This window comes from Loxodonta africana, chromosome 4, assembly GCF_030014295.1.
Source record: "Loxodonta africana isolate mLoxAfr1 chromosome 4, mLoxAfr1.hap2, whole genome shotgun sequence".
Taxonomy (NCBI): Eukaryota; Metazoa; Chordata; class Mammalia; order Proboscidea; family Elephantidae; genus Loxodonta; species Loxodonta africana.
This window is the reverse complement of record NC_087345.1, coordinates 151,588,072-151,660,160: the sequence shown is the minus strand read 5'-3', so window position 1 is coordinate 151,660,160 and position 72,089 is coordinate 151,588,072. Positions and strand designations below refer to the sequence as shown.

Here is a 72,089-nt window from a genome sequence, read left to right as displayed (position 1 = left end):
TCCTTTCCACTGATTCACATGAGGTGAAATCTGACTTTACTATACAATCTGCTGAATAAGTTACTTTTATTCTCAGGACTGAAAAACAAATTTAATTTTCTAGTCAAAGGAACCTAGCCGCGACTCAAGCAGCCAAGATTTCTATCTGGGAACGAACAACCATCGCCCTCTGCTGGAGTATTTTATAACTGCTTTCCTAAGCATTCAAAAAGAGAAATGGAGTCAAAGCTGTGAGAGCCTGTAATCCATGGGACTGCCTTGTTTTTCCAGGTCTCGCAAGTTTTCCACCTTTGACTGGGTGCCTTCTTACCACTTTTCCATGACATTTTATTAACAGAAAATATTTCAGTGTTTTTTTCTCTGACAGGTTCCGGCTTTTGCAGGTTTTAGCGTAGTAGTCCCGGGCTTACAACCGGGTTCGGTTCTGATGACTCTGTTGTAAGTCGGTTCTGACATAAGTCGAACACCTCATTTTTTAAAACATTTTCATTATTATTGCTTTTTATTATCAATGTCTTTTTTTATTGTACTTTTAGATGAAGAATTACAGAACAAACTAGCTTTTCCTTAAACAATTAGTACACGTATTGTTTTGTGACTTTGGTTGCCAACCCCACGACATGTCGATACTCTTCCTTCTCGACCTTGGCTTCCCTATTACCAGCTTTCCTGCCTCCTCCTGGCTTCTAGGCCTTGCCCCTGGGCTGGTGTGCCCCTTTAGTCTCATTTTGTTTTATGGGCCTATCTAATCCTTGGCTGCAGGGTGAACCTCAGGAGTGATTTCCTTACTGAGTTAAAAGGGTGTCTGGGGCCATATTTCTCCGGGTTTCTCCAGTCTCTGTTGGGCCAGTAAGTCTGGTCTTTTTGTGTGAGTTAGGATTTTGTTCTACATTTTTCTCCAGCTCTGCCTGGGACCCTCTATTTGTGATCTCTGTCAGAGCAGTCAGTGGTGGTAGCCAGGCACTATCTAGTTGTGCTGGACTCAGTCTGGTGGAGGCTGTGGTAGTTGTGATCATTAGTCCTTTGGACCAATCTTTCCCTTGTGTCTTTGGTTTTCTTCATTCTTCCCTGCTCCTGATGGAGTGAGACTACTGGAGTATTTCAGATGGCTGTTCACAAGCTTTTAAGACCCCAGACTCTATCCACCAAAGTAGAATGTAGAGCATTTTCTTTATGAACTATGTTATGCCAATTGAACTAGACGTTCCCCAAGACCATGGACCCCACAGCCCTCAGCCCAGTGATTCGGTCCCTCAGAAAGTCTAGATGTGTCTATGGAGCCTCTATGATCTTGCCTTGGACAAGTTGTCCTGGCTTCCCCAGTATTGTGTACTGTCTTACCCTTCACCAAAGTTAAAAAAAAAAAAAAAAAAAAACCCAGTTATCACTTATCTATTTAGTGGTTTTCCATCCCTACCCCTCCCCTCCCATGTAACCATCAAAGATTGTTTCTTTTTGTCTGTAAACCTTTTCATGAGATTTTATAGTAGTGGTTTCATACAATATTTATCCTTTCGTGATTGACTTATTTCACTCAGTATAAAGCCCTCCTGATTCATCCATGCTGTGAGATGCTTCGCAGATTCATCATTATTCTTTATCATTGTGTAATACTCCATAGTGTGTATGTACCATAGTTTGTTTATCCATTCATCTACTGTTGGGCATCTAGGTTTTTTTTTCCATCTTTTTGCTTTTGTGAACAATGCTGCAATGAACATGGGTGTGCATATGTCTATTCGTGTGACAGCTCTTATTTCTCTAGGATATATTGCTAGGAGTGGGCTTGCTGGATCATATGGTATTTCTATTTCTAGCTTTTTTAAGGAAGCACCATATTGTTTTCCAAAATGGTTGTATCATATTGCATTCACACCAGCAGCGCATAAGCGTTCCAATCTCTCCACAGCCTCTTCAACATTTGTTATTTTCTCATTTGTTTTTTTTTTTTTTAGTTCATGCCAGTAATGCTTGGGTGAGATGGTGTTTCATTGTGGTTTTGATTTGCATTTTTCTAATGACTAGAGATCTCGAGCATTTCCTCATGTGTCTATTAGCCACTTAAATGTCTTCTTTGGTGAAGTGTTTGTTCATTTCCTTTGCCCATTTTTTAATTGGATTATTTGTCTTTTTGTTGTAGAGGTGTTGGATTTTCCTGTAGATTTTAGAGATTAGACCTTGGTTGGATTTGTCATAGCCAACAATTTTTTTCCCAGTCTGTATGTTCTCTTTCTACTCTTTTGGTGAAGTCTTTTGATGAACATAAGTACTTAATTTTTAGAAGATCTCAGTTATCTAGCTTATCTTCTGGAGTTTGTGCGTTGTTAGTTATGGTTTGTATCCTGTTAATGCCATTCATTAGGGCCTCTAGCGTTAACCCTATTTTTCTTCTTTGATCTTTATAGCTTTTGGTTTTATATTTAGATCTTTGATCCATTTCGAATTAGTTTTTGTGTATGGTGTGAGGTGTGGGTCCTGTTTCATTTTTTTGCAGATGGACATCCAGTTTTGCCAGCACCGTTTGTTAAAAAGACTGTTTCTTTAATGGACTTTTGGCCCTTGTTGAAAAACAGGCGACTATAGGTGAATGGGTTTACATCTGGGTTCTCAATGCTGTTCCATTGGTCAGTGCACCTGTCATTGTACCTGTACCGGGCCGTATATTGGGTACCATAGCTGTATATTGGGTTCTGAGGTCAGGTAGTGTGAGTCCTCCTACTTTATTCTTCTCCAATAGTGCTTTACTTATCTGGAGCTTCTTCCCTTTCTATCTAAAGCTAATGATTACTTTTTCCATCTCTTCAAAGAATGCTGTTGGTATTTGAATTGGGATGGCACTGTATTTGTAGACTGTTTTGAGTAGAACTGACATTTTCACAATGTTGAGTCTATTCATCCATGAACATGGTATGTTTTTCCATTTATGTAGATCTCTTTTGGTTTCTTACAGCAGTGTTTTGTAGTTTTCTTTGTATAGGTCTTTTACATCCCTGGTTAGATTTATTCCTAAATATTTTCTTTTTTTAGGGGCTATTATAAGTGGTATTGTTTTCCTGATCTCCTTTTCATCGTTCTCTTGGTGTATAGGAATCCAACTGATTTTTGTATGGTTATCTGCTGAATCTTTCTATTAGTTCCAGTAGTTTCCTTGTGGAGTCTTTTGGGTTTTCTATGTATAATATCATATCATCTGCAAATAGGGACAGTTTTACTTCTTCCTTATGAATTTGGATGCTGTTTATTTGTTTTTCTTGCCTTAGTGCTCTAGCTAGGACTTCCAGCACAATGCTAAACAGGAATGGTGATAAAGGCATCCTTGTCTTGTTCCCATTCTCAAGGGGAGTGTTTTCAGCCTCTCTCCATTAAGAATGATGTTGGTTGTTGGTTTTGTATAGATGACCTGTAGTATGTTGAGGAATTTCCCTTGGATATCTATTTTATTGAGGATTTTTATCAGGAATGAGTGTTGGACTTTGTCAAATGCCTCTTTTTTGTCAGTCGAAATGATCATGTGATTCTTTTATTTTATTTATGTGGTGGATTACTTTGATTGATTTTCTAATGTTGAAACATCCTTGCATATCCGGTATGAATCCCACATGGTCATGGCGTATTATTTTTTTGATATGATGCTGGATTTTATTAGCTAGGATTTTGTTGAGAATTTTTGCATCTATGTTCGTGAAAAATATTGGTCTGTAATTTTCTTTTTTGTGTAAGGCCTTTGGTTTTGGTATCAGGCTTATACTGGCTTCATAGAGTGAATTCAGAAGCATCCCTTCCTTTTCTATGTTCTGAAATAGTTTGAGTAGTAATGGTGTAAGCTGTTCTCTGAATGTTTGGTAGAATTCTCCAGTAAAGCCATCTGGGCCAGGGCTTTTGTTGTTGTTAGATTGTTTTTTTTTTTTAACCTTTTAAATCTCTTTCTATATATCTGTTCAGATTTTCAACATCATTTTGTGTTAGTTTGGGTAGGTAGTGTGTTTCTAGAAATGTATCCATTTCCTCTAGGTTTTCAAACTTATTATAGTTTTTCATAGTACTCTGTTATGATCCTTTTTTTTCAGTTGGGTCTGTTATAATATGCCCCATTTCATTTCTTATTTGGGTTATTTGTGTCCTCTTCTGTTTTTCCTTTGTCAGTTTGGCCAGTGGTTTGTTGATTTTGTTGATCTTTTCAAAGAACCAAATTTTGGTTTTGTCGATTCTTTCTATTGTTTTTCTATTCCCTATTTTATTTATTTCTGCTCTGATCTTTATTATTTCCTTTCTTCTGGTGGCTGTGGGCTTCTTTTGTTGTTCTCTATTTGTTCCAATTGTGTAGCTAATGTTTTGATTTTGTCCCTTCCTTCTTTTTTGATGTGTGCATCTATTGTTATAAATTGACCTCTGAGGACTGCCTTTGCTGTGTCCCAAAGGTTTTTATATGATGTGTTTTCATTCTAGAAATTTTTTTATTCTGTCTCTGATTTTTTTCTATTACCCAGTGGTTTTTAAGCAGGGTGTTATTCTGTTTCCATGTAACCGATTTATTTTACTTGCTCTTCCTGTTGTAAATCTCTACTTTGATGGCATTGTGATCAGAGAAGATACTTTGTATTATCTCAATGTTTTGAATTTTGTTGAGGGTTGCTTTGTGGCCTAAAATGTAGTCTATTCTGGAGAATGCTCCATGTGTGTTGGAAAAGAATGTGTATTTTGCAGCTGTTGGGAGGAGTGTTCTATTTATGTCTTTGAGGTTGAGTTGTTTGATTGTAGCCTTTAGACCTTTCTTCTGTGTTTTCTCAAGTTTCTTTCTAGATGTTCCGTCCTTTACGAGAGCAGTGTGTTGAAGCCTCCTACTATAATTGTGGAATAGTCAGTTTCTCTTTCCAGTGCTGCTAGAGTTTGTTTTATGTACTTTGGAGCCCTGTCATCAGGTGTGTAGATATTTATTATGGTTATGTCTTCAAGATGGATCATCCTTTTAATGTAGCACCCTTCTTTGTCTTTTATGGTGGATTTTGTTTTAAAGTCTATTTTATCTGAGATTAGTCTTGCCACTCCTGCTCTTTTTTGGTAGCCATTTTCTTGATATATTTATTTTCTATCCTTTGATTTTTAATAAATTCATGTCTTTGTTTCTAGGGTGTGTCCCTTGTAGGCAGCATATTGGTGGATCTTTTTTTTTTTTTTTTTAATCCGTTCTGTCACTCTTAATCTCTTTATGGGTGCATTTAGACCATTTACATTCAGTGTAATTGTTGATAAGTTTGAGTTTATTGCTGTCATTTTGTAGTACTTTTTATTGTGGTGCTGTTGTTTTCTTTGTTCCTCTTACTCTCCTGTGCTGAATTTCTTTTGTTTGTGGATTTTGTTTTCATTTCTTTTGTTTTTGTAGATTTTGTGTTTACTGAGACTTTATGTTTTTCTTCTTTATTTTCATGAGCAGGTTTGTTAATTTTCTCTGTGGTTACCTTGAAATTTACCTTTATTTTCTAAGTTTGAACCAGTCTTTTATTACTTGGTATTGCCTTACCTTCCTCTCCATTAGAAAGTTCTATACCTACACCATTTATTCCCTCTTTTATTATTCTGACGTTGTTGTCATTTACAGATTAATCTCTCTGGTTCCTCACTGTAAATCTTTTAGTTTTGATTAATTCTTGAGATTTCGTTACCTAGGTTGGTATCTGGCTGAGGTGACCTTGCGTCCTATATTCAGGCTGTCATCTGATGTTGTTTTTCTCAAATTGAAGGACCCCCCTTAATAATTCCTGTAATATTGGTTTGGTTTTTACATACTCCTTTAATTTCTGTTTCTCTGGAAATGACCTAATTTCACAATCTATTTGAACAAGAGTTTTTGCAGGGTATATTATTCTTGGTTGACAATTTTTTTCTTTCAGGGTTTTATATATGTCATTCCATTGCCTTCTTGCCTGCATGGTTTCTGCCACGTAATCAGAGCTTAGTGTTATTGTTTCCCCTCTATGTCTTTTCGTTTTTCTTGAGCTGGTCTCAGGAAACTTTCTTTGCCTTTGATTTTAGTGAGCTTGATTATGATATGCCTTGGTTATTTTCTTCTGGGGTCTGTCCTATATGGGGTTCGTTGAGCTTTTTGGATGGGCAGCTTTCTATCTTTCATGACATTAGGGAAGTGTTCTGTCAGCAATTCTTCAATAATCCTCTCTGTGTTTTCTGTTTTCTTTCCCTGTTCCAGAACTCTAATCACTCACAGATTTTTGCTTTTGATTGTATCCCACATCATTCTCAGGGTTTCTTCATTCTCTTTTCAGATTTTTCCTCAAAGTGGTATCCAAGTATTTGTCTTCAATTTTGCTGATCTTGTCTTCCATTGTTTCAAACCTGCTCCTCAGACCCCCTATGACACTGTTCATTTCTGAAACCTTGTTGTTTATCTTTTGGATTTCTAATTGCTGTTTTTGTATGATTTCTAGTTGTAAATTTATTTTGACATTTTGTTCCTGTGTTATTTTCCTGAATTCTTCCATTGTTTTAACTGTCTTTTCCAATATTTTTTCTGCTTTTTCCATGATTTTGTCTATTTTTTCCTCATTTTTGTCTGATTTTTGCTTTAACTCTTGGATAGCTCTGAATATTAGAGATTTGAATTCCCTTTCAGGTAGCTCCAGTGCCTTTTCTTCTGCTGGAGTCATCTGGTGTTTTATTTTGGATGGCTACTGGAGCCATCCTCTCCTGATTTTTCATGTTTTGATATTGTCTGCTGTCTCCAGGACATTCAGTAGTTATTTTCTTCATTTATTGATTATATATTCATTTGTTTTGTCCTGCTTTTTTTTGTTTTATTTGGTTCTGTCTGAGCAGGTGTGATGGGTGTTCTTTGTTGTTTGCCGCTCTGTGGGCACAATATTTCTCACCACACTTTCCAACAGGCAAGGCCAATTGCTCAGCTATGGTGCAGCAAGACAGGACCAATGGAAGGGGAGGGGCTGGGCTGGGTTGTTAGTGGCACATACTGGGGCCAAAAGGGCAGGACCAGGGGTCAGGGCAGGCCAGGTTCTGGTAGACCATGCCTGTGCTACTCAGGGTTGCAATGTTCAGTGCACAGTTTCAGATAGGCAGGAGGGAGGGAGGAGCTTTGGATGTGTGGAGCTCAGTGGGTTTGGGAAAGAACAGAAAGAGGAGAGAGAATCCGAAGCAATAATAATAATAATAAAGCTGAGGTGGCCTGCTGTTGGAGTGGTGCAGACCCAGAGAATTTGTGTGCTGGTGGCTTCCTAGCTAGGCAGTGAGGCACAGCTAGTCAAGAAGGGACAGATACAGCACAGGCAGCTCAATGAGTGGGAGAAAGGAAAACAGAGAGAGATAGGAAACTAGATTTAAAAAAGGGGGGAGAGAGAAAGGCATACATGAGGCTAGATGGTTGGGAGAAAGGAAAGGAAGGAATGTAGAGAGAGACAAGAAACACAAAAAAAGATATCAGGTGGTTGAGAGGAAGGAAAGGAAGGGAGGTAGAGAGAGACAAGAAACCAAGAAAAAAAGAAAAAAGTAAAGGGAAAAAAAATGCCCCAAGGAAGCCCTCCAGAAGTGGGTCCCCAGGCAAGAAGTACTGCACAGCCTATCGAGAAGGAGCAGAGATGGCACATGTTGCCAAATGTTTAGGAGAAGGGTAAGGAAGGGAGATAGAAAGAGACAAGAAACTGAGGAAAAAAAGAAGAAAGTAAGTAAAGGGGGAAAAATGTCCCAAGGGAGACCACTGGAAGCGTGTTCCCACCTGAGTGGCACTGCACAGCCTGTCTGGCAGGAGTGGAGATGGCACACAGCTCCAGGTATTCATGAGACAGGAGAAGAAGGAAAGTAGAGAAAGACAAGAAAGTGTTAAATGAAGAAAAACAAAAAGGAAAGAAGAAAAAGAGAAAAAAAATTAAGTAAAAAGAAATGCCCCCAAGGACCCCACAAGTGTGGTGGCACAGACTGGGGAAGCAATTCCACAACCAAGCAGTGATTCACAGCCTGTCAATAAGAAGCAGAGATGGCACACAGAGCCAGGTGTTCGAGAGAAAGTAAGGGAAGAAGGTGAGACAGAGAGAAGAAACCAAAAGAAGCCAAAAACAACAACAACAACAAGAAATGGCACTGAAGGAGACAGCTGGTGTGGGTAGGGTGAATTCAAGTGGCACGGAACCACTGCCCCCCACCCCCAGCTGAGTGACCACGGAGGCAGAACAGGGGAATGCATTGTGGGGGGTGGGAAATCGTGTATCACTGGTTACTTGGTGCTCTGTCTCGTGCTGGGAGCTCTGTGAAGCTGCCTTTCCACCCTTCCTGTCCACCAATCTAGGTGGCTGAGGAGTCCAAGATGGCGAATCCGTGCCATGTTAGCTAATAGGGACCTCCACTTCATCTCTCCTTGCTCTCTGTTCTCTGTCAGTTTCTTATTCCATTGGGTGCTTGGTTGATTTCTTTACATCTTCATTTGACACTTAGGGTTCCAGGAGTGACATTTGTCTCTGTTTTATTTAGTTTTTTGGGTCTTTGCTATGGAGGGATGGCATGGTACTTCTGTGTATAGTGCTAAGTTCATGCTTAGAGCTATTGTCAATATCTTTATGAAGCCGATCTTTATTCGTCTTTGGGGGTTGGAAACATTACATATAAACTTATACTTAAATATATACATACATACTTAAAAAATACACAAATTATAGAAATTTACTCCGATGATGAAGAAGAGTTGAATGATGTAATTTTGTCAGTTGCAGTAATAACTTCACTTGTGGAATGTGCTGGATAATCTGGATTATCCCTGGGAATGGGGCTGGCATTTCTAGTCAGATAATTAGTGAGAATTGTTTGTATGGTACTTTTCTTTGTTTTCTTCATATATTTCACAGTAACATCTCACTGCTTCTTGAATCTGCCTAACAACTTTAGCGAGGCGATTATCTTTTGTGTCCGTGTTTTCAAGCAACTGAAGCCCCTGATTTAGTTCAGAAAACTAAATCTATAGGGCAGTGTTTCAAACAGTAAATCATAAAATTGCGAGTGAACATCTGAGAATGATAACATCAGCAATTTACAAGCTGCAACATTGTATGTAGTACACATTACTAACCATAAAAAAAAAATCATAAGTTGTACAAAAAAAGAGATCAGTTCCTTATAACTCAAATGCATTGTAAATTGAGGACTACTTGTAATTGCAGGTTCTTCTAACTTAACGAGTGTCTGGGGACACTGACTTTTTTCTTTGAACATGTGATAGCCTAAAATGGAGTATATTGGTTTATATCACAAATTTCTTTCTTATATAATGCTCTAAAAGTTTAGATATTATTAAAAGTTCTTCTTTCTTCTCTATAAGCACAGAATTAATTCATGAAATGGTATCAAACCTTAATGATAGAAATAACAGAAGAAGATACTAGTACGCTATTTAAAAATTTTTTTTTTAATTGTGGTAAAACATATGTAACAAAACATTTGCCATTTTAACCATTTTTAAGTGTACAATTCAGTGACATTAATTACATTCACCATGTTGTGGAACCATTACCACTATCCATTTGCAACCCCGCAATGTGTCAACACTCTCCCCTTTTCCACCCCAGGTTGCCTGTTTGCATTTATCCAGTTCTCCTGCCCTTCCTGCCTTCTTGTCTTTGCTTTTGGGCTGATGTGTCCATTAGTTTCATATACATGATTGAACTATGAAGCACGTCCCTCAAGTGTGTTCTTGTTAGCATTGTAAACCTGTCAAATCTTTGGCTGATGGGTGAACCTCAGGAGTGACTTCAGTACTGAGTTCAAAGGGTGTCCGGGGTTCATGATCTCAGAGTTTCTCCAGCCTCTGTCAGATCAGCAAGCCTAGGCTTTTTTTTTTTTTTTAATTTTGTTCCACTTTTTTTTTTAGTGCTAATATAAATGATGCCCTGGCTCAAAGTATTTCATAAAGTTTTTTTTTTTTTTTTCAGTTTCTAATTCTTTCTTGAGAGTGCAAAGCATTGTCATTTTTAAAGGGTGTTGACTTACGTTACCAAATTTCTCTTCCAAACAATTGTGCATTCCCACCAGGAGCACATCACTGCACCCTTTTCACTGCCTTTTGTCAGCATTGATTACCTTTGATTCAACCTCATTGGGTCCGTGTTTGTCCAACTCCTTTCCCGTAGCCTCTCCGGACACTTTTCCATAAGATCAGTCACATCAGGTGATCTATGAATTCCGGTTTATTTCTTGGAGACATCCCTTCTGAGGCCTCTGCCTTTCTTCTATCTGGACTGGTTAGTCTCCAGGCCTCTTGCACAGTTGTTACCCAGGGACATGCTTTTGCTATCACCCTTAGAATTTCCTTTGCTTGTCTCCTGAGTTGGTATATTAGCCTGGGTTTCTCCCAGAAAGCAGAGCCTGAGACAAAGGCTTACATGCAGGTAGTCTATTGCGGAAAGTGATCCCAGGAAACAGGAGAAGGAAAGTGGAGCAGAAGGCGGGAAAGGTAATACAACGATGTGTTATTGAGTTGGTTGCCACCATGAGCAAATAGGGAGCCTGGGTGGTGCAAACAGTTAGCATGCTTAGCTGCTAATTGAAAGATTGGAGGTTCAAGTCCACCCAGAGGTATCTCAGAAGAAAGGCCTGGGAATCTACTTCTGAAAAATCAGCCATTGACAACTGTATGAATCACACCATAGGGTTTTCAAGGCTGTAACCTTTCAAAAGCAGATTGCCAGGCCTGTATTCCTAGACACCTCTAGGTGGTTTCAATTTGCCAACCTTTCAGCTAGTAGTTGAGTGCTTCACCATTTGTGCCACTCAGGGACTCTCTGTTAAGATTGCAGCCAAGAAAACTCTATGGAGCAGTCCTATTCCATACATGTGTGGTTAGCATGAGTTGGAATTGACTTGTCAGCAACAGGTTTATTCGTGCCTTAGTTTCCCAACAAAAATACATAACTAATGCCTGCCTTTTCTCTGACAAGACCATGGTAAAGATCGAAGAAAACTATAAATTGGAAAAAGTTAATAACACTGGTACAATTTGACATAATTGTGATTATTATAGTCATTTTAATAGAGTTTCAGCTTCATTGTTTTTCTTAAAGGCCTAAAGTATTTTAAAATTCATGCTAAATAAAATAAATTCTCATTCAGGTTTTTGAGACCTCGCTGAAAAAAGAAACAAACAACAACAGAAAGAAAGAAAGAAAAAAAAAAAAAACAGAACAGAAATTTCACACATTGTGAAGAATGTAGCCAATGTCACTGAACAATTTGTGCAGATTGAGTAAACTTTCACTGAAAATACAAAAAAAGTATTATTAAAACAAAACAAAATCAACCCTACGAAGCACAGTTCTAGTCTGACACACATGAGGTTGCCATAAGTCAGAAGCAACTAAACGACAACTGGTTATGGGCAACAGGGGCTCCATTCTGATGTGACTTTAGAAGGAGAGTTGTAGAATACCTGACGGATCGCAGAAGGGAGCTCTTATTCACCTGCTCCCATTCCCTAATGGCCTAGGGTTGCGTTTTGGGCCTGATTCCCTTGTACTTCCATGGTAACCATGTATGGGCAAAGCTTCACAGACATTCCATACTCCAGAGTCAGAGGTCCAGCAAAGGCTAGGTGCTGTTAGGTTACACTTGTACAAAGCAATGGTGAGCATAAAAGGTGGCCTGAGAAGAGAGGATACATAGCAAGGGAGGTTATCTGTCACAGATGCATTCTGCCTTCTGTATTTCATGCCTTTTTTTTTTTTTCTTTGTTTATGCTTTTGTTCTGGTGGAACTATTTTCTAGTAATTTCATCATGTTCAAAAGATGGTACAAGGGCAGAAGGTGCCGTGATGACAGCCCTTGATATGTGTGCCTCCTGAGTCACCCTACTGTCAACCAGACAGGTGGGTTGCGCTCTATGACTACTGCATTGTTATCTTCCTGGATTCTCTCTTCACTGACCTGGAGATTCCTTGTGCTTCTTTGCTGTGTTGGATTCCCTGTTTTCCATACCTCATCTGGGCGCCTTTTGGGATTACTCTGTTTTGGGTGGGCATCCTTCAGTAGCTTCCTAAAAAACAGTGCATGGGAAGTAGTTGTTTATAGAACTTGCCTGCCCGAAAATGTCCTTATTTTATTCTCATACTTGATGAAAAGGCTGGGAATAATTTTACTTTCCTGAAGGCATTACTCTACGTTAATTTTAGCATTGTTGCTGGGAAGTCCAAAGCCAAAATTCTTTTTTTTTTTTTTGGTGCTGATGTTTTCTTTGTTCCTCTTACTCTTCTGTGCTGAATTCCTTTTGTTTGTGGATTTTTTTTTTTTTTTTGTAGATTTCTTGTTTACTGAGAATTTATGTTTTTCTTCTTTATTTTGATGAGTAGGTTTATTAACTTTCTTTGTAGTTATCTTGAATTTTACCCTTATCTTCCTAGGTTTGAATGATTCTATCTTTACTTGGTATCGCCTTGCCTTCCTCTCCAATAGAGAGTTCTATACCTACACCATTTATTCTGTCTTTTATTGTTCTGATGTTGTCATTCACAGATTAACCTCTCTGGTTCCCTGTTGTAAATCTTGCGGTTTTGAATAGTCCTTAAGAGTTCTTTACTTAGGTTGGTATCTGGGTGGTGTGATCTCATATCCTAGATTCAGGCTGTCGTCTGATGTTGTTTGCTCTCAAACTGAAGGGTTCCCTTTAATAATTCTTGGAAGTTTGGTTTGGTTTTTACATATTCCCTTAATTTCTGTTTTTCTGGAAATGTCCTGATTTCACCAGTATATTTGAATGAGCGTTTTGCAGGATATATTATTCTTGGTTGGCAATTTTTTACTTTCAAGGTTTTATATATGTCATTCCATTGCCTTTTTGCCTGCATGGTTTCTGCCAAGTAATCAGAGCTTAATCTTATTGCTTCCCCTCTGTATGTAACTTTTCGTTTTTCTTGAGCTGCTCTCAGGATTCTTTCTTTGTTTTTGGTTTTAGTAAGCGTGATTATGATATGCCTTGGTGATTTTCTTTTGGGGTCTATCCTATATGGGGTTCGCTGAGCTTCTTGGATGATCAGCTTTCCATCTTTTGTGATACTAGGGAAGATTTCTGTCAGTAATTCGTCGATGATTCTCTCTGTTTTCTCCCCTGTTCTGGAACTCTGATCACTCACAGGTTTTTGCTTTTGATTGTATCCCACATCATTCTTAGGGTTTCTTCATTTTTCTTTTTTCTAATTTTTCCTCAAACGAAGTGGTATTCAAGTATTTGTCTTCAAATTTTGCTTATCTTGTCTTCCATTGTTTCAAACCTGTTCCTCAGACCTTCTATGACATAATTCATTTCTGAAATCTCGTTGTTTATCTCTTGGATTTCTAATTGCTGTTTTTGTATTACTTCTAGCTGTGAATTTATTTTGACATTTTGTTCCTGTGTTATTTTCCTGAATTCTTCCATTGTGTTGTCTGTATAGTCCATGAATTTGTCTGCCTTTTCCATGAATTTGTCTATTTTTTTCCTCATTTTTGTCTGCCTTTTGCTTCAACTCTCGAATAGCTCTGATTATTAGAGATTTGAATTCCGTATCAGGTAGTTCCAGTTCCTTTTCTTCTACTGGAAAGTCATCTGGTGTTTTATTTTGGATGGCTACTGGAACCACCCTGTCCTGATTTTTCATATGTTTTGATTGTCTGCTGTCTTTGGGATGTTCAGCAGTTTTTTTTCTTCATTTATTGATTGTAGATTTGGTTTGTTTCCTCTTGCTTTTTTGTTTTATTTGGTACGTCTGAGCAGATGGGCTGCACATTCTTTGTTGTTTTCTCATCTGTGAGCGTGATACTTTTCACTTCCTTGTCCAATGGGCAGGGCCAGTACCTCAGCTATTGTGCAGCAGGGCAGGTCCAGCTGAAGGGGAGGGTCTGGGATGGGTTGTTTGCGGCACGTACTGGGGCTGACAGGGTGGGCCAGGGGTCAGTGCTGGGCAGGTTCTGGTAGGTCGTGCCTGTGTTACTTGGGGTTGCAATGTTCAGTGCATGGTGCAGGTAGGCAGAAGGGAGGGGGAAGGTTGTGATATGTGGAGCTAAGGTGGGTATGGGAAAGAAGAGACAGTGGAGAAAGAAACGGGAGCCAAAAAAAAAAAAAAATGATGAGGGAGACTGCTGTTGGAGTGGAGAAATGAGAAACAGAGAAATGAAGAAAACAAAAAGGAAAAATGAAAAAGAGAAAAATAAATAAATAAAAATTTAGAAAAGTAAAAGAAGAGCCTCCAGGGATTCCATTGGCAGCAGAGGAAGTGGCTCCCAGGCCTTGGGCACAGCCTGTCTAGAAGGGGCAGAGATGGCACACAGTGCCAGATATTCAGGAGACAGGAAAGGAAGGTAAGTAGAGAGAGAGGAGAAAGTGAGAAATGAAAAAAGGCAAAAAAAAAAAAGCCCCCAGGGATCCCACCAGTGCAGCTGTGCAGACCAGGCAAGAGGCTCCCGAGCTGTGCACTACAGCCTGACTAGAAGAGGCAGAGATGGCACAGAACACAAGGTACTCAGAAGGCAGGAAAAGAAGGAAAGTAGAGAGAGATGAGCAATTGAGAAATGAAGAAAAACAAAAGGTAAAAAGAGAAAGAAAGAAAAAGAATAAAGAAATGCCCACAGGAATTCCACTGGCAACTGGGGAAATGGCTCCCAGGCCTTGGAGGACAGCCCATCTAGAAGCGGCAGAGATGGCACACAGCACCAGGTATTTAGAAGCCAGGAAAATAAGGTATGTAGAGAGAGATGAGAAACAGAGAAACAAAGAAAAACAAAAAGGAAAAAATAAAAAGAAAATAAACAATAAGGCATCAGGGGTCCCACCAGTGTGGCAGTGAGGACCAGGGGAGCAGTTCGCCAGCCAAAGCAGCACTTCACAACCTGTCAGGAATTAGCAAAGATGGCACACAGAGCAAGGTGTTTGAGAGAAAGTGGGGGGAGGGGGGAGGAGATGAGAGGCAGGGAAGAAACCAAAAGAAGCTGAAAAAAGCAACACCAGCAAAAAAGAAATGGCACTGAAGGAGCCAGCTAGTGTGGGCGGGGCAAATCTGTGAGGCATGGAGCTGGCACCTCCCATGCCATGGTTGCTCAGCCCATTGGGAAGAGGCAGAGGCCAAGCAGGGGGAAGAAAGGTGGGGGGTGGGAAAGCATGTATCACTGGTTACTGGGTGCTCTGTCTCCTGCTGGGAGCTCCATGAAGCTGCCTTTCTTTACTCCCTGTCTGCTGATCTCCAACAGGATTCCAAGATGGTGAATCCGTGCTGCATTAGCTGATAGGGAACCTCCACTCATATCTCTCCTTGCTCTCTGTTCTCTGTCAGTTTCTCATTTCATTCAGTGCTTCATGAGTTCTTTATCTGTTCATTTGACACTTAAGGTTCCATGATTGATGTTGGCCTCCGTTTTACTTAGTTTTTTGGACCTTTGCTGTGGAGGGACGGTGAGGTGCTTCTGTCTATAGCACCATGTTGGCTCCATCTCCAAAATTCTGATTCTTGATCTTTTGAAGTGAAGTCTTTTTTTGTCTCTCTCACCAAAAGCTTGGAGTATCTTTTCTTTGTTCCTGTGTTCTCAAGTCTCATAATGATGTGACCTTGATATGGGTTAATTATTACACATGGTGCTGGGCCTTTCAGTCTGGAAACTTCTGTCTTTCAGTTTTGGGTAATTTTCTTGAATTATTTCATTAATGATTTCTTCCCATCTCTTATCTCTGTTCTTTTTTTCTGGAATTCACATTATTCAGTGAGTAGTTCTCTTGATACGGTTCTTTAAAATGCTTTTTCTTCCTTTTCTCCTCTCTCTATGTTTCTTCTTTGTTTTCCAGGAGAGTTTCCTCAACTTGAATCTAATTCTTCTATTGAGTTTATGCTCTCAAGCTCTTTTTTTTTTGTTCTTGTATGTTTCTTTCATATATGTCATTTATATATACAAACACATATATATTTGTATATGTGTATACACACACAAATGTGTGCGTGTGTTTATATCTCAGTGTGTTCTTGTTTCATGGATGCAATTTCTTGTTTTATATCTCTGAGACTACTACAATGATAATTGTTTAAAAAAATGTTTTCTTCTCCCTGTGTAGTTTCTGTTTCTTCCTAATTGCTTTGCTTGCTTTGATATCTATCTTCTATATTAGAGATCCTCAAATGGCTGGTAATCTTTGGTAAACTGGTCATAGTTAAGACTGGAAAGCGCTGAGTCACTGAGTTGAACATTTTGACTTTGAACTTCACAATAGGGTGACTTGTTTGGACCATTTGTGAGGAACCCCTGTTGACAGTATCTTTATGTCTTTCCTCATAAACTATTCATATTTCTCAGAGAGTACCCTCCAAATTTGCTTTCCATAAAATAAAAAATATTTTTATTGTACTTTGAGTGGGGTTTTGGGAGGGAGTAAAATTAGATGTCTGTTTCTAATCTACTTTACCTGGACTCCTTTCCTCTTCAAGGCTGACTCCAACTACCTCCTGGGTTTCTCCCTCCACCCGCACCATGTTAATCACCCAGCTACCATATCTCTGTATCTCTGAAGTTGAGAAAGCTGATCTTTAAGGGTTCTGGTTAAAGAGATAGGTGATATGAAAAAATAACAAGCATGGGCAAGTAATGAAACACCAAATAATTCTTGGTGTTTCATTCCCATGAAATAATTTTCCCAGAAGAACATGGGAGGGTTTTAGTCTATAAATACTCTTACATTATGAGAAATTTTGCACATTTTCTACTGTTTAATAGAATGACCTCAAATTCTGTAAGATTAAAGGGCTCATTTTAGAAAATAGTTTTTAATGCTCCTTTATTATACTGAAATGAAATTCAAAGATAATTATAACTTATGGTCACATATACTTTTCAAAAAATCAATATAATGCCTGCACTGGATGCCATGGTGCACCACCCAGATCCTCCTTTGAGACCAAGGCACCTGTTTCTCCAGATGCCCGAAATATTGAATGCTGGTGGCTCACAGGCAGTCCCTGGGTGTTGCAAACGTTTAATGTACTTGCTGCTAACCAAGAGGTTGGTGGTTAGAGTTCATCCAGAGGCACATCAGAAGAAAGGCCTGGTGATCTACTTCTGAAAAATCAACCATTGAAAACCTTATGGAGTAAAAAAGGACAGAAAGGAGGAAAGCCCTATGGAGCATTGTTCTACTCTGACACACAGAGTGTTGCTGTGAGTAGGAATTGACTCAACCACAACTGGTAGTGGCTTACAACTGAGTCCCTATCTGAGAACTGCTTTCAGCTTAAAGGCACTGCCTTGTGCAAGGTTATATATCCCCTTCCCCAACATTCACATTCAATCAGGTGCCCAAAGGCCTTGTCTGGGACAATCCTGCTTTCCTCACTCTCTTACAGGTGTTGGTCCTAAGAACATTCCTCAATAAAGCTTTGACACACAAGTCTCCAACTCTACAGCCCATTCACCAGGGAACCTGTTGTTGTTAACTGCCTTTGAGTCAGCCCCTGACTTATGGTGACCCTATGCACAATGAAACGAAGTGCTACCTGGTTCTGTGCCATCCCCATGATCGGTTGTGGATGGGATAGTTGTGATTCATTGGATTTTTATTGGCCTAAGACAATGCTCTAAGTGTGCTATAAAGGACAAATAAAGTACTGTAGAACACTGTATAATGTATGATATAATATACAATAAAATAATATGTATCAATATATACTGTATTTTTATGCAAATAATGCATGTGTTCTACATTTGTTTGCCAACTGAGCCTTCCCCCCGTCCCCAGGAGGTATTTTTGCTTATACCTTGTAGGGGAGAGCTGGGTTCTAGGATGCATGTGTTATTCGCATAAAAATATGGTAAATGATTTCACGTGGCTACGTAGGAAGACAAAGTAGTCAGATGCTTGTACCTGTTTGTAGAATCACTGTGAATGTGACTGCTACAAATGCAGACTAATTAGATGTGCTGTGTGATTCAAATGCCATAAGCACATTGTTTTGGGGGACTTGATTTCCCAAAATGGTGAATAACTCTGTGATAATCTAAACAAAACAAACCAAAAAAAGAATGAACTTCTTTTGAATTACATAGTAGCCGAATTCCTGGGAACACTCAGTGTACGGTATAGCTGTGTAAATGTATGTTGTGTTTATTGGTAAAACTGAGTTACTTTCTAGGCTTAGATCATTATAAGCAGGTATTTCACCTATACAAATGTGCAGTGGGAATTTAGAAAGTCCTGTGGAATAGGGGACACTTCTCTGATTTTTAAAACTGTCTCAAGCTTTATGAGAGGTCTAACATCCCTGGCCCCTGACCACTAAGTGCCAGTAGTGCCTCCCATTCTGTTTCACCATGAAAAATGCTCCAACAAACTCCCAAACTTGCCTGTAGGGTTAGTATTCTCCCAGTGTGAACTCCTGTTGTAATATCTGCTAGAAAATGAGGATGCCTATCTCTCTGTGCCCTGACTGGGGTAGGTAAAGCTATAATTGGATGCCATTGATGTGAAACACCTTTGGTATAAAAGAAAGAAGCAATGTCCTGAAGGGAGAGAAGCAGTGACTATATTAGGTCCATGGCTATTGACTATGGACAAATCTTTTTTTTTTTTTTAAACCATTCTTAATACAGTGCGGGTATGGGTGTGTCCCATATTTCTGCACAAAACTTCAAAATAGTTCAACAATTAAGATAGGCCTCTACTGAATGCTTTGATCAAAGATTCTACAGAAGAACCCTGATCAAAAGGGGGGAAATGCCAAACAGAATTTCAAATTCTCAAGGAATTCAGTCCTCTCTGGATCCATGGGGGCTGAATGAACCCCCAAAACTATTGCCCTGAAATAATCTTTAAACTTTAAACCAAAAATATCCCCTGAAATCTTAAAACCAAACAATATTCCTAGACATAACTAGGAATGGTTTTGGTTTACTGGGTTTGAAGGCTTAGGACCATAGTCTCAGGGGACAACTGGGTCAACTGGCATAATATTGTTCATAAAGATACTATTCTATATCCTAGTTTGGTGAGTAGCATCTGGGGTCTTAAAAGCTTGCAAGCAGCATCTAAGATACAATCATTCGTCTGTATTGGTCTGGAGCAAAAGAGAAAGAAGAAAACCAAAGACTCAGAGAAGAAACTAGTCTACAGGACAAACAACTCACAAGAACCATGGCCTCATCTATCCTTAGACGAGAACTAGATAGTGTCCGGCTACCACTAACAACCATTGTGACCAGGGACACAATAGATGGGCCCGGACAGAAAGGGAGAAAAATGTACAACAAATCTGAGATTCTTAAAAAAGGCCAAACTTACTAAGCCAGTAGAGTCTAGAGGATCCCCCAAGACTATTGCCCTGAGATATCCTTTAAACTTGGAACTTAACGCACTCCTAGAGGTTACCTTTCAGCCAAATAACAGATTGGTTCATAAAATAAACAATATCACCAATGAGTACTGTGCTCCTTTAAATAATCATCTATATGAGACCAAATGGTCAATATTTACTCTAAAGCAAAGATAAGAAGGTAAGGCAGAGGGGCGGGGTGGAAGCTAGGTTAATGGAAACAGAACAACCAGAATGGAAATAATGAGAATGCTGATACATTGTGAAAGATGTAGCCAATGTCACTAGGAATTATTAAATAGGAACTTAATTTGCTATGGAACTTTCATGAAAAATACAATTAGAAAAACAAAACAATAGTTCAGCTTAACTAGTATAGAATGTCTGCCTTGAGCATCATTCTCTTTTAAGAACTATCTGTATGGGATCAAACTGACAACAACATCTTGAAAGATTAGACAGGAAACTTAGGGGACAGTGAGTCTATGTTAATGGTGAGGGACAATTGGGAAAAGAAGGGTGAGAATGATTGTACAACTTGAAGAATGTAATCAATGTCACCAGATTGTACATGTAGAAATTGTTGAATTGGTGTATGTTCTGCTATGTATATTCTCAACAACAAAAGAAATGAAATAAAAACAAAAAAGACAAAAATAAATAAATAAAGATGACCTCACATAGGTCTGAGAAACCAGTGTGGATAATATCTGATCATTACTTAAAGTTTTCTTGAATAGAAAATATTTTATGTTAAAAAAAAAAAAAGAAACAAGATCTTTGCTGAAAACTCTTATTTCTTAAGAGTACGGACTCTTACTAAATGGGCACCTCCTGTCTGGAGGCAAGATGAGAAGGCAGAAAGGGAGCTGGTTGAATGGACACAAGAAATCTGGGGTAGAAAGGAGGAGTGTGCTATCACATTATAGAGAGAGCAACTAGGGTCACATAACAACGTGTGTATAAATTTTTGTATGAGAAACTAACTAGAGCTGTAAACTTTCACTTAAAGTACTACAAAAAAGAGAGAGAGAGAGCAAGAATATGGACTCTTTAACTCATTGACTTATAAAACAAACCTTATTTGGGTCTCTGGTAGGGGAAGACCCTGCAGCCCCTTGGCCAGAATTGCTCCCAAAACAATGATGTCATTTTAAAGCTTCATGGTCCAAACAGGCATCCCTTTGGGGAACTGTTATCAGGGAGAGATTTGCTTACTCTTGAGCTATACTTTAGGAACCGTTAAGCCTCAGTACCCTCTCATAAAAATAAAACAGATAAAAATTTCATCTGGGATTCATTTCAAAATAGTACAGGGGACAGGGAGGAGGGGGTTGTGGTGTAGATAAAACAAGATCAGCCATGAATTAATAATTATGGCAGTTGGGTAATGAGGATATGGTGGTTTATTATGGTTTCTCACTGGGTACTTTTACATATGTTTGAAATTGTTCATCACAAAAAGAGTTTCTAAAGCTGTGCCATTCTAGATTAGATTCATGTATCTGGTGGCAGGAAGGAGGAGGAGGAGGGCATACTAAAGTGACAGAAACTTCAGAAACCTCCTCCAAATGCCTTCATATACCATTTTTGTTTTAAGATGGTGCATTTGAAGCGGAGAAATAAAACAGCCCCATTAAGGAAATGGAACACCCTCGGCCAATACCTACCAGCTTCAGACTTTTCCAAGTCAGACTTGTCATCGATTGTAAGAACCTGGCTTCCCTAAGTCAGTCAGTCCTGGTGATTATTTCACCAACAAGTTCCCTGTAATTTATTTTAAAAAGAAAAAGAGAGAATCAAACCTGAAATACATCTTTAGAAGAATGGGGAGGCATGATGCCATAGATGAGAGACTCATTAAAGCTAGGCCATTTGTCTACACTTTCCGAGACTGCCCTGGGGCGCCTGTCAGCGCAGGCGTATTTAAGTGGGATTATCCGAGCTTTTTGCTGCTGCAGAGATGGATGGCTTCTAAGTGGATCCTCTTCTCCTCACAGCGACCAGGCATGATACTGAGTAAAATAATGGTCAGAAAGAACTTCACCAGGCCCCTAATGAGAAGCTGTTGACAGAAAAATTGCTCCAACATTCATCAAAAAGCCAATAAATGTCAAGGAGGGGACTAGAGATGTGGCAGCTCATAAATTCCTTTTCCTGGGGCCTCGAGAGGGGAGTTTTGGGTAAAACACACCTGCTCTGCCTTTTTCCTAATGTTGCTAAATAAACTTGTAGGGAGCCTAGATCCCCACCACCTGGCTCCTTGTTGCTGTGACGCTGGAAGGTATGCCACCAACATTTCAAACACCAGCATGGTCACCCGTGATGGACAGGTTTCAGCTGACCTTCCAGACTAAGACAGACTAGGTAGAAAGGCCTGGTGATCTACTTATGAAAATGGATCTTATAGATTATAGAATATTCAGTATAGAATATTGCCTGATACAATGCTGGAAGATGAGCCCATTAGGTTGGAAGGTACTCAAAATACACAGCGGCTGTAACAATGGGCATTGGCTGTACCAATGATTGTGAAGATGGCACAGGACCAGGCAACCTTTTGTTCTGTTGTACATGGGGTTGCCATGAGTCGGAGTTGACTCAACGACAGCTAACAACAAGAAGCCCAGAATGCTTATTGGGTGGCTTACCATGAGAGTTTTGTAGGGATGTCAAGTGGGACGCTGTTCCAGCTTCTAGACAAAGAATCCTGGTTTTGGTATCAATACTGGCTTGGTGTGTATGTTTTTAATCATTTATACCTTGCCCGTGTGATGTCACAATTTTGAAGCTAACATATGAGATTCCCTCCAGCTTAGAGAGGCAAAACTTTATGTGGGTGATCCCATTGGCTCACCAGTGAACAATAAAATTGATTTCCCCCTTGATTGCTATAATAATTATTGTCAATAGTATCCATTTCGCAATCAATCCTATGGCTTCATTCTAACATGTCTTCAATTTCTAAATCTTGTTTTCACTTTTTTGTTAAAGAAGAAAGTTTATTGAGTGCCTAATATGTATCAGCTTCTTGACTTAGTTTGGGTTCCCCCAAAAGCAGACACTGAATCAAGCGCTTGTGTGAAGGTTGTTTATTTGGAATATGATCCCAGGAAGCATGAAAAGTTGATGTCATTAAAAAAAAAAAAAGAGTGACTGAACTGTTCTAGATTTAAAAAGACTAAAGGATTTTAAAAAGAGACTTAACCAAATGTAATGTATGAGCCTTGATTGGTTGATGGGACTGTTCTACTCTGTCATATAGGGTAACTATGAGTTGGAATTGACTTGATGGCACAAAACAACAACAATAAAATCACCACTTAGGGGTTCCTGAGTGATGCAAATGGTTAATGCATTTGGCTGCTAACCAAAAGGTTGGAGGTTGGTTCAAGTTCACTCAGAAGCACCTCAGAAGAAAGGCCTAGAGAACTACTTCTGGAAAATCAGCCACTGAAAACCCTATGGAGCACAGTTCTACGCTGACACACATGGGGTTGCAACGAGTCGGCATTGACTCCAGGACAACTGGAAAAATCACCATGTAATCCCAAAGTCATCAGCATAAAATCAGTCACGGGGCTGGTGTTCTGTCATTCACTTCTTTTGTTTATATCCTTCAGGGGTCACGCAGGACGTGAAGAAATGAACAACCACCTCACTTACTTTATAGCTCCTGAACCTGCTGGGAGATAGCCTGCTGGGCTGAGCTCAGTCACCTCAGATCTCTGAAAAGTAAATGGCACACAGGGAAAGATGAATATACTAGGCCTTCCAAAAGCAATCATCATGTGTAAAATTTTCACTCAATACCCTGGTGGAAGGAAACAGAGATACAAATAAACCAAAAATTTATATTTGCCTTGGGGATGATTTCTATGACACCTGAGAGAGGGTAGCAGATTTTCCTTCTAGATTACTTTCTGCACAGGCTACCATTAAAATTTATAGCTAGTCCCTGAGTGCATATTGGCTCATAGGCTGGGAAGCCAGCCTAGAGGCCTGAGAACTTCATGGTTTCAGGGTATAGTACATGCTGAAACAGAAATTGGAAAGTTAACTTTTAATTTTCATTTGCCAAATGTGTGAAGTTTATTTAGTTTCTCAAAAAGCTCAGAGAATTTCAATCACCTTCTCCCCTGCACTGTGTGATCTGGCAACTATTAGGGAGTGACTTCCACAGCAGGCCACCCGGAGGGGATGTACAGTGTATGCCCCACTGACCGCATTCTCTCCCAGCCAACCCTGACAGCCAGTTCTTCACAACCCAGTTCAGAAACTTCAGTCAGACATTTGTTCTCTTGGTGGTAAAAGCTCCATTAGTGTTCTGCCAATAATCAAACCTGATGCCCCTTGTACACTAGCAAAACTCTGTAGCGAGAAATGCTTAGTTCCGTTCTTTGTTTTGGACAGCTGCCATGGAGTAGAAAAGTCATTTCTTCAGGCTTGCTGATCCCAGGCTAGCCTCACAGCAGTGCAGGGCCTTCCTATGAGGCAGCGTGGCCAATGGAAAGAAGTTCTATGCCTTCATTTTCAGGGAGTCAGGGTTTGAAATCCTCATTCTACATAGTCTTAGTAGTTTGACCTTGGGCAATATGTAGAACGTGAGTCTCAACTACTCATCTGTAAAATGGAGATAATAACAGTACCTATGCCACTGGGGGCTCTTAGGAGGATTAAATGAGAATGTACACAGGGTGCCTGGCCCATACTAACTGTCCTGTAAATGGTAGCTCTAATTATTTTCCTATTCATGAGTAGCACTCTAAGTAACGAGTTCCTCCTTTTCAAGAATATACTCTTCTCTACCTTTCCAAACTCTGGGAGAGAAAAAAAAAATTCCAACCTCGATACCAAAAAAAAAAAAAAAAGCCAAGCCCAGTGCCATTGAGTCAATTCCAACTCATAGTGACCCTATAGGACAGAGTAGAACTGCCCCATAGAGTTTCCAAGGAGCGCCTGGCAGATTTGAACTGCCATCCCTTTGGTTAGCAGCCATAGCACTTAACCACTACGCCACCAGGGTTTCCCCAACCTCAATAGAAACCTGTAAAAACACTACGAGACATTCATACTATGAGTCACTTGCCCTAGAATCTGAATGAAGAATACAGGTTAGGTCTATATGGTTGGTTCTCTTTATCTTCAGGGTGGACACTAATCACATCCATGGGCACATTCTTCTTTTTGTTGAAAAAAATTTCCTTAAAAAAAGTAGCCTTATGGTCTGACTGAGACTAGAAGGACCCTGGTGGTCATGGCCCCCAGACCTTCTGTTGGCCCATGACAGGAACCATTCCCGAAGCCAACTCGTCAGACGTGGATTGGACTGGACAATGGGTTGGAGAGGGATGCTGGTGAGGCATGAGCTACTTGGATCAGGTGGACACTTGGGACTATGTTGGCATCTCCTGCCTGGAGGGGAGATGGGAGGGTAGAGGGGCTTAGAAGTTGGCAAAATGGACACGAAAAGAGAGAGTGGAGGGAGGGCGTTGGCTGTCTCATGGGGGGGAGAGTAATTGGGAGTATGTAGCAAGGTGTATGTAAGTTTTTGTGTGAGAGACTGACTTGATTTGTAAACTTTCACTTAAAGCATGATAAAAATTATTAAAAAAAAAATGTAGCCTTATAGGCAAGCTTAAGGACAAGATATTTAGATTCTTGGGCCATATTAGAGCAGAAGCCGAAGAGTAAAATCTTTAGGTCCTAATCCAAATCTGTATTATGTAGGTGACACAACCTTGCTTGCTGAAAGTGAAGAGAACTTGAAGCACTTCCTGATGAAGATCAAAGACTAGAGCCTTCAACATAAAGAACATAAAGAATATACCACAACGTAATGAAAACAAAAATCCTCACAACTGGACTAATACATCATGATAAATGGAGAAAAGACTTAAGTTGTCGAAGATTTCATTTTACTTGGATCGGCAATCAACATCTATGAAAGCAGCAGTCAGGAAATCAAACGATGCATTGCGCTGCATTGGGCAAATCTGCCGCAAAAGCCTTCTTTAAAGTGTTCAAAAGCAAAGATGTCACCTTAAAGAATAAGGTGTGTCTGATCCAAGCTATGGTATTTTCAACTGCCTTACATACGTGTGAAAGCTGAACAATGAACAAGGAAGACTGAAGAAGAATTGATGCCTTTGACTTATGGTGCTGGTGAAGAATATTGTCTTGGAAGAAGTACAGCCAGAACGCTCCTTAGAAGCAAGGATGGTGACACTTTGTCTCACATCCTTTGGACATGTTATCAGGAGGGATCAGTCCCTGGAGAAGGATATCATACTTGGTAAAGTAGGGAGTCAGCGAAAAAGAAGACCCTCGGTGAGATGGATTGACCTAGTGGCTGCAACAAGGGGCTCAAGCGTAACAACGATTGTGAGGATGGCGCAGGACCAGGCTGTGTTTTGTTCTGTTGTACATAGGGTCGCTGTGAGTTGGAACCGACTCCATGGCACCTAACAACAAAGACAATCCAAACACACACTCAGCTGGGGAACTCGAATGCCTGATGCTTGTTTGGATTCTTTACCTGAAATCAAATAGAGTTCAGAAATGTGTCCAGAGAACGTGATTACTATTTGTGTGTGTGTGTGGTAAAAATATATATAACTCAACATTTGATAACGCAACACCTTTTATATGTATAATTCAGTAACATTGATTACATTAATCATGTTGTGTAATCATCACCCATATCCATTGCCAAATTTCTCAACACCATTAACAGATGCTTCCTAAACAGTGGCTCCTCTTTTCCCCCTCTTGCCTGCCACTGGTAACCACTAATAAACTCTGATCTCCATACATTAGCTTATATTAGATATTTCATACAGTATTTGTCCTTTGTGACTGACTTATCAGAGAAGGTGATTCTTAATGGGTAGGAGTATATGTTCTGCTTCCCTTTCCACCTCTCTCCAGTTTTTATCTTAGGGTTTAGCCCAGGGTCTTGGTTTTATAGGATCTTGGAGGACGAGAACATTCATTACAGAAACATAAGGCACCTACCATATGCCCATCAGTGTGGGCACACAAAGAAAGAGCTAATCAAGTTTTTTTTTTCTTTTCTCAAACTGCTTGAAGTCTGGTTGGGAAGATAAAATTACCAGTCTCTATAAATATTTAATCTATTTAAATCACACAAAATTATTCCAAAGCCATAGGCATGATTATTTCTCAACAGAAGCAAAAAGATTTTCAGTGTGGAGAATATCTTGTGAAGATTTGAAATGTTTCACCTCTCTTGAGCAACTAGAATTAACTCTAGAGGACATTTCAGGTTGGCATCCTTCTTCAACCCCTCAGTTTAGCACCACCTTCTCTTATATAAGGGCATTTCCTCACTTAGGGTCCTGGGAAGGAGAAGTAGGTCAAACAAAAGGCTTTCTACAATAGCTGGCCCAGCAGAGGTGCTTACTAACCTTCTACTTCAGTTGGTGCTTCATTTTCCTCTCTATTCCGTTACTCTCCCCTCCATTTACCCTCTTTACTTACCTATGGAATCATGGCTATTAATATAGACCACAGGTGGTGCAACCAATATTAATGTTATAAAAATAGAGTGTCTTCTATTACAATCAAGAGGCAGCTGTGGTGGTTGGAGAATCAGAGGGTGAGGGGTGTGGGTGGGCCTCCGAATGCTGCCCACTGGGCCCACTCCCCCTTGATTCCTCTGTTAATATCAGCTCAATGTGACCAGATGGGTTTTCTCTTCTGGATGAAAGCCTTGATTCCTTCCTGCCCATCCTGTAGGGCCAGGTTGTCCACCATGGTCTGGGAGGTGAGGCAGTAGGCTGTTCTAAGGTCCTGGGACAGCTGCTTGTAGAAGGTGGCTTTGCCTAAAGACACCACAGGGCGGCTCAAGGAGGCAATCTTCTTTGCTATTCTCATGGTCTCTTCCTCCAGCTGCTCTTCCGGCACTACCTTGCTGAGTAACCCATGGGACAAGGCCTCCTGAGCAGAAATGGGCTCCCCAGTAAAAAGCATTTCTAAGGCAACCTAAGGGAGAAAACAGGTGAGATTATTGAGACACTCTCCTTGTAACTCCCTGCCACCTAATTCCACCCTCTCCATTTCATTCTGCCGAGGCATCTGTATCTTGACTTACCCACAACCTCAGCCCAATTATCTGCTTCCTCAAATAACATGTCATCCATCACCCCTCACATCTTCTATACCCTAACTCCTGCCAGCGACAGGATCAGATCTTTCCAAAAGCAAAGAAAATACAAGTGGCCCAGGAAAGGAAGGGACTCTTCATGTTCTCCTTTCTCCTTCCACAGATCTGATCACCTGGCTCCTGCCAAAGCAGGAGATTCTATCTGCCTCTATCAAGGGCCAAGCACAGAGCACGGGCCATATCAGATGGGATGAAACCATAAACCCTGCAGCAGTGAAACCCATTATCTCCCTCCTCCAGCACCCCGACAAACCAGTGCAGTAGCTACTTTCCAGAATGAGAAAAATTTTCACAGGTGCCATCACTTCAGCCTGATTTGAAAGAGCCGCCTCCAGAGAAGGAGGGGGATTTAATGAAAATACCTTCCAGGGACCACAAATAAAGCCGAGCATGATTTTACCTTACTAATAAATAAGATATGGCAAGGAGAAGATGCCCTCTTTCCTCCCACAAGCCCTCTCTCCCCTCCCTGAGATTTTCAAGGCCCCCGGAAAGAGGCAGCACATTTTCCTCACTCTGCATGGTTTCCTCTGTTTCATAAGCCTGCCACGTATTGTGTACTAGCCTCTATTCTGTAATCACACAAAACCCAACTTCTCTAAACTCAAGCTTATGATTAAAAGAGCAGTTTCTAGATGCACAATGAACAGACAGGGCCCAGAGGTACCTTTCCTCTCCCTCTAGCCCTGGCTTACACTCTTGCAACTCTGCTGCCATCCTTACTGTTCCTTGAACATGCCAAGCCTGCTGTCATTCAGCGTCTTTGTACTTGCCGTTCCCTCTGTCTTGAACGCTCTTTCCCCAGGTATCCTTATGGTTTCCGCCCTCATCTCCTTCAGGTCTCTGGTCATATGTCAACTTAAAATAAGGTCCTTTATGATCATTTGGTTAAAATTGTAAAACAAACTCCAGCACTATCCCCCGTTCTACTATATTTTTATCCTCTGTACTTTTCAGCATTTTACGTACTATGTATTTTATACATGTATTAGTTTATTGTATACCCTCTACTAGCATGTCTATTCCACTAGTGTAAAAATGGCGTGGCAGAAGAGAGGGTGGGAGAAGATGCTGATAGGACTATATGATTCAGTTGTGAGTGTAGATTGTTAACAGGGCTAATTGTGACCGTAAAAACTGTAATTATAAAAGCAGTAACTGTGAAAGAGTGGACTTTGGGGGTGCGGTGGGGTGGGGAACTGTTGAACTGGAATACAATGGCCGAACCTAAGGTCTCTTAAAGGTTTTGCTATACTGATAACCTCGTGAGGCTCAGAGCAAAGGAATAATTTTCTCTCAGTTAAATCGTATCAGACACCAGAAAGGGTGAAACCAAGATGACTTTTGGAGAACCTGACCAGATAAGATGGATACCTGGAGCAGACCTGAATGGCTAGTACCTGAGTAACCTTACCCTGAGGACTCTTTTACCCTACTGAAGAGCTAATTGTTAATGACTATTTTGGACTGGTAAAATGATTGGGAAGGGGAAGTTAATCTTCAAGTATGAAAGGGCCAATGGCTAGAAGAGCCAAGGGCCTAAGGTACAGTGAATTACTTAATATGGCCCTTGTAGCCATAGTCCCACACAGTGATTAGGTGGGACTATGCAAATAAAGTATATGAAAATTGTTGTGGTTAAGGTTATTTGTCAGCTTGGCTGGGCTATGATTTTCAGTGGTTTGGCAGTTATGTAATGATGTAATTTGGCAATTATGTAATGATGTCATCCTCCATTTTGTGATCTGATGTAATTATCCTCCATTTTGTGATCTGATGTAATTATCCTCCATTTTGTGATGTGTTATAAATCCCAGCCTCTATGCCTGTGCTTACGGTCCCATTTGAGAGTGAGTTATATTATGTTAATGAAGCAGGGTTAGGACGGGATGTATCTTGAGTCAATGCCTTACTAACTAGAGGGTGCAACTCAAGTCACCACCTATACCCTAGTCATCACCCTTGTCACCCTTATTAAGTCATGCTTTTACTTGAGTCAGATCTTTTATAAGAGATAAAAGGAGAGAGAAGCGAGTGGGGGCAGGTATTACCAAAAAGAAGAAGAGCTAGGAGTGGAGTACATCCTTTGGACCCAGGATCCCTGTTCTGAGAACCTCCTAGGCTCAGGAGACAGATATCTGTAATACTGGAGACAGCACAAGATGGCGAGAAGCAGCGGAAAGCACAGCAGAGAACTGGCAGCAGCAGAACCGGAAGACTGGTGCGAGATGGCGCAGTGGACTTCCCGCCCCACAGGGTGAGATGGCTACAGTGGGTATGCCAACCCATGGAACGAGAGAGCTAAGCACCTTTGGACAAGAGGCTTCCCAGCAGAGTGGGGTGCCTCTGGGCACTTGTCAGTGGAGCTAGGCTTGCTGACCCATGGAGTGAGAGAGCTGAGCACTTTCAGGCTGAGGCTTGCTGGTGGAGTGGGGTGCCTGGTAGAGCTAAAGAGATTTGTAACACTTGCCTGAGCAGGGCAGAGGCCAGGCTGAGGTGCTGAGGGGCCGTGGGCCAGAGAGAGAGGCCTGCCTGCAGGCACAGCTAAGAAGAGACTGTCTTGATCTAAGAACTGTATCCTGAGTCATTTCTAATCCTGAGTTATAACCTGCTATTTCCCTAATAAGTCCCATAACTGTGAGCATTGTCTGTGAGTTCTGTGCGGCCATTGCAACAAACTATTGAACCCAGCAGAGAAGTAGAGAGTGCCATGGGAGGGATGGCTGGTGTCAGAATTGCTAAAAAGGCTGAAGAGAGGAGATTCCTCATAGGAATCAGCCTTGGGCTATTGATGCTGATGGTGATTCTCTCTCCCATTCTTGAAGCTACAAGAGATCAGATGCTTCCACTACAGCATTTTTACAACTAGGCAGGGATTTTTTGTTTTGTTTTGTTTTTTACTGTTCTGCTCATGTCTGTATCTCCAGCACCAAAAGAGTGCCTTGCACATAGAAGGCAACCTCATAAGCATTGATGACTTATGAATTAGTGAATGATGGCAAATAGAGTATAGCAGAAGGGACACTATGGTTCTTCTGAGGCTAAGTAAAAAAAGGTAATACATCTTGTACCTGGCTTTTTCTCTTGGGATGCTCAGTGTTAGAACTCAGCTCCCATGCTGTGAGGAAGCCCAAGCTGTATTGAGAGGCTAAGGTAAGTGTTCCATCTGACAGGCCCAGCTCCAGTTCCAGCTGAGAGCCAGCAAGAACAGGCAGACATGTGAGTAAATACACCTTCAGATGATTCCAGGTCCCAGCTGTCACTTCCATAGTCTTCAGGTCTTCCTAGCTGAGGCCACAGACACAGTAGAACTCACTCAGCCCTGTCCACAATGCAGATTCATGAGCTAAAGAAATGATTGTTGTTGTTTTGAGTCACTAACTTGAGAATGGTTTGTTATATGGCAATAGATAACTGGGATAGTTTGAGATACAAATTTGGGAGTGTCTTAGGCTGGGTTCTCTAGAGAATCAAAACCAGTGAAGTGTATATATATAGAGAGAGAGAGAGAGAAAGACAGACAGAGACAGAGAGAGAGACAGAGACAGGCAGACAGATTTATCTCAAGAAAATGTCTCATGCAATTGTAGAGGTTGGAAAGTCCCAAGGCCAGGCATCAGGATGGAGGCTTCTCCTGACTTTCTTAGCTGTAGGGCCTGATGAACCCAAGATAAGCTGGTCAGATGGGAGCCTGCTGGTTCACATGCTGAGAAGGCCACTGAATCAGCAGGCAATACATCAGGTCACTGGCTCAAGTCCCAAGAACTGGAGGTTAGATAATGCTGAGCCAGATGCAGGATCCAGAGCAAGCAAAAGCCACTGAGCTTTGCCAGAATGTCCATATTTATTGGTTGCAAGCCACAACCCTGAGGAAACTCCCCTTACAACTGATTGGCTGATCACATCAGATCATATCATGGAGTTGATTTCAAAGTATCACAAAATGGAGGATAACTACATCATTACATAACAGCCAAACCACTGAGAATCACTGCCCAGCCAAGATGTCACAACCTTAACCATCACAGGGAGCCACTGGCATTTAAATTAGGGTTTTTCAAGGTCAGTATTATTGACATTTTGAACCAAATAATTCTTTGTTGAAGGAGTTTGGCCTGTGCATCGTAGGATGTTTACCATCATCCCTGGCCTCTATGCACTAGATGTCAAAATTATCCCCCTTCCCCACTTGTGACAAAAAATGTCTCCAGACATTGCCAAGTGTTCCCTGGGGAGAGGAGGGGTGCGGCGATATCATTTTAGAATCACTGATTTAGATGGCTTGTAAAGCCATGAGATTAGATTGGACCATCTAGGGATTCAGCTCTGTCTTAGTCATCTAAAAAAAAAAAAAAAAACTAGTGCTGCTATAATAGAAATACCACAAGTGGAGGACTTAAAGAGAAATTTATTTTCTCACAGCCTAGTAGGTTAGAAGTCCAAATTCAGGGTGTCAGCTCCAGGGGAAGGTTTTGTCTCTCTTTTGGCTCTGGAAGAAGGCCCTTCTCTCAATCTTCCCTTGGACTAGGAGCTTCTCTGCATAGGAACCCTGGGTCCAAATGACACGCTCTGCTCCCGGTGCTTCTTTCTTGGTGGTATGAGGTCCCCATTCTCTGCTCCTTTTCTTTCCTTTCATCTCTTGTAAGATAAAAGGTGGTGCAGGCCACACTTCAGAGAAACTCCCTTTACATTGGATCATGGATGTGACCTTAGTAAGGGTATTACAATCCCACCCTAATCCTCTTTAACATAAAATTACAATCGCAAAATGGAGGACAACCACACAATACTGGGAATCATGGCCTAACTAACTCGTCACAGATGTTTGGGGGACATAATTCAATCCATGACAAGCTTAGATAGAGAAGAAGAGGCCAAAAGCTGGGTTATAGAACTCTCTTGCCATCGTGGGCATAAATGGAATCAACACTGGACTGGCTGTCATGGACAAGGTGATGCTCGACCTCATTTCCTCCTCTATAAAGTTAAGGGATTGGACTAAATCTCGAATTCCTCCTGTTTTGGAAATTATAGTTTTATGTTGGAGGGAGACAGAAAATGATACCTTTGGGTCACTTCAGATCAAACCATTTTTCATTTGATCAATGTGATGGTCAAGATTGTGTGTCAGCTTGGCTAGGCCATGATTCTCAGTGTTTGTATGTGATCACCCCCATGCTGGGATCTGCTGTAAGTAGCCAATTAGTTGAAAGGGATTTTCTTTGGGTGTGTAGCCTGCATCTGAATATAAGTGGACATTCTGGCTTTTGCTCTTGCTGGGTCCTGCAGCTGCCTCTGTTCGTCTGAACTCCAGTTCTTGGGACTTGAGCTAGGAGCTGACCTACCAGTCTTGGGATTCATTGATCTTCACAGCCTATGAGCAAGAGTCCTGTGGTCTGACTTGCTGATCTTGGGTTCGCGAGACCCTGCAGCTACATGAATCAGGAGAAGCCTTGTGGTCTTGACTGCCAATCTTGGGATTCCCTGACCTTTATCGCCTATTAGGAAGAGCCCACTTTCCAACCTGTTGATCTTGGGATTCCTCGACCTTCACAGCCTGTGAGCAAGAGCTCTGCTTTCTGACCTGCTGATCTTGTGTTTGCCAGCCCCTGCGGCTACATGAATCAAGGGAAGCTTCTCTCCTGATCCACGGACTTGGGACATTCTAGCATCTACAATCGTATAAGCTGTTTCCTTGATATGAATCTCTCTCTATGTATATTTATACACTTTACTGGTTTTGCTTCTCAGCAGAACCCAGCCTAAAACAATCAGGAATAGCATTAGCACGCCAAAGAATTTTCTGAAGTCTCAGGTTGAACATGGAATTAAAAACCAGGTCCTGGTTATTAAGAGCTGATAGATAAGACCCTGCCAAAGACACCCAGTGAGTAACAGTGAGGGGACCAGGACAACTGTCTGCTCCATTCTTGCCCCAAGAATCATGTGTCAGCTGGGAATTCAGACCAGAAGCCAAGGTGAGAAAAGAGTCACCACGCCATCAAGCTGCTTCTTTTCCTCCATTAATAAAGATGGCTCTCAGGGAATTTGTGCAGAACATATAACAGGAAGTGGCCAATGCTGAAAATTTGATGCAACATAAAACAAAAAACACCAAAGTCAAGTTTATCAATCACTTTATAACTTGGATTGATCAAGACCTCAAATGACTTTAAGCACTTGTTCATACTAATGCAGTAGGGACTTGTAGTTTGTGTACAGTCCTCCTTATCAGATAGGTTCCTTCTTCAGCTTCTGCTTTTACTTTGATGCCCCTCTCTCTCATCTTGAGCTTCTTTGTCTCTGTTCTCCTTTTCACAGGCTCCCTTCCACATTTATAAAGTACCTGTCTGACTCAGATATTGTAGCTGTACAGGATTCCAAATGCCCCAAGAAGACTTCAGTGAAAGCTGTTTGGACTTCAGGTTTCCACATGCTGAAGCTCAGGACAAGGCCTGAGACTGGGCCTAGCTAGTCCCAGGCCTGCTAAGTGTTGGTTCTCTGAAGGACCCCTGAGCAAGTCAGTTCATATCTCTCACTTCCTCAATTGAGACACGTGGGTACAACTGACTGTCTCCCTGGGATGCCATGAAGAACAGCTAACTGATGACTGACTGCAGGGCACACTGCCACATCAAGTGCAATGGAAGTGTTAGAAAAAATTGGTCCACATGAGCAAGACATAAGCCAAAGGAAATAATAGTGATGGTTTTGCTTGCAGGAGAGAAGCTCAAGGGTCCTGGTACAACTCTGTGTTTAGGATGGTGATCAGCTTCCATGAGGAGGGATTCATATCAGAGCATAATATTATCTTATTTATTTGTTCATTCATTCATTCATTTAACAACTATTTATGGAGAACCTACTATGTGTCAAGTGTAAGAATATCATGAATTTATGTAAACCGCCCCATAGAGTTTCCAAGGAGCGCCTGACGGATTCAAACTGCTGACCCTCTGGTTAGCAGCCATAGCACTTAACCACTATGCCACCAGGGTTTCCTTGAATTTAGGTAGTAACGTCTTAATTCTGAAACAACTTCAAGAAAAAAAAATTTTTTTAATCTTGTAAATGTCTAAACTGAATTATTCTGGGAGAGTGTGGACTTCTAAGTAAAGGAGATGTATCAATAGGGAAGACCCCCTATCTGTTAGGGAGCTCATAGGCAGGAGGAACAATGAAGTGACCTCTTATATTCCCTTCTAAATGGATTTCTAATGTGATTTCAGGGTCTCTAAAAGTAAACAAAGAGGAAATGACCTTAGAAAAGATAACTCCCCCCTTTAGTTAAATAGTCAGTCAGAACAAAGACAAACTGCCAGACATGTAGACAGAGACATACAGAGATTGACAGACAGTCAAAATAAGAAAGACAGAGAGTCAGACAACAGTTAGCTTAAGGGCCCCTACTAAATACTGGGGTCTATGCTAGGAATAGTCAGAAATAAAACGGTGGACCAGCCTTGCCTTTCCTATGACCTACCATCTAGTGGTTATCCAAACCAAAAAACCAAATTCGTTGCTGTGGAGTCGATTCTGACTCATAGCGACCCTATAGGACAGGGTAGAACTATCCCAATAAGGTTTCCATGGAGCAGCTGGTAGATTTGAACTGCCAACCTTTTGGTTAACAGCCTTAACTCTTAATCAGTGCACCACCAGGGCTCCTAGTAGTTATCAGGGGTACTAAATTCTGAAATCAGTTTACATAGAAATGTTTTAAAAGATAAAAGATACTCATCTTTCTGGAATACTCTAAATGAAGTTGTGCCTACAGGAAGGTGAAGGGACCACATCATCTGGCCAAGTCCCTTCTACTCATGGATTCATTATCACTTATATTTGGTGCAAGCTTTTTTCATTATCATTGTCTTAGTTATCTAATGCTGCTAAAACAGAAATACCACAAGTGGGTGGTTTTAACAAACAAAATTTTATTTTCTCACAGTTTAGGAAGCTAGAAGTCTGAATGCAAGGTGCCAGCTCTAGTGGAAGGCTTTCTCTCTCTGTAAGCTCTGGGGGAAGGTCCATGTCTCTCTGAGCTTCTGCTCCTGGGCTTGGCATGTCTCTTCCCTCATCTCTATTTCTCTCATGCTTGTTTAATCTCTTTTATATCTCACACACTGTACATTAATCTACATTAGACCTGTTTCATTAACATAACAAGGACAACCCATTCCCAAATGGGATTATAACCACAGGCATAGAGGTTAGGATTTATAACATAATTTTGGGGAACATAATTCAATCCATAACAACCACTTACACAAGTTTCACTTAACAGTAAAAAAATCTCAATTGTTAGGTAGTAAGAGGTTTTATTACGTCCCCATACCCACCCTCTTCCACTTCATATACAGTGACAGAATGTACTGGGAAGAGGCGTAATGAGGAATACAGATAATGGAGAGGGATAATGACACACACCGAGTCTCTGGGCAAAGACATTCCTCTTTGGGCTTCCCAAACTGACTTTGGTGGCCCTGCTTGGTGATGGGCCTGGCAGGGCCTCTCTGTGTAGAGTCAGGTACACAGGCTCTGCTTCTGCAGCGTCTTCTCACATGCATGCAGGACTACAAAGACATACTGACCCCCAGGATGTGTCCCAGGAAAGCAATGTCAGTTTTTTACAAACAAGTCAAGAGAAGAGCTAAAGAGCCCAGAAAGGCTGTGAGGGAGTTGGCCAAGTGACCTCCTTACCGTGAACCAATGGATGCAGCTGAAGAGATGTGAATGGGAGAGAAAAGGGCCCTGTTGCTCTTTTAGTAATGAAGACAGCGCTGAACTTGGTCAGCCCAGAGAACTGTGGTGTGCCAGCCTCCTCTGCCAATTTGGAGATAAAACTTGGAAGTCTCCTCAAGTACCATGGCTACTTCTACCACCCTGGCACTTCTCCCTTCAGTCAGGAAGATCAAGAAGGTTTTAGTGGGACTAATGTTGCTCAGGAAAGGAAGTCTTGACTGGAATAAGATGAAGAGCCAGCAGGCCTGGACTGAGTTCCCGGCCCTGTCTTTGGCTTCCTAAGTCATTCCGGCCAGGTTTATCCCCTCTCCGGCCTCAGTTTCCCTATCTGCCTAGTAGGGTAATACTATTTAGACATATATTGATTTACAGAAATTTTACCCAGACAGATTGGATAATACATTCCCTAAGAAAAAACACCTATTTATTGTATAGCTAATCAGCACAGTCTTTAACTAGTCTTTACTTAGTATTTAAGCTTCTATGCAGTATATCCTACATGGAAATATTTTAAAAGATGAAAGAAAAAAATACACCCTCTCACCCTTTTCCCTAAACCTACTCATGTTGCCTTTTAGGGTGGCATGTCTTTGGTCACCCTAAGATGTTGATGATTAATTGTTCCTTGAGTTAAGGGTGGAGCCCTGGTGGCACAGTGGCTAAGAGTTTGGCTGCTAACCAAAAGGTTGGCAGTTTGAATCCACCAGCTGCTCCTTGGAAACCCTATGGGGCAGTTCTACTCTGTTCTATAGGGAATCAACTATGGCCAAGGGATTTTGGTTTTGTGTTGGGGTATTTGCATTAAAAGTAACAAATATCACTTGAGGCCAAGGCTTAACCCCCAGGCAGTGTGACTTAGTGGAAAGGCCTGGGGTTTGGAGTCAGATGGACCAGAGTTCTATCCCAGATCTGCCCCTTACTAACTACAAGACTCTCTGTGAAAATTTTAACCCTTCTGAGTCTGTTTCCTCATCTGAAAAATAAGTACATTTATCCTTCTGCAGTGTTGTGAAGATTAGAGATAATTATATAAAGCCTACAGTGCTTGGTATTAAGTAGACACCTAATAACATCTAGTGGCTATTATTAGCAGGCCTGTTCCGACAGTCAAAGTCTCATGGGCATACAAAGCACTGGGGAGCCTTTGAAAATGCAGATGCAGACCCGCAGGTGTGGGATGAGCAGAGACCCGTGTTTCTCACAGGCTCTCTGGGGAGGCCAGTGCCCCTGGTCTGCACACCACACTCTGTGTAGCAAGCACTCTTCCCAGCGTGGGAATTCTACTCTGTTCTAATTAGACTACCAGGAAATCAGAGCCGACAGATACACAAAGTTAAAACGGGTAAATGGGTGGATGCAAGAGTTTCTACCGCTGAGAGATGGCTGGTTTGGGAGGAAGAGATTCTGATATTTCATATGCTCTCCCGTTTGAGGCACTGAACCAGGCCAGCTCTGACTGGGGCAGGGTGCAGCTGCACCAGGCAGGTCGTTTGGGAAGTGCAGTGAAGATGCATTATTTAACTCACGCCAAAGGAGAGAAACATTTTACAAACGTGGAAAATTATTCATGCCCAGGCTCAGTCTGTCATAAACCCAGAGGCTCTACTCCACCTTTCGAGCTTCCGGTGCAGAAATAGCAGCTGAGCAGTTTCCCCGGAGACCAGCAGAGGGCACTGGTGACCCACACATGTTATCTTACCAGTTGCTGTCAAGTAGATTTTGACTTGCAGTGACGTGGGTTTCACCATATCTTTGAAGTTGTGAGAAATAGGTGAAATTGTGCACTACAGATTAGTAAGTAAGCACAAGTAAGCCCTGCATACATTGCTTCTTGGGTAATCTGTCCCTGTGTGTTAGGGTAGAACTGTGCTTCATGGGGTTTTCAGTGGCTAAGTTTTTGGAAGTAGATCACCGTGCCTTTCTTCCAAGGTACCTCTGGGTGGCCTTGAACCACCAACCTCTGAGCAGCTGGGTATGTTAACCATTCGTGCCACTGTGAAAAGGGCAGGAACTCCCTTTCAGGTAACATTTGGAAAAGTACTCTATGGATGTGCACGGGGACACGCCCCACATGCCCGTAACTCGATGAACCTGTGTGTGAATGTGTCTGTCAAAGTGCAGTCCAGCAAGGATGACAGACCAACAGGTATTTTTTGGTAGAGTTGGGATTTTGGTGAATTCCTATTTTTCCTCCTAAAACGCGCCATGTCAGATCTGCAGATCCAGGAATCCAGCAACAGCCTTACAATCCGGCAGACTTACCCTCCGACTAAATCCCTGTTATCAGCACTGTGATTTTGCTTCATTAGCGTTAACCCCAAACCATTCACCTGATTTACGCCTCCAAGTAGCACAGCGTTAATGAGCCCAACGTGTAAAAACATCTACTGATAGAACCCTGAAACACTCTCAGACAGTTTGAAAAAGAAAACTCTGAAGTCTGGAAAACAAGACTGCTACAACTGTCTCCGAGGCTTTCTGGGGATCAGAACATCAGGAACACAGTCCAGGAACCCGAGTAGAACAATATGGGGGATTTTCTGCCCATTTCCAGAGCAGGCCTGGCCCTGGCCAAAACTCTCCTTGGAGTTCTTACAACGTCCCTCCCCATTAGTCTGTCATACTGGACAATTACGCCCCCTAGTTCTGAGAATCGGGCTTCCTTGAAACTTAAGGCCTGTTTTTGTAACTTTTTTTTCCCTCTTTTTGCTCAAAAGTAATCTAAAATTTGACAAATACGATACAGTGTTTAAATTCCTAGGACACTTGCAGTATGATGTCTTGATTTCAGAGCTGTTTCGTTGGTTTGTTTGTAAAGAATGGATTGTTATCCCAACCTAGCGCTGATTTCAAGGCTTCAGAGGCTGGAACCCTTCCGGCATGTCAGGTGCTGATGAAGACAAACAGCTGTCGGGCAGGCAAACCAGCACAGCCGCCTTCAACTGTGCAACGCTCTCATGATTTGATTTGCACGATTATAAGTTAGTTTACTGGTAAGTCCTGACAACAGTTTTGTAATGCATTTCAATTTAATGCCCTGGTAGGGACTTAAGAAATATTTACTGAATGAACATATTCACATTTAGCAATCAGAAGCAGCCTCTTAGCGTGAAGACATTTTAGCAAGCTGTTATATATTTTGGCAGGTCACCCTTTGCAGTTCGGAGCCCACTTTCAGCCAGTCTTTATAAGTGTGCATGCTTGCAGGTGTTTGTCTTCAGAATTTCCTCCCAAACACACATTGCTATAAAAATTAATAGGGAGGCAATATAAAAGAAAGGAGGACTTCCCTAAACTTCTTGGTCCCGCTGTTTGATTTCCCTCGGGCCTCATTTCTTCTGCGCCTTAGGCATACGAGCAACTGCTAATTTTTGTCGTCAATGCTAAAAGTGATAATATATCCTAGAAAGCAATTTAGGTTCCCTACTTGCTGTGGTGTATGACTTTGCTCTTTTTTTACAGACTTCCAATTGCGAATGAAGATGCACTTTTTCTAGAACAAGGACACTGCTGGTTTAGATGTTCAGTAAATAGTATTTTATGATGTCATAGGAAGAAATAAAGCTTCATGAAGAAAACGGATTTCACTGTGGGTAACTCCAACAAAACAGCTTTTATAACATGGCTCCTTCTTGGGCAGATTCAACATACCAATCACAGGACTGCTCTCGCTCCTGAAATGCGACCTCAGTCAACCGGACACCATCAGTAAATCAGCTACTTTAAGTCCTTTCTGGAGCAAGTCAGATTATCAACAGACAGACAACAAGTCAGTGACACTACTGTCCTAGCCTCTTGATTCTGGCATTATTTCAGCATGCTGTTATATCTCATGGGCAACCATTCAGGGCAACAAAACTGAGTCTCAATTACATTTCAAATGAGATTAGAAAAATATGCACCTTTACAAAAACGACAAAGCAAAAAATAAAAAGCCTAGCTAGTCATATTGAGGGGAATGCAAGATTGAAATGTGGTGACTTCAAAAGTTGATATCTACTGTAAGAAGCTATACAGGAACAGGGAGTTTTGTTTCCTCCCTAACCAAAGATATGAGAAAGAATATTTGGTACATCTAGCCAGATATGCTTTGGGCAGAACATCCTGATATAAGTGGCATTTTGACAAGCCAGTTCTGAAACTAACCATCACAAGAGCTAGAATATTAAAACTAGAGAAGGGGCCAAAGAAGTTAAATTACCTTTCTAGGCACTGTTCTTCCCAAGGCAACCCCTGGGGTGGAACAGAAGAGCCCAATGTTCACACCAGGAGTGGCAAAAGAGGACTTGTCGCTCGCCACAGCAATGTCACAGCTGGCAACCAGCTGACAACCAGCAGCTGTGGCCAAGCCATTCACCATGGCAATGACAGGAACCGGGTGATTCTGAATCTGCATCATGACCTGAAGGAAGAAACACACCATTTCACTTCCATCCAAGAGTGAGATACAACGTTAATACCTACTATTGTACACCACTTTACTATTTCAGGGCATCTTTCCTATGCATTATTTCACCAGATTCTATGAAAAAAGCGAAAAGGAAGGCACGAAAATAACTGTTGTTAGCTGCCACCGAGTTGATTCTAACTCTTAGTGACCCCATGTGTGTGAGAGCAGAACTGTGCTACATAGGGTTTTCCATACGGAGTCGACTCCACAGCAATGGGTTTAATGTGTGACCTTTCAGAAGCAGATTGCCAGGCCTGTCTTCCGAGGCACCTCTGGGTGGGTTTGAACTGCCAACCTTTTGGCTAGTAGTCGATCACTTAACGGTTTGTACCACCCAGGGACACCACAAAAATAACTAACTTATTAACTACATACTACAAACCAGACTGTAAAATTTGGTCTTCATGAGAACCCCATGAGGAAGGAACACTATTTTACTACAAGGACACCAAGGTTCAGAAAAGACAAGTGCCTTACCTAAAGTCACCTACTCCAAGCGGTGGACCTAGAATTTGAACCTGTATGTGTCTGCCTCCTCAATCCCATGCTTCTTCCACTATAGCACGGCGCCTTTTTGAGAGTATAATTTACTCTGACTGTGGCTTGAGCAGCCTCAGTGAAGAAAAGTGCTGATTTTGTATCTCTGGGGAACAAACAAAAATCTTTTCACGAATAGTTCTGCTTTAACCACGCCTGCGTGCAGATCTCAGGAGCCCTGGTGGTGCTGTGATTAAGTGCTTGGCTATTAACTTGAAAGGCTGGTGGTTCAAACACACCAGCTGCTCAGCGCTGGGAAAGACTTGACAGTCTGCTTCCGTAAAGATTTACAGCCTTGGAAACCTTATGGGCAGTTCTACTCTGTCCTATAGAGGCGGAAGCCACTCAGTGGCAATGGATTTGGTTTTTGGTGGGTAGCTCTTGTGTTACAAGTCAGAAACTGGTATTTGGTCTTCCTTGAAAAATTAAGGTAGAAAAGGGGCTTGAAGGCAATTTCCTTAGTAATTACTTCTCAAATTACCACTATGAATACTCAATTAAAAATTTGGGGCAGGAGGGAGGGACACCCTGCTGTCATTGGCACAGATAAGAGACAAAAACTTGCTCATGTGTGATCCCTCCTCAATAAATCTCCAGAACTTTTAACTTGCTTTTGGAGCTTACAAAATAACTTAGTTTATTTCTCCACTTTTTCATGATACTCTAAACAGATTGTGTTGCTCGGGTAACTTCATTTTGTAATTGTTGCTCTTTGAACTTTCAGAGGGAGGGGAGAGGATAGCAAGGAAATCTGGGCTTGTTTCCCCAAGGTAGCAATCCAAAGGAAAACAACCTTCATTGATTTGAAGATTTTGCCTAAGAAACGTATCTTTTATATTCATAAAAGTTTAATATTCGTTAGCTTTATTATAAAACTTCAATTATATATTTAAGGATATGATATATTGTATAGCAGTGGTTCTTGACTCTTCTGGGAGGTCACGTTTTGAGAATTGGATAAATGTTAAGACCTCTTCCTGGAAGAATGCATATACCCCTGTAAACAAAAAGTTTCATGAATTTAGAGGGGCCATGCACTCTTGGGAGCCTTGGTGGCACAGTGGTTTAGTACTCAGCTGCTAACTGAAAGGTTGGCAGTTCAAACCCACCAGCTGCTCCATGGGAGAAAGATGTGGCAGTCTGCTTCTGTAAAAAGATTACAGCCTTGGAAACCCTCTAGGGCAGTTCTACTCTGTCCTACAAGGTTGCTATGAGTGGGAATTGACTTCAGGGCAATGGGATGCACTCCAGGGTAAAGGTGGGAAGGGACTGAAGATAGAGCTCTTTCTCAGTATACCAGAATAACAAGGGGAAGAATGCACAAGAACTTCTAAAGTTTTGCCACAAAGAGAAAAGATTTTGTTTTAGCCCTGAGTGTTGCCCTTTTACCTAATGAACTGAAATTACTTATAAAAAGCCAATAGACTGATTAGTTGAAAAGTCTATGTCTCCTCTGTTCACCATCTATGAAGGGCTAGGATTTCATAAAACTGGATAGAAAAGTACTTAGGCAATACAGTATATAGCAAGAGCATTAAAAATATTTATACCATTGATTTAGGAATTCTACTTCTAAGAAATAATATGAAAAAGAATTGTATGGACAAAGATGCTCACCACATTATTTTATAATAGTAAATAAGATTATATTTATAATAGTAAAAAACTATAAATAATGTAAATATATAAAAATAAGTAGTGCAAACTACACTGGTATTTGGAATTCCGTATTCTTAAATAAAATTCTTGGAAAATAAAATTTTCCAAGAGAAATATCAGCATGGTGGTTTAGAGTTTAGTGCAGTAGGCTGGAGCCAGGCTGGTTGGGTACGCCATGCAGTCTGCCCCTTACTCGCTGACTAACCCTAAGCAAGCCCCTTAACCTCTAAGTTTTCACATTTGTAAAATAGGCCAGAGAGTCAGCCCCCAACTCATGATGATCCCATCTACAATGGAACAAAATGTTTCCCAGCCCTGTGCCATCTCCATGATCTCTTGCAGATTGGACAGTCATTATCCATTACATTTTCATTGGCTGATTTTTGGAAGTTGATTGCCAGGGCTTTCTTTTTAGTCTGTCTTAGTCTAGAAGCTCTGCTGAAACCTGTTCAGCATCATAATGTGCTAGCAAACCTCTAAAATGAGGCACTTGGCATAATAAAATGGCTGACACGAGGCTGAATCAAAACTCCATTTTGTTGCAAGTTGCAGCTTCTGCATTCCTGAGAATGTAAAGTTGGCTTCTTCCCATTCATAGGCCTAGGGCCTTGGGCCTCTGGCTGGGTGTGACCAGAAGACCCTGGCCCCCTAGCGATTATCTTGCTTAAGGGTCCTGGCTCTAGCAACTCTTAATAAGGGTGGAGGTCAGGAATTCAGTTTAGCAGCTCTTTAGCAAGTAAGGGTGGGAGCAGGAATGTGATCATAGGAGAATGAGTTTGCTCAAGATATTCCAGGAAAAACATAGTTGAAAATGGAGTTGCTGAGGAGTACCTGCCTTGTGACCATGTGACCATCAGGTATTCCCCTTCCTCATCTTTGCTATAAAAGCACACCTCTCCCTCCATGCTTCGAAGGACTTGGTAGATTCCTCCCTGCCCTGTGTTTCCCCAGTTTGCAAGTCATATTACCTCAGTAAATCTCTTTGTTTTTATTTTAACAGAATGAGTGTTTTTACTCTTTGACGATAGCAACATACAAGCTACCGCTGACAGATGGGTGGTGGCTGTGCATGAGGTACACTGGCCAGGAATCAAACCTGGGTCTCTTGCATGGAAAGCAAGAATTCTACCACTGAGCCACCAGTCCCTCACAAAATGGGTAACATGGATATAATAATAGTACCAATCTTATAAAATCCCGAGAATTAAATAAATTAATATGCCTAAAGCTAAAATCATATTATGCGATAAGCATAGCATAATCATATATAGTATGATTATCCAAACAAAAGGGACACTTGGAGAAAAAGATTTTAAAAATATCAAAAAATTATAGTCCTCTCTGGGTGTGATGCCTATGGTGGGGTATCAATAACTTATTTTTCTTCCTTACGTTTTCCTAGATTTTCAATTTTTTTATAATAAGTACTTATTATATAATGAAAACCAAACAAAAAAACCCCCAGGGCCATGGAGTCGATTCCAACTCATAGTGACCCTGTAGGACAGAGTAGAACCGCCCCATAGAGTTTCCAAGGAGCGCCTGGTGGATTCAAACTGCCGACCCTTTGGTTAGCAGCCGTAGCGCTTAACCACTATGCCACCAGGGTTTCCTATATAATGAAAGCTGTTTTAAATAAAGTTAGAGAGCAATTAAAAAAAAGACGAAGGGAACCTAGAAAATAAACAAGTGAGGACAATCAATCCCTTGATAGTCAAGAACTGATTATACTTCCTGTTTTATCTCTTTGAATCAAGTGCTTTTTTGGTCCCACCTGCTCCAAAATGTCACATAAATTTAACTCTGTCCTCCTCTCATTCACCGGCATTACTGATGGGTCCAAGTTATTTCCAAATGTCCCAGTATCATTTCATTGGTAGGGTGTGAGAAGAGAAGTATCTCCTCTTGGGCTGGGATTTCCATCTCCAAACTTTAACAGAAGAGAGACAATCCACCAGCTGCTCTGTGGGAGAAAGATGTGGCAGTCTGCTTCTGTAAAGATTACAGCCTTGGAAACCCTCTAGGGCAGTTCTACTCTGTACTACAGGGTTGCTATGAGAGTCTTTGGCGTCAGCTATTAACTCAGCTCCACAGGAGGCTACTTTTGCTCTCCCACAACAAAGTTTTTCTTCTTATTTTCATTCTTCTCATTCTTCGTTTGCCCCATTCCTGACTTTGTAAATAATGAACTATCACGCAGCATTTGTGATCTGTACCAAACATGCTATAGTTTTTAGATGCTTAACTAATTCAGGTACCTCTATATTTCTTTCCGAAATCAAATTTTCTCATGCCTGAACGGAACAATAAAATACCTAGCTCATTGTGTTCCAATCTGTCTGTTGATTACACTTGGAAACTGAGATCTTGCACAAGTTCATGGTGCTCATATTGATCCAAGACAATTTGATTGTCTTAGAAATAGTATTGAAGAAATCAGTACACTTTCAGTCCCATTTTACTACATTAGGGCTACGTCCTATTTATGCACTCTTTCTTAGTGAGCCAGGGGCATTCATGGGTTGGAAGCATCCAGGAAATCTGGCCTTATATCCTCTGAAGAAACCCTGGCTCCTCTGTGGCCCTTTGCTAACCTGTTTAGATGTCAGTTAATGAAGACACCACAACAGGGTGATAAATGCAGACCCTTTAGGGAGAATAGAAGGGTTCTGTGATTATTTTTTATTTCAGCCAAATATACCAAGTATTAGTAGAAAAATAACTTTTAAAGCAACAAGCCTTGGCAAACACAAGAGCAAAATGTTACATAAACATCATTTATGCAGGAAACAAAAGATCAGTCTTAGCTGTAGCTTGCCATGAAGGCTCCAGTAAATCACTTTTCCTGCCTGTCCCTCTACGAAATGAGAAAAATATAACCTGATTTCCTTATGAGTTTCTGGAAGAACAATGGAACAATGGTCAAGAATACATCTTAATCATGTCCGCATTCATCTCTCTGGAACTCACGTCTGTCTTGCCTCCTTAATAGGTACTCATTAAATATTTGTTGAGTGATAAATGACGGAACGAGTCAATGAATGAATGAAAAATTAGGTTAAGTAATCTTAGGGTCAGGTAACTAATTTTTTTTAATGTATATGTCTTGTTGTCCAATTAGATTTCCAGTTGAAGTTTGGCAGGAAACATTTCTTATATTTCCTTTAATACCTTGCTGTTATTATGCATATAGTAGGTGTTCAATATGTACTCATCATATGAACCATGTGTTACTTAAAGTTGGATTCTATATTCAATTTTTGATAATTCAGGGGTTGATTTAATAAATTTATAAATATCAACACTTTTTGTTCCTCTTCCTCTATGCCTGTTGGCAATCTCCTTTCTTAACATGGTTAAAAGACAGAAAGAAAGAGAAAGTAAAAATGAAGAGCTTAACTTTCCTGCTTGGAGGTGGTGATTATAAAGATTCAAAGAAGGGTTAGGAAATTCTTTTAAAAATCAAGTTGTTTTAGTTTAAAATTCTAAAAAAATTTAAAATAATCACATATCCTGTATTTCTAAAGATGTACATTCCCACCGTTTACCTCTTACCTAAAACATCTACACCACGACAAGCTATAGATAGCCCCATAATGCTGGAGATGGAAACTGTCAGAACCATGGTATATTTTATTTTCTTTGGAACAAAACCAATTGTAAATTATGGTCACCTCTTAAAGTCTAAGCCAAATAATTGGTTGGATGCAGGATTTATCAATGACCATAGAATTTTCAGTAGCTCTGTAGAGGTTAGGCCTCGTAGATAAAATCTCATCTGTAAACTAGAAGCCTAATTCAATATTTACTGTAATTATCATTTTGGGGTTTGCAATGTTGACGGTCACCCTGGCTTACCTCAGAACAGGTTTGAAACACTTCAACATGATAATCATGGCCTTGCTCATCAGTCAGTTCCTTTAAATCATGCCCAGAAGAAAACACAGGCCCCTCAGCTGCAAATGTTTCCAAAAGAGAGAAGAAAAGAAAAAGTTGCAAATAGCCAGAGTTGGGAAGTTCACTGACTTGTTTACTAAATAACTTGAGCAAACAATCAATTGTATTTATGCTGTGGGCACGTACAGAAAGTTAATGACCCAAATTTTGCTGATTCCAGCTAGCTTGAAAAGTTACAGCCCAGTCTTTTGTGATGAAAATGCCAGTAGAAGCACCTGTACACTAAAATGTCTATGGTAGAAACCTATGAAAACATGTAATTACAAAATGAAAAGGCTCAGTACCCGAGGTGAATTTACTTCTTCCTTCTGGTCCCACACTCTTGCTTTTGGACTCTGCCTGGCTTGAGTGTATGGGCCATATAGGTCCATCAAAATCCATGTCTTTGGCAACTTCCATGTCATTTAGTCTATAGACAATGGCCATCCATAGAGGTTGGAAGCTGGAAGGTTAGATCATGAAGAGACCTTAGGAGCCACCTGGCTCAATCCTCAATATTTTACACATGAGGGATCTGAGATGTGGCTGCTGTTGTTGTTGTCATTAACAATAACAACAAAGTGTAATTCCACTGAAAATTTGAGAACACTTTCTCACATTTTTCTTTTGTACGAGTGAGGGAACTATGTAACTAAGAAGTTAGCTGCCCTCAACAAAAACAATATTAAAAAAAAAAAAAGCTGCCTTCGCTCCACCAAGGTCACACTATAACACGGCTCTTGACCTCTACTAGTTATAATGATTTTTACTTTCTCCATATAAAACACTTGAAAAGTTATATTCAACCAAGGATAAGAAGGTAGCATTCTGAGCATCTTCCTCCAGAAACACTGATCCTTAGTTAAAAAAAAAAAAAATCACAGAGCATCATCATCTGTTATAGTTTCTCTGAGTGCTTTAAAATGCTGCCATTACTATTATATATACCACCATCATCATCATCCGAAAAGGTAATTCAGTAAAAATTCTTAGCAGAAAAAGAACAAGGACAGAAATGGGGTAAAATAGGGCAAGCTTTCTAGCACCATTAAATAAGTCACTACAGATAGTCGTTGAAAAGCTTGGGAAGATCAGAAAAGACAAACTAACCAAATGCCCTGGCAGCCAGGTCCCAGCTAAGTTGGTAGTCTACCCAAAGGGTTAGTGATTAAACCTCTCTCCTAAGGGTGCATGAAGGTACCCAGGAAATAATTTCTCTGATTTTGCTAGAACGACCAGCATAACCAAGAGTGGCAATGTTTAGCATTTGCCCAAAAGGAAAAGGTACATGTTTTCATTGAATAGTAATCATTCCTGCAGTCAATAGTGCTAGCACCAAGGCCCCAACTACACAAGAGTTCTCCATAATTAATGTTCTTGTAAAGGAGCCTCAAAAACTATTCTCCAGTTAAGTGAGGGAATGCCCCAGTTAACCACAGGCTTGTGAGAGATCTTTTCTGGGCACTGCAGAACACTGAGGATAGATATCAAATGAATACCTGAGATTACAATGACTCTCAGATCTTCGCTTTCAGCGTCATGGAGAATGTCACTTTGGAGAGCTTTCAGCATTGCAAGTGACAACGCATTCCTCTTCCTTGGATTGCTCAGAACAATGCTCCTGTGAAGAACATTTTATAATTACCGGGTTGTGCACCCATCAAAACAAGTTGGGACCCCTGCAATTCCATTCCAATTGGGGAGCTATTTTTAAAACAGAAGGAAAGAGAACTGCTGGGGCTTGGGGCCATTTTCTTGGGTCTGTCAACTCTCTGGAGTTACAGCTAAGTCAAAACAAGGGAAAGACTACCCGAGATGCAGGCTGGTTTTTCTCCCTCTTCCCTTGATTTGTTTCTCTTTTTCTACCAGGTTTGCTGTCAAAAAACGTTACTGCCACCTCCACAGAAAGGGCAAGTCACAGCAGTTCCAAAATCACTACCACCCGTACTGAGAGGGTGCAGGTCATGTATGACAGCAGCAGGGGACAAGGTGTCTGACAGACAGTGGCTACCTTCAGCTTATTTCTTCCTGCTGTTCTTTAGAACAAGGTTAGGAAAGAAGCTAAGAAGGAAAATACACCCGCAAGCCCCTCCCACCCACCCTGAGGAACAGGCAGCCAAAGTACACCTGCCAGTGTGTATACACGACAGCAGTTTCTCTCGCTCTTTTTTTATAGTGGCATCCTGTAATTCTGTAAAATAATTCATGCTGTCTGAGAATGGGATGATATGCGAAGAACAAAAGGACAAAACCAGACAGCAAGGGGGCTCTTCTGAACATAATATCTAACAAAAAGCTGGCATTCAAAAGGCCCGTTTGCTATTTTAAGGTATCCCACATGCTGATTAAAATAACCTGTATTGTCATCCTACTGCCTGTACACAGAAGTGTCTTATTTTTGCTGTTATAAGAAATAGGCAATGAGCCAAACACCAGATTATTGTTGTATATTTTATATCTGTTTCCCACCAGTCTCCACCTATATGTTTGCTGCTCCTCTCGTTCTTTTTTGAATCTGATATTCCTACTGCTATGCAGTCAACCTGGGTCCTCCATAAATAGCACTCTGTGCCATTGCTTTCTGGAAAACAACTTTGATGACTGAATTTATTTCAATGCTGTGAGAATAACCATTATCTTTGGAATACCATTTCAATTTTGCTGCAATCTTCAGGTGGCTGTGATATTCACTGTTTTGTTCCTCAGAAACATATTCTCTCCTAAGTAGAAAAATTACTTGCAGCTGATACACTGATAGACTTTGAAACCTCTGTTTCGGGGGGTGGTGAGACAAACTGCTTATAAATCTTCCAATAAAATAATGAGTGTGCTTGCTGTAGCAAACATGAAAAGCTGCCATCGCATCCGTGACATATGCTTAAATTAAATTCTAAGGCCTCAGGCAAAACTGTATAAAAACATGCCAGCCCCCCCAAAAGGCCCTTACTGCATTGCAGTATCTGTTCCTGTGTGTCCCGCGAATCCTTTGGCGCCAGCATTACACATACTGTCAGAGTGTTCTCAATATGCCGAGATCGCTTTTCAACCCAGTGTAACCAGACTTCTGTTCCTACTACCCCACTAGCCCTGTTTGCACCGATAATCTCCTAACTGCCAACTCCAAATCCAACGGCCCTTTTTTTTTTTCTAGACTGCTCAGCTGCAGATGAGACTGTTGCTCACTCTCTCCTGGGAATTTATTCCTCCAAGACTTTACATCGCATTCTCCTGTTTTTTTGTACCTCTCTGGACATTCCTTCTTGATTTCTTTCAGGGGCTCCTAGACTTCTGCTAACTCTTTAAATGCCAATGATCCTCAGAGGTCCATCCTTTGCCCTCTTCTTGCTCCGTATACTCTTCCCTGGCAACTTTACCAATGCCCTTGGCATCAACTACTACCTCTATGCTGACAACTCCCAATCTTTAGCGCTAATTCAAATCTCTCTTCTGAGCAGCTCCACATGTTCAGATGCCTACTGATTTTTCCCTGACTCCAAAATATGCCTTTTCCCCCTTCCCTTATTTCAGTGTTGCCACTCAGTTGTCCAAGACAAAAACTAAAAGTCACCTTAGACTTCTCTCTCTTCCTTATTCAGCTGGCACCAAACTTACACATCCTAAAACCTCACCATGCTCCCAATGGCTATCTTGATTCAGAACATGTGATGTCTTACACCTAGAACGTTACTGACACACCAATCGTAAGAGGAACTGTCTTTAAGAATGAGGTCACCACTGGGGCATGTGATAAAAGTGTAATCTTTCCATTTACAAGTGTGCTTCATTTATGAGGCAAGAGGTGGTACCTGTAGATGCTCTGATCATCATCGTAAACCACTACGAAGTCCATCAAGTGAGGGACTGTCATATTCAGATTCAGAAGAGACACTCAACAAATATTTGTTGATTAATGGCAAGAAATAGCATCATGTACATAATTGTCATGGACTTACATCTCATCTAGTTTTTTCTTTTCTTTTTTACCATCTCTTTTAAACCTAACCAGTGCCTAGACTGATGGCACAGCAAATGGAAATAACTTGGTGGCAGACAGACTTTCTCTGACTCCTGCTGTCCTCATCTCTTGGCTGTGTGGCCTTAAACAGGCTGTCACCTCTCTGAACTTGTATAAGTGGGGATAATATTATCTAGCTTGCAGGCTGTTGTAAGGATTAGGTACAATGAATGTATAGTGCCTAGCATACTACCCAATTCATAGCTGGCTCTCACTAAATGACAGTATTATTGTTGAGAGTAACAGCTTTGAAAAGGAACACCTGAAGAGATTGAGTTGCTGAAGCTCACTACCTTATACCTAATAAAACCAATAGCCAGTTGCTGATTCTCACTCATGGCGACCCTATGTGTGTCAGAGTACAACCGTGCTCCACAGGGTTTTCAATGGCTAATCTTCAGAAGTAGATCACCAGGCATTTCTTTTGAAGCATCTATGGTGGACTTGAATCTCCAGCCTTTGGGTTACCAGCCAAGTGCCTTAACCATTTCTACCACCCAGGGACTCCAGTGCCAACATGTTGTTGGCATTGCTGCCATTGAGTCAATTCTGATTCACAGCGACCCCATGTATGCAGAGTAGAGCTGCTCCACAGGGTTTTTAAGGCTGTGGCCTTTCAGAAGTAGATCGCTAGGCCTTACTTCTGAAGCACTTGCTGGATGGATTCGAACCAGCAACACTTTGGCTAGCAGTCAGTGCTTAGCCATTTGCGCCACTCAAGGACTCCTATAGTATCTAACATAGTACTACTTTAAACTTTGGTTTGGAGATATCCTCTCTTAAACGATTTCTAAGGAGCCCCGGTGGCACAGTGGTTAAGTGCTTACCTGCTAAGTGAAAGGTTGGCAGTTGGAATCCACCAGCTGCTCAGTGGGGGAAAGATGTGACAGTCTGCTTCTGTAAAGGTTATAACCTTGGAAACCCCATGCGGCAATTCTACTCTGTCCTATAGGGTCACTATGAATTGGAATGGACTGGACAGCAAAGGGTTTTTGGTAAACAGTTTCTAGCATTAAAAGAGATTTTTCTAATCATCTCCCTTTTGGAGTCATGTTTAACTCTGGAGAACTCAGCCAAGCCTTCTCTTATCATCTGGTTGTCATGCCAGAATCCAGGCTTCTGACAAGATGTAACCAGATGTGTAGAAGCAGAATCACCCTTAAAAATGGGCAAGAAGGGCCCCTATATGTTACATGGCCCTGCTCTGGCCCTCTTCCAGTGGAGCAGGGAGTCCACTGGGGTCATGGCATGTGCCCACTTGGAAAGCACCATCCCTTTCCAAACCCTGCTTCAGTTTTCTGGGGCCTTGGATTCCCTGGCTCTGCCACGGGCACGCCTAGGCCAAGAGGTGGCGAAGAGTAGTTGTTTGTGGTGGGTGAGAGGGTGACAGTACATGGGCACACTGGTTGGGGTGTCTACAGACGTGTGCAAAGGCCTTGCGCAGCAGGAGGGAGGATGGGGGGTGGTGATGAGGGGAGGGTGGGAAGAAAAGGAAAAAGTTGCAGATCAGGAGCTGGCTCTCTGCCCTTTTTCAGGGCAACTCCTGGAATCTGAGGATTATAAATTCAAGCATGGTCTGCCAGGTCTTATCAAGGTATACTTGTCAGGGTAGGAAAATAAAACATATTTTGTTTAACAGCTTGATTTTGTAACTTCTAAATACTTGGACATGCTACTAGTTCTCCCTTTTGTACCTTTGCCCTCACCAGGGAAATGTTAGTGTCAGGCCTGGATGGAACTAGGAGTCCTCCAACATTTATTACTTCATCGTCCAGTTTCCAGTTTGCACACAGGATTTTAGGTTTGTTGAGCAAGCAGAGAGCTTAGTAGGCTGTGTCCTTGATCCTGTTTATTGACTTTTCCCCACCCGGAGCACTTGTGGGTGAGGACAGCCAAAGGAGCAGCTCTGCTAACCCTAAGCTCACCTTGAAGTCAGGTCAAAGGATTTTCTCAAAGGCCGCAGCAGCTGTGGGGCGGTCCTGTAGAGCTGCCCCCACTGCGCCTGAAAACCCAATACTCGGCTTGGTTGTCCTAGGGTTTTAGGGGAAGTGCCTGGGCCGTCCAAGGGAATCCCACTTAAAATCCTCCGGTTTCTAACTTGCAGGATTCCAAACGCTACCTCGCGCAAAGGTCACCAGTACATTCGGTATTCGGGGATTCCTTCAGAGATTAAACGTCAGACTTCCCGGGCGGCCAGACTCGGTAGAGACGGAAAAACTGGGGTCAAGGCTGGCAGAGGGCACCAGCCCCTCTGGACTCAGCCTGCGCTGCCATCTCTTCCCGGGCCCTGCAGTCGCCCCCTCCCCAGTTAGGAAGAGCGGGTGGGAGGAGCGGACGCGAGGCGCGGCCCCGCGGGCTGACCTGATACCGTCCCGCTGCCGCGCACTGGTGGGCCGCGCCTCGGGTTCCGGCTGCCCGGCCCCGGCTGGTACCCGGCTGCAGAAGCCGGCGGCGGGCGGAGCCCACGGGCCGCGCAGGAGCCAGCCAGGCCCCTTCGCCCCGCAGACCCGCAAGCTCGCGACCGTGGCCATGACAGCCGGAGACTGGCTCCGCTGGGGATGGGACGCTGCCGGTTCTCGACACCAACGGGCTGCAACTCGGCACCCCGAGGCGCCGCAGACTCTGGGCGCTCCACGGGGCGCAGGCGGGACGGACCGTGCGCAGAACCGGAACAAAACCCCTAGGCCCAAGCCTGGAAGGAAAGGCTCTCCCCCGCCAGAACCCTCCTAAGTCCCTGGGTCTGCCCCGCCCCCCTCCTGGCCCCGCCCCCAGGACCGGCCTTGTTACTCTCCTGGCCCGCCCTTAGGCCCGGCTTCTCCCCTGTCCCGGCCCCGCCCCTCGGACCGACCTCCCCGCCCCCCCAGCTGGCCCCGCCCCCGGGCCGCCACGCCCAGAGGAGTTGGGGTGGGGCCTGGGGAGAAGTACGCTGACGCTGAACCTAAGGGCTAGATCCCCTGTTTGTTTGGTTTAGCGAGTCCTGCTAGAGTTTTAGGGAGGCGAGGAGTGGGTTGGGTTGTTGCTTTTTGCACCAACACCAAGAATGTAGTGGTTTGCCTAGATTAGAAACATAAATGTCACAGGTGGTGAGTGGCGTGAGCTGTGAATGCCACCTTATAACACATTGCTTCACCCCACCCACGAGAAACCACCCAGGGCTTGCAGGCCGTCACAGATCTCAGCGTGAGGTGTATCCAACCCAGACGTTGACATTTGAGTACTTTTTTCTCTCTTATCTGGAACTCTGGGAGGTCCACATTTCTATCTTTGGGTTTTCAAATGCACCCGGGAGGGAAAGGGAGGCCCTTATCAGGACCGAGCTGACTGGAAGGGCAAGCACACCCTGCGACTGAAAGCTGAAGTATGATAAGAATATCTTCATTGTTCTTTGTTAGTTAACTACTTCCTAGTATTCGTTCCCAAGTCTGGAGGATTGTGGTGTATATGGAATAAATGGTCTCCACCCTCTGTATGTTATAGCCCCAAGGGGAGATACCATACCTAGAACCCTTCACATCTATCATAAGAAGTTCTATAAGAGTAACAATTATACAAAAACCACCCGTTGCCGTCCAGTCGATTCCCACTCAGCGACTCTATACAAAGAGTATACTCAAATGGGGCCACTGAGATTGATCGCACAGTGGCTTAATATAGTCACGCACTGGATTCCTTTGAGTGGGGCTCCCTTTTAGTTCCCAGCTTCGTACTTGAACAAAAACACTACTATGAGAGGACAACATTTTTAAATCTCAAGTGAGATGGACTTGCCCACCTCCCCACTGTCACCACCACACACTCTATTTCCTTGGTCCTTACTCCATTCAGGCAGCTAGAATAGTCCTTATTCAGTGCCTCCAAGGAAGATAGGATCCAGTAACATTCAAAGGGAGGCAATTCCTGGCTTTTCAGTTTTAAAAGCCCAGCCTTTGTTGGGGGGGGGGCGTGGAAAAAAACACATAGTAGATTTGGGGGAACTACAGATGAATAAGAACAAGTCTTCCAGCCTGGAGTAAGATTCTGCAGGCTTGGAGACACACATGGGGTTGCCATGAGTCAGAGCCAACTAGATCTCAAATGGTACTGGTAGGTTTGGGGGCAGGGGTAGAGCAAGGAGGACTTCTAGGAAAATCAAGAAGAGACTAACTGGTGTGAGGACTTGGAAAAGGAAGTCCCAGTGCCTGGGCCAAGCCTCCCGGGAAGGAAGTAGACATGATGGAAGCCCCAGCTAGGGCAGAGGTAGTCTTACTCCTTTCCCTAGTAGAACCCCTGAGAAGTCATGAGACCCCAGAGAAGAAATGGTGGCAGAGAAGGCCCCACAGAGTTTCCTCTGGCCCACTGTGATGCTGTAGCAACAGAGCGGCTCAGAAATAGCAGAGAGAGAGGTTTGGACCCAAGAAAGCCCTGAGATAAGGGACAATGGGTGACTCAGCAAGTGTGGATTAACAAGTGAGGACAAGGTAGGAATGAGGACATCTTGGTGGGTGGCAGCAGAGGTAGATGTCACCTGTACCCTTCAGGTGGAGCCTGGGTTGCATAGTGGTTAAGTGCTATGGCTGCTAACCAAAAAGTTTGGCAGTCTGAATCCACCAGCCACTCCTTGGAAACCTTTTGGGGCCATTCTGCTCTGTACTATAGCGGGGTTGGTATGAGTTGGAATCGGCTTGATGGCAATGGGTTTGGTTTTTTGGTTTTTGTACCCTTCAGGTAGTGGAATATGTTGAGGTGACAAAAACGGCAACAACAAAAACAAGTCTCGGTGGCTCAAAGAGCAAAGATCCAATTCTCACTCACACTGCTGTGGCAGATCAGCTGAGGGCTCTCTTGACACATCGTTGCTGTCCTTCCCCTGGGAACCAGGCTGGTGAAGCAACCTCTCTCTGGAGAGTTGCCAGTTTCTGTGGCAGGGGAAAAAAACTGGGGAGAAGCATGCACTGGCTCTTAAAACTTTCTTCTGGAAATCTCTTCCTCTCATTTTTCATTTGCTAAAGCAAATCACATGGCCATACTGAACTTCAGGTATGTGAGGAAGTACAACTACCATGTGTTTAGGAAGTAGGAAGCCAGAATCTTTGTGAACAACTATAGTGACTACCACAAGTCCCCCACCCCCAAAGAGTAGTTTGTTAGTGTTTGTAAAAATGGTGTAGGGGTGGCATCTGACCTCCTCCAACCCCACAAGGGGGAAGGAGAACCAAGATCAACAGCCCAAGGCTGATTCCCATGAGGCTGAGGTCAGACACGCCTTCTCTCTCTGTGGTCTCTACCAATTCTGACACCAACTATCCCTTGCATAGCACTCTCTACTTCTCTGCTGGGTTCAATAATTAATTCATTGCAATGGCCACACAGAATTCACAGACAATACTCACAATTATGAGGCTTATTAGGGAAGTAACAGTTACAATTCAGGCTGAAGAACACTTAGGATACAGTTCTTCCATCAGGATAGCCTCTCCCCAGCTGTGCTCACAGGCACACCTCTCCCTGGCCTTCAGTCTCTGCCCAAAGGCACTCAGCTTTCTCTCTCTGTGGGCTGGGAAGCCACTGGGCCATCTCCTGCTGCTGGGTCTCTCCTTCCTTGGTGGTGGTGGGCTCCTGCTCCCTGCTCTGGAATTAGCTCTCTTTTAAAACAAAACTGACCAGTCCCCTTGGTAGGCCACAATTACCCCATCACATGATCACCTGGGTGGGAATTACAAGACCATGGCTAGAAAGGCCACACACAAAAGTAACTAATCATACCACAGTCTCGTAAGCTAGTTTAGGCTTAATTCAGGGACTAGGGACAGAATTCTAAATTAGGTTTCTATCACCAGACAGAATGGGGTCTTAAAATAGAAATGCACTTCATCAAAAAATAAATAAACAAACAAGCTGAATTTCTGGAACACCCGAGTGTGTATACTGGGATTTGAACCTGTCATCTCAGTTGTGCCAGGTGCTATAGGTGATGCAGAGCATAATACCTTATGCAACAGGTCATGAGGGTCAAAAAGCCTGAGCAAAAATGACCATCGTGGGACAAAGCCCATCGATGAGGACATTTCTCACTTTCTTACTAAGATTAGTGATATTATTCAGTTTAGCTTAGTGAAACTTGTTGTTGGGAACCATCAAGTCAATTCCAACTCGGAGTGACCCCATCTGGCAAAATAGAACTGCCCCAGTAGGGTTCTCTTGGCTGTAATCTTTATGGGAGCAGATCGCCAAGTCTTTCTCCTGAGGAGCTGCTGGGTGGGTTTGAACCACTAGCCTTTCAGTTAGCAGCCAAGCACTTAAAGGCTGCACCACCAGGGCTCCTTTTGGTATCGCTCCAAAAGTATCTAAGGCTCTGCTAATTGTTTTTCATTTTTTTCCCTGTATTTTTCAGATTCAATAACTTAGCTGTTTCATTAGTGGATGGGAGGTTTGGATGGGAGGTGATGAAGGGTCTCTCCCACCCCAGCACAAAAGTTGGAGAGAATTGGCATATAGAGTTTTGAGAAAAGGAAGGAAATAGGAGGGTACTCAGAGCCTAAGGGGAATCCTGAAATTGAGACAAGGTCACAAAGGAAAATGGGAGGTTTCAGAGACAGCTCCCGCCTACTTTAAAATTTTATTTAATAATAATAAAAGTTGCTCTTCATGGAGCCCCCATTATGTGCCAGGACTCAGCATTTACGTGTGCCGTGCCTGTTAATGCTCAGATTAACTTGCAAGGCAGGTATTAGCATCCAATTACCCAATTCAGAGAGGGTCTGCCAGCCAGGTTCGCACTAAGTGCAGTAGTTAAGGAGTTGGTACTGAGCACCAGGGTCACATGAAGGACGGTGGAGTGGGTGGAGGTTCCTGTCCTCATCTAAATTCCTATGCTTGCTCTCCCATTCCTTTCATGTCTGTTCCTCCCCGAAATTTCTTTCAGAGTCTGTAGCCCTAGGCCGAGAATGGCTAACACGCAAAGGGAAAGTATAGATGGACGGCCTTTGCGTTATCCAGGCAAGAGTCAACATAAACTTGCTTAAACATGAGTCCATCCTTCAGCAGTGCAAGATTCTTTTCATTTAGACTGTTTCTCCAGGTCTCCCCTGCCTCTCATTAATTTTTGTAGGGGCTGCTTGTCTTTCTTCTCTCTTGTTCAGGGCCCTTCTAATCTATTTTTCCACGCTAGCCTTCTCCCTGACACAATTTGATTTCCAGGTTGGCTGGCAGGCTTCTCTCTGGCTTTGATTTATGTTCCCCTTCTCCAAGCCACATGTCTTTGCTGTACGGATGTGTCTTTGCTACCTTTTCATGTTTCCTTTCAAGACCCACAGATGCTTGGCAGAACGGCGCAGGGATAATGCAGAAAAAAAAGACAGTTCCAGGGAGTCTGGTGTCTCAGGCTTGATGTAGGAATGAAGGAAGATTTAGAACTCCTCAGGGTGCAGAGAAAGAAAAGTGAAGGGCAGATTTTCAGCTTCTTATGGAGTGTTTTTTGAACTTCTTTTGTATTGATTTCAGGCCCCTCTAAGACAGGTGTGTAATCACATGGTTCAGAGGTGCGCTGTGAAAGGTGGAGGAGCTTAGTGTCAATGGAGAGCCCTCTGGCATCTGGCTGATTCTCCAGTCCTAGTGTTCCACCCTCACTCTTCTCCCTCCCTCCAAACTCCCACCCTCCCCCCCCCCAAAAACCAAAAAGTCATAGGAGGGTCAAGCACCCATCAACTCAGAAACGTTTCAGACTTTCATTGTTTCCTGCTGCTGCAGATGGTTTTCAATGCATTCACCAATCATTATCCAAAGGCCTTTTGCAAACCTAACTTCCTCACAAGGACCCTACAGGGTCAAGGGGCAGCCCCAGCAAGGAAAGACCCTTACTGTGCATCCTGGCAGATAATCCAAAGAACTGATACATAGCCCTTCCCAGATTCATACGTTCAGGGAAACTTACCGACATGGGCAAGCAGCTGCTCTCCAGTGGCGGCCAGCTGGAGTATTTTGCGCAACCACCTAGCAAGGGACCCAACCTTATATACCATTCCAGCTGGGACCAAGGCTCATCGTTTTTCTCCCATGTCCTTAGGTAGTCAGTGTTCCCAGGGACTTCACGTCCAGGCCCAGATGTTTTCCTTCCTGTTGCTAAGGCATTCTTGCCTTGGCTGCTGTCACAGTCATGCCACTCCCAGCCTTGTACCTTAGCCTTAGTCCATCCCGAATTCATCCCCAGCATGCTTCGGGGAACAGCAAAGCTGATTCCATTAGGGAGGGGATGCATATAGCTGAATAGCATTATCATACATCTTCCATTCCCCAAGTGAAATTTAGCTTAGTCAGAGTTTAAGAATCACCCCTGGGCTTCTGGCCTCATTTCTCACTCCTTCCTGGCTATCTCTAGCTGTGTATTATCCTTGTTCCATAAAGTCAAGATATCCCAATTCAAACTCATCCTCTTCCCTCACTCAATTGCTCCTTTTCTTTTCATTCAGTCAGTGACCCCACCTTCATTACAGTCACATGGGCTCAAAACTTTTACGTCTCCTTGAATGCCTTCTTGATCTTCACTTTTCCCCTAGACCAGGGGCTCTCCACCCCGGTTTGTGAGGTTTGTTTCTTCAAACTACATACTGATTGTCCTTGTCTGTCATGCCTCACTCCAACACCTTATTAAGACAATTGCAATAGCCTGCTAATTTGGCCTCTCTGCCTCTGGTCTCTCCTCTCCAAATCCATACCGTGGCACTTCATCCCCATTGACAACTGCCTAGTCCAGCACCACTGGCTCTCACCAGGCAACTGCAGAAGCCTCATAACTGGTGCCCCACAACTAAATGTAGCTGTAGCCAGAGCGATGTTTATAAATTGTAGATGGGAGCAAGTGGCTGTAGCACATAAAACCCCGGTGTCATAGGTTGAATTACATCCCCCCAAAAATGTGTGTATCAATTTGGCTGGGCCATGATTCCCAGTATTATGTGATTTTTCTATATGTTGTAAATCCTGCCTCTATGATGTTAGTGAGGGAGGACAGGTGGCAGTTGTATTAGTGAGGCAGAACTCAATCTACAAGATTGGATTGTGTCTTGAGGCAATCTCTTGAGATATAAAAGAAAGAGGCAAGCAGAGAAACAGGGGGACTTCATACCACCAAGAAAGCTGTGCCGGGAGCAGAGCGTGTCCTTTGGACCTGGGGTCCCTGTGTGGGGAAGCACCTAGTCTGGGGGAAGGCTGACAGAGAGAGAAAGCCTTGCCTGGAACTGACACCCTGAATTAGGACTTTTAGCCTACTTTACTGTGAGGAAATAAAATTCTCTTTGTTAAAGCCATCCATTTGTGGTATTTCTGTTATAGCAGCACTAGATGACTAAGACACCAGGCTTGTTGTCATGACTTATAAGGCCAGCATACACGAGTACCTGTCTCCTTCTGTGCCACCCCCTGCCACACTCCCCCTTGCTCCTACTCTCATTACACAAACCTTTTTCCAGTCTTTCAGCTTAGAAAATTCCTTCCTTCCTCAGGGCCTTTCCATGAGCATGGAAGGTTCTTCTCCCAAATCTCCACCTGGTCATCCCAAATATATGTCCTTCAGGTTTCCAGTCCTAACGTCATTTTCTCAGAGAGGACTTCTCTGACCTCCAATCTCAATTAAGTCCCCAGCCACTCATTATTCACTTATGGGACTCTGTTCTTAATCTTCATCTGTCTTATCATAATTTTTTTATTGTGTTTTAAGTGAAAGTTTACAAATCAAGTCAGTCTCTCATACAAAAATTTGTATACACCTGGCTGTATACTCCTAGTTGCTCTTTCCCTAATGAGACAGCACACTCCTTCTCTCCACCCTGTGATCCCCATGTCCATTCAGCTAGCTTCTGTCCCCCTCTGCCTTCTCACCTCCCCTCCAGACAGGAGCTGCCCACATAGTCTTATGTGTCCAGCCAAGAAGCAATTAGGCTAGACAAAGAAAAAAAAGCATCCAGATTGGCAAGGAGGAAGTAAAATTATCTCTATTTGCAGACGGCATGATCTTATACACAGAAAACCCTAAGGAATCCTCAAGAAAACTACTGAAACTAATAGAAGAGTTCAGCAGAGTATAAGGTTACAAGATAAACATACAAAAAATCAGTTGGATTCCTCTACATCAACAAAAAGAACATTGAAGAGGAAATCACCAAATCAATACCATTCACAGTAGCCCCCAAGAAGATAAAATACATAGGAATAAATCTTACCAGAGATGTGAAAGACCTATACAAAGAAAACTACAAGGTACTACCGCAAGAAACCAAAAGGGGCCTACATAACTGGAAAAACATACCTTGCTCATGGATAGGAAGACTTAACACTGTAAAAATGTCTATTCTACCAAAAGCCATGCATATATACAATGCACTTCTGATCCAAATTCCAACAACATTTTTTAATGTGATGCAGAAACAAATCACCAACTTCATATGGAAGGGAAATAGTAGATAAGTAAAGCATTACTGAAAAAAAAGAACAAAGTGGGAGGCTTCACTCTACCTGATTTTGAAGCTATTATACAGCCAAGGTAGTCAAACCAGCCTGGTACTGGTACAACAGACACATAGACCAATGGAACAGAATTGAGAATTTAGATACAAACCCAACCACATATAAGCAGCTGATATTTGACAAAGGCCCAGTATCAGTTAATTGGGGAAAACTTAGTCTTTTTCACAAATGGTGCTGGCATAACTGGATATCCATCTGTAAAAAAATGAAACAGGACCCATACCTCACACCATGCACAAAAACTAACTCCGAATGGATCAAAGACCTAAACATAAAGTCTAAAACGATAAAGATCATGGAAGAAAAAATAGGGACAACTTTAAGAGCCCTAATAAAAGGCATAAACTGAGCTCAAAACGTTACTAAAAATGCCAAAGAGAAACCAGATAACTGGGAGCTCCTAAAAATCAAACACCTATGCTCATCTAAAAGCTTCACCAAAAGAGTAAAAAGACCACCTACGGACTGGAAAAAAATTTTCAGCTACGACATCTCTGACCAGCGCCTGAGCTCTAGAATCTATATGATTCTGACAAAACTCAACCACAAAAATACAAACAACCCAATTAAAAAATGGGCAAAGGATATGAACAGGCACTTCACTAAAGAAGACATTCAAGCGGCTAACAGATACATGAGAAAATGCTCTCGATCATTAGCCATTAGAGAAATGTGAATTAAAACTACAATGAGATTCCATCTCACTCCAACGAGGCTGGCATTAATCCAAAAAACACAAAATAATAAATGTTGGAGAGGCTGGCTGTGGAGAGATTGGAACACTTATACACTGCTGGTGGGAATGTCAAATGGTACAACCACTTTGGAAATCGATTTGGTGCTTCCTTAAAAAGCTAGAAATAGAACCACCATACGACCTGCCAATCCCACTCCTCAGAATATAACCTAGAGAAATAAGAGCCTTTACACGAACAGATATATGCACACCCATGTTTATTGCAGCACTGTTTACAATAGCAAAAAGATGGAAGCAACCAAGGTGCCCATCAATGGATGAATGGATAAATAAATTATGGTATATTCGCACAATGGAATACTATGCATTAACAAAAAGAACAGTGATAAACCTGTGAAATATTTCATGACATGGAGGAACCTGGAAGGCATTATGATGAGTGAAATTGGTCAATTGTAAAAGGACAAATATTCTATGAAACCACTATTATAAGATCTTGAGAAATAGTTTAAACTGAGAAGAACGCATTCTTTTGTGGTTATGAGAGGGGCAAGGGAGGGAGGGTGGAAGAGGGGTATTTACTAATTAGATAGTAGATAAGAACTACTTTAGGTGAAGGGAAGGACAACACTCAATACCGGGGAGGTCAGCACAACTGGATTAAACCAAAAGCAAAGAAGTTTCCTGAATAAACTGAATGCTTTGAAGGTCAGCGAAGCAGGGGCAGGGGTTTGGGGACCATGGTTTCAGGGGACACCTAAGCCAATTGGCAAAATAAACTCTATTAAGAAAACATTCTGCATCCCACTTTGAAGAGTGGCGTCTGGAGTCTTAAGCGCTAGCAAGCAGCCATCTAAGATGCATCAATGAGTCTCAACCCACCTGGATCAAAGGAGAATGAAGAACAAGGACACACGTAATTATGAGCCCAGGAGACAGAAAGGGCTGCATGAAACAGACACTACATCATCCTGAGACCAGAGGAACTAGATGGTGCTCGGCCATAACTGATGACTGCCCTGATAGGGAGCACGACGGAGAACCCCTGAGGGAGCAAGAGAACAGTGGGATGCAGACCCCAAATTCTCATAAAAAGACCAGACTTAATGGTCTGACTGAGACTAGAAGGACCCGGGGGTCATGGTCCCCAAACCTTCTGTTGGCCCAGGACAGGAACCATTCCCAAAGCCAACTCGTCAGACATGGATTGGACTGGACAATGGGTTGGAGAGAGATGCTGATGAGGAGTGAGCTACTTGTATCAGGTGGACACTTGAGGCTATGTTGGCATCTCCTGTCTGGAGGGGAGATGAGAGGGTGGAGGGGGTTAGAAGCTGGCAAAATGGTCATGAAAAGAGAGACTGGAAGGAGGCAGCTGGTTGTCTCATTGGGGTGAGAGAAATTGGGAGTATGTCCCACTTCCACTGCCATCGAGTCGATTCCAACTCATAGCGACCCTATAGGACAGAGTAGAACTGCCCCATAGAGTTTCCAAGGAGCACCTGGTGGACTTGAACTACCGACCTTTTAGTAGCCAGCCATAGCACTTAACCACTATGCCACCAGGGTTTCCTGGGAGTATGTAGTAAGGTGTATACAAGTTTTTATGTGAGAGACTGACTTGATTTATAAACTTTCACTTAAAGCACAATAAAAAATATTTTTAAAAAAGAGAGAGCCAATTCCAGAGCAAAGGGAAGATCTCACCACTGCCAGTGAAGAACAGCTAGGAGCAGAGCATGTCTTTTGGGCCTGAGATCCCTGTGCTGAGAAGATCCTGGAGCCAGGAGATAGAGAGAGAGGGAGCTGTAACACTGAAGACGGCAAGAAGTGGTGTCAGAGAAATGGTAGTAAGGAGATGGTGCAACTGGGTTCCTGGCCCATGGAGCGAGAAAGCTAAGCGCCTTTGAGCTGGTAGAGTAGGGTACCTCTGAGTACTTGGTGGAGCTAGGTTTGCTGACCCACCGAGCAAGAGCTGACTACCTTTAGCCGAGGCTTTCTGGTGGTATGGAGTGCCTTTGGGCACTTATTGGCAAAGCTAAAAGAGCTTTGTAACACTTGCCCAAGCAGGGCAGAGGTGAAGGGCCAGAGAGGTGTGCCTGCAGGCGCAGCTGAAAAGAGGCTGTCCTGATGGAAGAACTGTATCCTGAGTGTTCCTGAACCTGAATTGTAACCTGTTATTTCCCTAATAAACCCCGTAATTGTTGATATTGTCTGTGAGTTCTATGTGGCCATTGCAATGAGTTATGGAACTCAGCAGAGAAGTTAAGAGTGCCATGGGAGGAATGGTTGATGTTAGAATTGGTAAAGATGATGGAGAGAGGAGGCATGTCTGACCTCTGCCTCACAGGAATCAGCCTTGGGCTGTTGATTTTGATTCTCCTTCTTCCTCGTGAAGTTAGAGGACATTAGACACTGCCCCCACGCCATTTTTATAGTCACATATTTATTTGTATGTATATTTATTTATAATTTCTCTCCTGACTCTGCTATAAGCTCTGTGAGGGCAGGGACTGTGTGTGTTTTTCTCACCACTGTGTACCCAACGCCTGGTACCTAGTACAGGTAGGCACACTAATATCTGTTGAATGAGAGTGTTAAATAGATAAAAGGATAAATGGACATCACTTCTCTGCTCAAAAACCTCTGGATCCCAGTACATCACCCAGAGAATACAGCCCTACTTTTCAAACCTTAATTCAGATTATTCCACTTCATAATTCCACGCTCCAGTAATACAAACCAATCAGTTGCTGTGGAGTTGATGCTAACTCATGGTCACCCCATGTGTGTCAGAGTAGAACTGTGCCCCATAGGGTTTTCAGTGGCTGATTTTTCAAAAGTAGATCACCAGGCTTTTCTTCTAATTTGCCCCCGGGTGGACTTGAACTTCCATCCTTTCAGTTAGCAGCTGAGCACACCAGTCACACAAAACTCCTTGCTATTTCTAATATAGGTGCTTCACTTTTCCACCTTGATGACTTTCTTTTACTGCTACTTAAAATATTTCATGAGTGAATGAATGAACAACTGGACCGAAATCACACCATCTTCAAAGTCTAGTTCAAATGTCATATCCTCCATGAAGCCTTCTGGAATTAATTTTGTCCTCTGACTTTTCACAGCAGTTTTTCTGTAGCAATTAAAGGCATTTGTCACTTTCTACATCCTCACTGGAGTTTTTTTCTTGCAAGTCTGATCTTCCCTACTAAACTACAAGTTTCTTAAGGGAAAGATCCATGTCCTATCACCTTTTTATCTTGCACTGTGATATGTATGATATAGTAGGTGTTCAACATAAGACAAAAAATTATAGATTTGAAATGATTATGATTTTTCGAAGAATTTAAGTGGTAGTTCCATACAGAGACACACGGGGGTGCCCTAGCCAAGCAAAACTGCATGCGCTGCGCTAGCTGAACTAGCTTCTAAACCAGCATTTTAAAGATTATTGGGACCCCTTTTGAGTGCTGTCTCACAGGTCATTACATTTCTGTCCTGTGGATAACAGGACAGAAATGTAAAGGATGATAAAGTGGGCAAAGTAAGAGAGTTAGTAAATCAAAGCCAGAAGGCATCTAGATGTTCAGGGAGAGAATAGGCAATAGAAAACCCCTGCTTTCTCTGAATCAGGGGGTCCTGTGATTACAGCCTATGGACATGACATTGATGTCACAGCCAGTCTCCAAACAAAGAAGGGCTGGGGGCTAGCTGCCTGTCCAGCATTTTCCCCTTTCAGGGAAAATTGATATTTAGATGAGAAACATAAGTTGAGTCAAGAAATCTCATCTTGAGAGCAATGGGTTTTCAGTCCCCTATCCGATCCTCTGATTTTTGTTCCATGTGGTATTATGTGGTGTTTAGAAGACCTATCTCAGTTGTAATAAAAAAGCGCCACTATTCTCTTCTTTCTTAATGGGTATATTGTTGACAAATCTCTTTTATGGGTTTACTTGGATCTGGATTTTTTTTCCATTTTTGAATGTATTCCTTTCCATTATTAATGTTGGGACATTATATGGAAAATGAGCTATGAGCGTGCTAAGCTCTATCGCCTGGACTAAATTCATTTTTTTTTTTTTTTTTTTTTACTATTGGCTTAAATGTACAAAACATTAATTGTAATTAGTCCAGGGATGTCTGTGCAATAGCCAAGTCTATTGCTCCCTGGGGCACGTTTGGGTGCCCAGCTTTACCTGTGTGCAAACCATTATTTTCCTGAAACCTTTTTACTAGCCCAAGCTAGCATAAGACCTTTACATTTTAAATTTACATGCTTATTTATTTGGTTAAATAATATATGGGATGGAATTCAAAAGGCATGTAGTGTAGTGGGCAACAGCATTTAGACAAGAAAAGTCTAAGATGAAACTTCAAGCGGTTTACAAGGCTGATGATACTGCTTCCTTTTCCTTCCTCCACCCCTCCTCCCACCTCCCGCTACCTATTCAAATGGTTTGTGCTAGTGGGTTTGTTTGTATCTCTGTGTGTGTGTGTATAACCCAATGTGTTTATAAATTAAAGAAAGGGCTCAGTTTCATGTCTGGGTCAATCTGGTGTAACCATAATAACAGAAGTGTCTTCTCCTTCATTCCCATACATGGAAATTGCAGGAATCTCAGGGAAGGCTTTGAACTTCTACAACCCATGGGATTGATGAGGAGGGGCTGAACAAACTATATTTTGAGAGGTAGAGAGGTCCCAGTTCATATCTGAGTTACACATATTTTATAAATGTATGTATTTTATAACATATTATATTTTTTTGTTTTTATTATAATATTGGAATATAGGGTGACATTTTGCAACCTGCTTTTTTTCCGTAATAAATTACAAACACTTCCATGTTATTAAATGACTTTCATAGCATGCTATTTTATCATATTAGAAAAAAAATACATTGCCATTAAGTCAATTCTAACAGTGATTTTGTCATACAGCTTTATCAAATTTTATTTAACCAATCCCCCTTCATGGACCTTTAATTTCTAATGTTATAAATAATAACACAATGGACAAACTTCTGCATAAATCCCTCTGTACTTCTCTGATAGTTCTATAGGGTAAATCCCTAGAAGTAGAGTTGCTGGGTCAAAGGATATGAAAATATTTGACGGCTTCTGGTAGTCCTTACCAAGTTGTTCTCCAGAAACATTGCTCCTCTGCTCCCAGGCACTTGTAAAAGAAAGGGTGTGGTCTTGGATCAGACTTAGAAATCACCTATTGAATTGGTTGAATCTGCTCCAGAAAGATTAAAATACCTACTGGATCCTCTGCACATATGTGTACATATAGCCTTGTAGAGTGAACAGTTTTTCACGTGTTGACAACACCTCCTTTGCATTCACAGGAACAACTAAGGGAAATGTGGCAGAGATGGAGATTGGCAGAGTGGAACTGAAAGACAAACTAGAGGGAGTTAAAATGAAAGAGGGATGTGGGGGGTAGTGACCTCTGAAGCCAAAGGCAACAGGGAAGTCTCAGAACCACAACATCTTTACTATCGTTGTTAGTTACCATCTAGTCAATTTTGGCTCATGGTGACCTCTTGTGTTACAGAGCAAATTGCTTCATAGGGTTTTCTTGGCTGTAATCTTAATGGAAGCAGATCACCAGGCCATTTCTTCTGCGTTACCACCGTTTGGGTTAGCAGTGGAATGCAAACCATTTGTACGACCTAGGGACCTTCCTACAACTTTACTGTATTGTCTGTCCATTCCGGATAGTCCACAAGTTGATCAACAAACACTCCAGTGAAAGATCCAAACATTATGAATTTGAGTTTAGTTTATCACTGATTTAAGAAATAGCATTTGACAAATTGCCTATTCCGGTAATTAGGCTATCTCAATAATTTATGCACTTTGTAGCATAAGAGATGTGGCCTTCTTGCCCAAGGGACTGAAACAACATAGCATTACCTTGCCCTTTCCCAGCTCATGATAGAAGCGTCTCTTTCCCTTGGTGTGCACTGGCTTTCACACGTGAAGAAATAAGCATTGACCTCTTTCAGTGAGAAATCCCCCTTGTTTTTTTTTTTTTTTTTCCTGTCAGACTATTGCACACATTCATCTTTTGCATTCTGTCTGTCTTCTCCCTGCCACCCTCTATGACTCCTCCACTCCCACCACCACTGTTACTCCATTATCAATGGCTTCTGCCATTCTCAGCATGGTGTAAGTAGAAATAAACTGGGCTTGGAATCAGGACATCCAGGCTCTAGTATTCTAAGCTCCAGTTTACTCACCTAACAAATGAGAGAGCTAAGCTAGTTAGGATGTTTTCAAACTGTGTTAGGAGTTACCACTGGGGTTCTAAAGAGGGACCATAGGACTTTGAAGCTGCTGAGAAGGTGGTGCTAAGAGGCCGAAGTAAACAGGCCTCTGGTGCTCCCAACCTTTGTGTCAACTCATACAGTTCCACTTTTCCCCTTTTTATATATTGGATTCTACTCAAAATTTGGAGTCCTTGGGTGATACAAATGGTTCACACTCGGCTGCTAACTGAAAAGTTTGAGGTTCAAGTCTACAGAGAGGTGCTTGGCAAGAAAGTCCTGGTGATTTACTTCCAAAACGTCAGCCATTGAAAACCCTAAGAAGCATGTTCTGGTTGAACACACATGAGGTCACCATGAGTCAGGATCGATTTGATGACAACTGTTTTTTTTTTTTTTAATCCAAAATTTGATTGAAGGGGTTTCGAGTCAGCCTGAAGAAAGTGAAGGGCTTAGTTTTCTTCCTAGCAGAGATTCCAAGGAATTTTGAACAAAGAGAGAGAAAGGATTTTTATGAATTACAGAAACTTATTACGCCCAGCCTGCTCCATCTTTCTGTCAGAGCGTATCCTTCAAGGATAAACCCTCCCTTTAAGCACCTTCACACAGCAGACACTGAAGCTTGATATTTTAACGTGTCTCTCCCACTTTCCAGTGATAAATATTCACGGCCACTTCTGACTTGGCATTTTAGGGCATTCGTCCTCCGTGGGAGGCCCTGATTATTCATGCATTCCCACAACACATGCTGTAGTATGATTAGTGCCTGATTCTGCAGGGAGGAAACTGGGACAGAAAGGATGAGCAAGCACCTGACCTCGAATGGCACACATTGTCTATGAGAGGGAGTGAATCAAGACCAGAGCTTCCTAAAAACAGTTCCCTTCCTGCTGAAGGCTCACCAGCTGTAGAGAGGCTTATTTCTCTTTTCTGATCTCTTGGTGGCACCCAGAGTGCTTCTCTCTTTATTTTTCTCCTTTGAAGCTAGCCTGTCATAGTTTGGCTGCAGTGTCCAAGGAGGCAGCCCCTGTGCTTGGAAAGGCGGGGCCTGGGAGTCAAAAGACATACCTTCTCAGGGTCAGTGGGTAGGCAGGTGAGGACACCTTTCCTGTGTGGCTGGATGAAATGAGGAGACATTCCTTGAGGTTTGGCTCTTGCTGCCCTACCCCCACTCACCAAGTCTACTGGCCTGGGGACATTCGTATGCTGTGGCAAGGGGTCATCGCAAAATAACCCAGAGAGAACAAAGCAGTCAATTGAGTTTCAAAATAACATTCAAACTCAAAGCAGAGTTCATGACTTAAAAGCCTAGGCCCATTTCATTTGCAAGAGTTGAGGTTTTTTGAAACGGGAAGGATTTTAGAGTTCCAAAAGCCTGGCTTTGAATGCTAAGAAGCAAAGCCCAAAGAACTCAATAAATAGTCTACCTTAAGCCAGAAGCCCAGCCGTCTGAATCCACCAGGTGCTCCTTGGAAACCCTATGGGGCAGTTCTACTCTGTCCTGTAGGGTCACTATGAGTCGGATGTGGCTTTATACCTTAAGCCACAGCTTCCCAACCCTTTTCATTTTGTGGCACACATAGAAAATGAAAATACTGTATTTGTAGACTACACTGGAATCCTTGCATGGTGCAAACAATTAAGCACTTGGCTGTTAACCAAAAGGTTGGATGTTGGAGTCTACCCAGAGATGCCTTGGAAGAAAGGCCTGGCAATCTATTCAAAAAAATCAGCCATTGAAAACCCTGTGGAAGCCCAAGAGACAGAAAGGACCACATAAACCAGGGACTACATCAGCCTGAGACCAGAAGAACTAGATGGTGCCTGGTTACAACCCATGACTGCCCTGACAGGGAACACAACAGAGAATCCCTGATGGAGCAGGAGAGCAGTGGGATGCAGACCTCAAATTCTTATAAAATGACCAGACTTAATGGTCTGAGACTAAAAGGACCCTGGAGGTCATGGTCCCCAGATCTTCTGTTAGCCCAAGATAGGAACCATTCCCAAACTAACTCTTCAGACAGGGATTGGACTGGACTATAAGATAGAAAATGATATTGGTGAGGAGTGAACTTCTTGGCTCAACTAGACACAGGAGACTATTTGGGCATCTCCTGTCTGGCGGGGAGATGAGAAGGCAGAGGGGGTCAGGAGCTGGCCGAATGGGCACGGGGAATACAGGGTGTAGAGGAGGAGTGTGCTATCTCATTAGGGGGAGAGCAACTAGGAGTACATAGCAAGGTGCATATAAATTTTTGTATGGGAGATTGACTTCATTCGTAACTGTCACTTAAAGCACAATTAAAAAAAAATTAAAAAGAAAAACCTATGGAGCATAATTCTACTCTGCCACACATGGGGTCACCATGAGTCAGAATCGATGGCAACTGGTTTGGTTTGTAGAGCATGCTGGGCAACACCACCGGCCACCAACTGGGGTGACTGACTGCCTTAGGCCTCACTTAGCTACCTAGGGGCTGAAGGGATCAAAATGTTATCCCACCCGTTTCTGCTGCTGCCCAACATCATGAGGCTTGGCCTATAAACAGCGGAGTTGGCAAGAATCTCAATGATGCTAGAGCTACATTTCTCATAAAAATGAGATAAAAATAATTCCTAGGCAGCAGAGACTAGACTATATGAATACTCTGAAAAGAATTTTTCCTCTGGAGGAGTCTTGAGGGGACTGAAGATAAATTTTAAAAAGTTCAAGATAGGTTTGGGAGAATCTGAGACAAAAAGGACTCAAGTCTTGCTTTTCCAGAGAAGCCCAACAAGGCAGCAGGCCTTGGAGAGAAGTCACCTCTACGAAAGCCAATGACGTCTCTGCAGAGGCCTGGAGGACAGAAGATAGCTTGCCCTCTAGCTACGCTGAGCTCCCTCCCCTTACACACCTCCCTGCCAAAGGAATTCCCCTCTGTGAGAGAAGCAGGGGAAGGAAAACTCTGTTTTGAAACTCAAATGACTGGTGTTACGGATTAAGTTGCATCCCCCATGTTGAAGTCTTAACCCCTGGTACCTGTGAACATGATCTGGTTTGAAAGTGTTGTTATCAGTTAGCATGAGGTCATACTGACATAGTGTGGGTCCTAATCCAATCTGAGCCAAAAACTCAAAAAAAACACTACCATGTTGAATGGATTCCAACTCATAGTGACCCTAGAGGACAGAGTAGAACAGCCCCACAGGTTTTCCAAGTCTGTAATCTTTACAGAAGCAGGCTGCCACATCTTTCCCCCGTCGAGTGGCTGGTGGGTTTGAACCGCCGACCTTTCAGTTAGCAGCCGAGCACTTTAACCACTATACCACCAGGGCACCTTCCAATCTGAGTAAATTCAGAAAAACCCATTGCTGTTGAGTTGATTCTGACTCATAGTGACCCTATAGGACAGAGTAGACCTGCCCCATAGGGTTTCCAAGGAGCGGCTGGTGGATTCAACTGCTGACTTAACCACTGTGCTACCAGGGCTCCACAATCTGAGTAGTGTCCTTATAAAAGACAAGAAGAGACACAGAGAGACAGACAGAGGGAAAAGAGCCTTGTGAAGACGCATCTACAAACTTAGGAATGCCTGGGGCTACCAGAAGCTGGGAGACAAGGAAAGATCTTATCCTAGACTTTGGATGGAGTGTGGCCTAGCCCACAGGTTGATTTGGACTTCTAGTCTCCAGAACCGTGAGACAATAAATTCCTGTTTTTATCAGCCACCCAGTTTGTGGTATTTTGTTATGGCAGTGCTAGGAAACTGAGACAACTGGGAAGTCACCCATTTACTTG

General features: G+C 42.3%; 1 protein-coding gene across 1 annotated transcript; it reads right to left on the bottom strand.

The window, feature by feature from the left end:
- Nucleotides 1-25,673: 25,673 nt before the first annotated feature.
- ECHDC3 (enoyl-CoA hydratase domain containing 3) lies at nucleotides 25,674-53,525 on the bottom strand. The gene is made up of 5 exons (XM_003410585.4): nucleotides 53,202-53,525; nucleotides 48,325-48,446; nucleotides 46,748-46,845; nucleotides 40,445-40,645; nucleotides 25,674-27,320 (listed from the first exon to the last, which is right to left on the bottom strand). The coding sequence occupies exons 1-5, from the start codon at nucleotides 53,369-53,371 to the stop codon at nucleotides 27,009-27,011; spliced, it is 903 nt and encodes a 300-aa protein (XP_003410633.1). The 5' UTR covers nucleotides 53,372-53,525; the 3' UTR covers nucleotides 25,674-27,008.
- Nucleotides 53,526-72,089: the final 18,564 nt, after the last annotated feature.

Excerpts from the sequence above, each read along its gene's own strand:
- ECHDC3 (XM_003410585.4), bottom strand. The coding sequence starts at position 53,371 with ATGGCCACGGTCGCGAGCTTGCGGGTCTGCGGGGCGAAGGGGCCTGGC. Across the intron at positions 46,846-48,324 it reads GAGAGTCATTGTAATCTCAG|CTGAGGGGCCTGTGTTTTCT; the intron begins GTATTCATTTGA and ends AAACATTTGCAG. Across the intron at positions 40,646-46,747 it reads TGTTTCAAACCTGTTCTGAG|GTCATGATGCAGATTCAGAA; the intron begins GTAAGCCAGGGT and ends TTCTTCCTTCAG.